General features: G+C 45.1%; 4 protein-coding genes across 6 annotated transcripts; all 4 read right to left on the minus strand.

Annotated features, from left to right (window-relative positions):
* Window positions 1-20666: 20666 nt before the first annotated feature.
* On the minus strand, window positions 20667-23907 carry LOC124670360. The gene is made up of 10 exons (XM_047206870.1): window positions 23702-23907; window positions 23387-23633; window positions 23211-23294; window positions 22935-23104; window positions 22668-22810; window positions 22391-22571; window positions 21687-22293; window positions 21359-21471; window positions 21010-21253; window positions 20667-20912 (listed from the first exon to the last, which is right to left on the minus strand). The coding sequence occupies exons 1-10, from the start codon at window positions 23905-23907 to the stop codon at window positions 20667-20669; spliced, it is 2241 nt and encodes a 746-aa protein (XP_047062826.1).
* A 4382-nt stretch (window positions 23908-28289) lies between these two features.
* Window positions 28290-33764, minus strand: LOC124678894. Its single transcript, XM_047214747.1, has 5 exons — window positions 33706-33764; window positions 30131-30230; window positions 29028-29091; window positions 28779-28934; window positions 28290-28622 (listed from the first exon to the last, which is right to left on the minus strand). Exons 2-5 carry the CDS (start codon window positions 30142-30144, stop codon window positions 28317-28319), a joined length of 540 nt encoding a protein of 179 aa, XP_047070703.1. The 5' UTR covers window positions 30145-30230; window positions 33706-33764; the 3' UTR covers window positions 28290-28316.
* A 5027-nt stretch (window positions 33765-38791) lies between these two features.
* Window positions 38792-42264, minus strand: LOC124675153 (pyruvate kinase, cytosolic isozyme-like). 2 transcript variants are annotated; one of them, XM_047211223.1, is made up of 4 exons: window positions 41974-42264; window positions 40529-40990; window positions 39116-39956; window positions 38792-39062 (listed from the first exon to the last, which is right to left on the minus strand). In XM_047211223.1, exons 1-3 carry the CDS (start codon window positions 42247-42249, stop codon window positions 39144-39146), a joined length of 1551 nt encoding a protein of 516 aa, XP_047067179.1. In that variant the 5' UTR covers window positions 42250-42264; the 3' UTR covers window positions 38792-39062; window positions 39116-39143. The 2 variants fall into 2 exon arrangements, with proteins under 2 accessions (XP_047067179.1, XP_047067178.1); XM_047211222.1 differs by having other exon boundaries at window positions 38792-39956.
* A 7511-nt stretch (window positions 42265-49775) lies between these two features.
* LOC124675152 (katanin p80 WD40 repeat-containing subunit B1 homolog KTN80.4-like) lies at window positions 49776-57763 on the minus strand. Of its 2 annotated transcripts, none has more exons than XM_047211221.1 (18): window positions 57671-57763; window positions 57112-57242; window positions 56532-56649; window positions 56211-56437; window positions 55946-56048; window positions 55212-55282; window positions 54594-54668; window positions 54361-54504; window positions 54075-54264; window positions 53084-53959; window positions 52543-52599; window positions 52355-52470; window positions 52026-52148; window positions 51149-51223; window positions 50947-51059; window positions 50707-50826; window positions 50556-50624; window positions 49776-50438 (listed from the first exon to the last, which is right to left on the minus strand). In XM_047211221.1, exons 1-18 carry the CDS (start codon window positions 57702-57704, stop codon window positions 50372-50374), a joined length of 2709 nt encoding a protein of 902 aa, XP_047067177.1. In that variant the 5' UTR covers window positions 57705-57763; the 3' UTR covers window positions 49776-50371. The 2 variants fall into 2 exon arrangements, with proteins under 2 accessions (XP_047067177.1, XP_047067176.1); XM_047211220.1 differs by having other exon boundaries at window positions 53084-53977.
* Window positions 57764-69436: the final 11673 nt, after the last annotated feature.

Consider the following 69436-nt stretch of genomic DNA (forward strand, 5'->3'; position numbering starts at 1 on the left):
GGCGCCAATAGCCGCCGCCATCATCCGCGGAGAGCGATGTCAAGGCGCGGTTTTCACCGGTGGCCCCTTCATCGCTAGCTCGTCGTCAACTAGATCTTCATCGCCGGAGTAGACGGATCTCGTGATCTGCCACCCCAGCAACCAGCCGACCACATCCGGTGAAGGAGGAGGCCGCCACCACCATGCCCAGGACAGTCGCCCATGGCGTCCTCGTGCCTCAGAACAAACCCAGAAGCCTGCATGAAGCCGGCATCGTTGTCAACGCAGCAGGATGATCGCAGCCCACCCGAGCCCGTCAGGACCCAGATCGGACCCGAACCACCGCCGCCGCCCACCAAAACGATGGAGATCCTCTCCCTCCCCTGGTCGCCACCGCTCCATGGCACCACCATCGACAGCCGATGCGGATCACCGCCGCCGGAGACGCGAACCCGTGCCCCCATGCCTGTCGTGGTCGAGGAAGTCCGCCGCCACCACGCCTCCAGGGGTTTGCCCGGCGGCGCCTCAGGCGGCGGCGGTGGGAGGAGGGGAGCCGCTGGGGAGAGGGAGGAGGGGAGTCGCTGGGGGCTGCCCGGTGCAGCGCCGCCGCGTGGGTGCGGGAGGAGATGGGGTGCGGGAGGAAATGGGGTGCGGGAGGAGATGAGTTTGCTAAGTTGATGACCGATAAGTTCGAGATGTCGATGATGGGGGAACTCAAGTACTTTCTTGGGTTTGAGATCAAGCAACTACGGCATGGCACCTTCATCAATCAAGCCAAGTACCTCCAAGATATGCTAAAGCGCTTTGACATGAAGGGTGTGAACGGCATTGGGACTCCTATGCACTTAAAGTGCCAACTCACTCTCGACGAGGGTGGCAAGTCGGTGGACCACAAGATCTACCGTTCCATGATAGGTTCGCTTCTTTACCTTTGTGCATCTCGTCCGGACATCGTGTTGAGTGTTGGTATGTGCGCACGGTTTCAAGCAAATCCGAAGGAAAGCCACCTTATGGCGGTGAAGAGGATCTTTCGATATCTTGTTGATACCCCTCTCTTTGGTCTTTGGTACCCTCGAGACACGGACTTCTCTTTGTGTGGATTCACGGACTCCGATTGGGCAGGTGACAAGGTGGATAGGAAGTCTACCTCCGGAGCTTGCCATTTCCTTGGGCGATCTTTGGTGTGTTGGTATTCGAAGAAGCAAAACTGCGTCTCCGTCTCTACCGCCGAGGCTGAGTATGTTGCCGCGGCTAGTGGTTGTGCTCAGATTTTATGGATGAGGCAAACCTTGTGGGATTATGGAATTGAGTATAGCAAGGTACCTCTTTTGTGTGACAATGAGAGCGCAATCAAGATTGCCTACAATCCGGTCATCCACGGCAAGACGAAGCACATTGAGATAAGGAATCATTTCATCCGGGATCACATTGCTCGAGGGGACATTTTTCTATCATTTGTGGGAACCAAGGATCAATTGGCGGATATCTTCACGAAGCCTTTGGATGAGAAGAGATTTGTTGAATTGAGGCATGACCTAAATATCATTGATCCGTCGAACTTTGCTTGATCGTCGTGCGCATATACCACTCTTTAATTAGTGTCTTGTTGAGTTGCACACATGAACATAGGGGGGTGCGGTTTAAATTTATTGAGCTATCCCTCCCCCCATTATGCATAAAGTAATCCAAAAAATACTCTATTTGTCAACAAAGTGACGAATGAGCTTCATGTTGAGCTTTAGTTGTGAGTCCTAGATACATCTACGCACCTCACGCTATTATGCTCTTACACGGTGCCTTCGGCCACCAACCTCCTCTTTTGAGGAGCTTTTTGTGTTTCTCTTTGGTTCTTTTTTACTTTCTTTGAACTTCTTTTTGTTTTCTTGTGTTCTTTTGGGAGATTCACCCAAGCTTGGCTTTTCATGTTGACCTGTTGCAAGCTTGGTTGAGTAGTACCTTATCAATTCCGTTGTCTAATCCCAAGCCATTCACCTACCTTTGAGCCAAATCCGTCTAAAAGCACAAGTCTACACCAAAATCTGGGGTTTCTGAACTTGGATGGCCGGTACTACCGGTGGCCAGGCCAGTACTACTGCCCCTAGTCAGCGTCCTGACATCTGTCAGGATTCTGACATGGCGTGGCAGTACCGCTTGGGGTACAGGTTAGGTACCGGGAAGCGGTACTACCGCTTTTGCAAGCGGTACTACCGCTTCCGACTTCGACTTAATGTACCGGGTGGGGACGGATCTATCAAATCCATCACTTTCCCCCACCCACCTCAAGTCAAAGGCGGCGCCCAAGCTCAAGGAACTCGAGGAGACCGGCCCCGATATCCTCCTCCATCCATCTCTGGCCAAATCTCCTCCGTGGAGAAGCTTCCCCATCTTCTTCTCCACCATGGCCTCCGGTATGAGCTTGAACCTCCCTCTCTAGGGTTTGTTGGATTCCCTAGATGCATAGGCTAGGGTTTTGTTGGAGTTCTTGGTGGAGATTCGTTCTAGAGGACTTTTCCATGTAGAGGGATACTAGCTAGCAACATTATGTAGAGTTTGTGCCTCATTGCCATGGACCAAAACTAGATCTGGTGGTGCAGTGCTCGAGCGGTAGTACCGGTCATTCTTGAGCAGTACTACCGGTTCAAGCGGTACTACCGGACCTGGTTGCGGTACTACCGCTTAGTACAATTTCACTGGTGTTGCTTGTTAGTGTCCTTTGTGCTAAACTTCCAAGGCTTGTGCACTTAACCCCCATTCCCTCTACAACCTATGCTATTCACAGGTTCATCCAAGCCCCGTGGTGGTGGCAAAGTGAAGCCTCCCGTTCCTCCTCGTCAAAGGGAAGAAGATGGGATGAGGAGATCGTCTCACCAAGGACTACAAAATGCCAACGAGCAGCTGCTGCTGCAGCTACGAAGAGAACCACCTCGGGTCCCACCAAACCCATGGACAAGCTCTCCAAAAACCAATTCATCGCGATCCGGAGGGTCAATCCCTATTTGGTGGCCAAGAACAACCGCTTATGCCCCAATCCATACTTCTACCACCAAGACCAAGAGAAGATCTACAATGACATCTATGCCAAGAAAGAGTTTGCTTGTTGCCCCTAATGCTCCATAAGCATGGAGAAGCTTGACTCGGAACCGGAGTACTTTGGGGAGGCGAAGGCCATTTGTGAGGAGCTTGGACTTATCCCCTTGATGAGCTTCAACCACGACTACAACAAGGAAACCATTTGCCAATTCGACGCCACCGTTGTGTTTGAAGCCGATGAGTTTGGTAATCGCTCCCTCATTTGGATGACGAAGGAGCATGTCATGAGGGCCACTTGGGCAGAATTCGCGGATGGTCTTGCATACCAACTTGCTCATGATGACCACAACGCCTTCTGGATTCATCTCCACCCCAAGTCCATGAGCAAAGACAAGATGGTCAACCTCTACATCCCCGGTCGAGCTCTTTGCAGCAGTGCATACCACCTCCTGCCCACCTATGACATCATGAACCGCATCTACCGCAACACCATCAACCCCAAGAACACCAATCAAGATGAAGTGCATGGGTTCTTTGTCAACCTCCGAGTGCTCACCCAAGAGTATCATGGTAGCGGCAAGCAATTGGATTGCATGGACTACATTTGGCATGAGATGCGTGATTGTGCTTTCCTCCGCAAGGTCCCTCAATATGCACCCTACATCATGCGGCTGATTTGCCTCAAGTGGCATCAAGAGAACCGTAGAAACCTCCTAGAACAATGCGGCATCGTCACTACTCACCATGTGCGCAGCCCCACCGTCAAGAAACACGACAAGCCAAAATTTGACCCCGGTTCCTCCAAGGACAAGGATGAGGATGAGGAGGAGGCCGATAGCGATGACTCCGACTATGTGCCACAGTCCTTCAAGACCAAAGGGTGGTTCAAGAAGCTCACCGCTCATCTCAAGACATCCTTTTGCTTCAAGCAAGACCTCGAGGACAAGATGTATGATGCCCACTACCAAAGCAAGAAGAGCCGTCAACGCTAAAAGGCCATGATGGTCCATATGGGTCTTCCCGTCTCCGATGGCTCCGAAAACATCATCACCCCTCCAGAGGAGTGGAAGTCCAAGCACAAGTGGACAAGCTCCGAGGACTCCATCCCCGAGGAGGGCCATTGGAACCGTGGTTCTCCTCCACCTCATGGAAAGGCTCATGTTCAAGATGATGAAAATGAAGAGGAGGATGAGGAGGAAGATGAGGAGGATGATGACGAGGACAAGGAGGAAGAGGATGACGACGACGACGACGATGACGAGTGATCTCCTTGGGGTGCTAGTATGCCTCTTTTCCCTTTTTGGCGTTCCGATGCCAAAGAGGGAGAAGATGTTCTATTAGGTTGCGGGATTTGCATGGGGATGCCAAGGGCTCGGTGCTTCTTTTTGGTCTTTCTTGGCCTTGGCATCACTTTACTCCGTTCTTATCAAAGACTTATTCGTATTTGTGCTTTTCTACTCTTGCGACTCTATTCGTGGGTCTCCCCCCCCCCCCCCCGGTTTGTAATAAGACATCTTATTAGTAGCCTATGTGATCTTCGGTTTTTATCTATTATTGCCACACCATCTAGTTGGAGGCATATTTGTTGGAGTTTGGGTTTTCTCAAGACAAAGGTATGACTCAATCTCTCAAACTCCCTATATCATATTGTGTTGCCTCTAGTTACATATGCCTTGATCTATATCATATATTCTTGTTGCATATGTGCTTGGTTTGTGAAATCTAGGGGGAGCCATGTACCTAGGATGTTGTGTATTTGTATTCAAATGCATACTTAAACTATGCACACGTCTAGGGGGAGCTCCGTCTATATTTTGCAAATCTTGGATCTTATCATAATATCTTGTGTTATTATCGCAAATTCTTGTGTTGTCATCAAACACCAAAAAGGGGGAGATTGAAAGAGCATATTCTATTCCTAAGTGTTTTGTGTGTTTGTTGACAACACTCAAATGTATTTCACCGTGTCCATAGTTTGCTTTGATAAGATTTGCAGGTACATGGTGGCCTCGCTGATCATCCCAGGACTGGAAGACTCAAGACTAGTTGATAGGTTTTCTGGTTTTGTGTGTGTGTCGCGAGGTGACGTGGTTGGAGAGGAAAAGAGGAAAAGAGGAGAAAGCAGTTCCAGCATAAACGGTAGTACCAGTACCAGTAGCGGTAGTACCACTATCCCTACTGGTACCGGTGGCTAGTACCGCTCTGGCTTTTACACGATGAAATGCTTGCAGAAGGGCTTGCGGAACCTTTACGGTACCTTGAGCGGTAGTACCGCTCCCAAGCGGTGCACCGCCTCGGTACCGCCTAGGTACCATATCAACCGATACGGCACTACCGCCCTGGTACCGCTGTGGTACCACAAGGTGTCCAGTAAGCCCTGGGGACCCTTACGGTACCTAAGCGGTACCGGAAGCGGTAGTACCGCTTGTGCGGGAACTGCACATAACGGTTGGATTTGAAGGCTCCTATAAAAGGGGGCCTTATTCCCCAGCTCGCTCCAAGTCTTCTCTCTCTCTCTCCTCCATTGTTGCTGAGCTCAATTTCTTGAGGATCTCCCTCCCCATCCAATCAATCATGTTCAAACTTTGAGGGTTGGTGGAGGAGACCCCGATCTATAGTTCTACCAAGAGAGATTTCACCAATACCACCTAGTCCTTAGTGGATCTTGCCATTAGGGTTCCTTTTGTGGGACTTCTTGGAGATGTGAGAAGAGGAAGCTCCTTCGTGGGGTTTTCTCGAGGTATAAGGTGAGGCATGTGTGGCCGTTGGACCTTCGTGGTCCACACTTCCTCAACGCAGACGTACTCCCTTGTGTGGGAGGAACTACGGGAAACATATCACGTCTCCGCTTCGTCCCCCCCGGTTGTCCCGCTCCTCTCTCATCCTTACTTGTGGTTCCTTTGCATGTTGCATTGCATAGCATCATCCTAGCTAGGCTCACCGTAGTTACCAAAGCTTTCACCTTTACTTCCGCACCGCCCATAAAACTAAAAAAGATATAAAAATTGTGTATCTCCTATTCACACCCTCCCCCCCCCCCCAGTCGTGCCAACGATCATTCACCTGCAGGGCACCAAATCAGAATAAAATGGTCAAGCTCGAGTGTGGAGGGCAGGAGAAGAAGGGGAAGAGGGAGGAAGAAGGAGGGGACGGGGAGGAACTACGTATACTGCTCTCCTCAACAGCAACAGATGATCGTCGGCTTGCTCTCCTCGGATGGAAACTCGATCTAGACGGAAACAGATGGTCGTGCACTTGCCCTTGCTCTCCTTGCATACATAATAGGGAGAAAAAAAGTGTTATCCAGGGAGAGGGAGGGAACGACCAGCGGACCAGGGAGAAGTAGAGGACGGACAGATAGAAGGAGGCGACGGGGAGGAAGCAGTGCTACGTACCGCGGCCAGCTTAGGGTGGAGGAAGAAGTGGCGGTGGCGGGCAGCTACAGCAGCGACGCCGGATGGGTGGGCGATGGCGGTTAGGAGCGGTGTGCGAGTGCGGCGGCGAGCGGGTGGGCGGCGCGCGGTGCCGAGCGGGTGGGCGGCGGCGAGCAGGTGGGAGCGGCGACCAGGTGGGAGCGGCGCGGCTATGGTGGGAGCAGAGCGGCGCGGATAGGGTTTTGTGAGTAGAGCGGCGTGGGATTTGGGGATTTGGAGATTTTGCTATTTCGCTCGCCGCGTCACGCGCTAATATTTCCTTCACACGGCCAAGATTTCCCTCGCGCGACGCCAATATTTCGCTCCCACGCGCCTAATTATGTACCGACAGATGATGTGCCTCTAGTGCATCTGTTCTGGCAGTTTTCCCGCCACGACTTGCGCCGGCAGTTAGTTGCCCCTGATCCAAAACCTTTAGCGGCAGTTCACCCGCCACCCTGCTTCTATTCCAGCAGTAAACTTGTATCGGCAGTTAAATTGCCTCTGTAAGTCAACTTTTCCTGGCAGTTGTTTGCCTCCATGCTTGGTCCATCGTGTAGTGATAATTCCGTGATCAAAAAGACTTCCTATCAACTCATGCTAGCAACAAATCATAAAAATGGGTTTCATGTGTTTGACAAATGGATTCATAAAACATAAAAATCATATTTATATGCATAACATCAAAAGTTTAATCCTGAAATTCTATCTTTCACATCATGAAACATATTGTCAATGGTTTTGGCGACATCATTTGACTTATTGTTACTTGCATAGAAATTGTGTGTTCATAATGCAGTATGTGGTTTGGTCATAATGGAGTAAGTGGTTTGGCAATGCTATCTGCCACCTTACTTTCGGGAACAAAATTTCTTTGACAAACAACATGTTTCGTGGTAGCCTCTTACTATGCCACATGGTTAATTACGTCATTATTGATGCCATTGGTGTCATTTTGGACATCTGTCACGATGTAGCTCCACATGCGAGGGTAATGATGTGCCATAACGTGAAATTTTTAATATCCACGCACCTAGCAAAACCGATGTATGAATAACCCACGCAGTCGTGGTTATCAGGCATCTTATTAATGAGCATATAAACTTTATTACATTTCTTGTTCTGCAAGATCGTTTAGTGGCTTTTCCAGTGGCTATTTCTATACATATTATATATAATTACCAAGTATCCTGATCTTAAAAAAAGTTGTGTTCATTCTTGAATACAGATGTTGCTTCCGACAGCTGAAGAACAAGGAACCGACATTAGTTGACCAGTTTAAAATGGCTCGACACTAACATGCCCATCTTTATTGCCCTTAACTTTAGTAGAAGGTGAGATAGAGTGTTAGTGGATAATATTTTTCTTCCATACTCTATCACCTTGTGTCATCATAATAGAACTTATACTCCTTTTGGACCTATATATCTCAGTTAATTAACCTCAATACAAGGAGAGAATGAGGCATTACCAAGATCCATTATATCATAATTAGAAAGATAAAAAATTGGATGCGGGTGTTGGAGAAGCCATCGACGCAAGCGAGCTCGCGGTCATGAGCGAGGCCATAGTCTCCACTAGTGGCGAGGCAGAGGCTGGGCTAGGCATGGTCGGAGAAGTTGGTTCGGACGGTGTCAGCCCACGCGAAGACTGCTCATGCGGAGCGGGGCCCGAGGAGGCTGACGGGGCAGGTGTAGTTGGCGGTCCTGGCGATACCGGCTTGCACGACGGACGTCCAACACCGCCAGTGCAAAAACGGCATTTGGCGGTGCAGGAGTGACGTGTTGCGAAGCTGGCTCCACCATATCATCAAGTAGTTGAAGATGAGCACCCCTTCTATTGAATTGATGCACTAGCCAAGTTTTCTAAAAAACCGAACTACTGAAAAGGGATAAGTTATATATTTAACACTCCCCCTCACATCTAGGCTAGACAAACGGGAAGACACTAGACGTGGGTAATCGGGAGGTGCAACTATTTGAAGTAAATTAAATAGTGTGTTGGGTAGGATTTGATCCCGATACCTTGTGGCTCTGATACCATATTGAATTGATGCACTAGCCAAGTTTTCTAAAAGTATAAACTGTTGAAAAGGGCTAGCTAGGTTATGTATTCTAACACCTTGATACCATATTGAATTGATGCACTAGCCAAGTTTTCTAAAAGTATAAACTGTTGAAAAGGGCTAGCTAGGTTATATATTCTAACACCTTCTGGTCCTTGCACCATGATTAGGCAACAACACATGCGAGTATGCAGCATCTACACAACATCAAATACATGAAAAGAGTGCAATGATGACGTTGGGGCGTCAGTGGGCGTTGGTAGTGTGGAAAACGCAAAGACAGTCTCATCAAACACACCATCACAGGATATGTAAACACAATAATGTTGATTCCAATCGCTCTTCACCCTTGTTGATGATTTCCTTTACCGGTGTATTTGTTGCTCACCTAGCAACATGGACATACTTGAGTTCAATATCGGTAAGCAGAGGCTATCTCTGATCGATAAGCCTCCTATTCTAAATTTTCTCATATACCCCACCCAGACCATCCAGGGAGATGATGGTGGCGTCGGAATCACTGTATTGTCATACCCCAGACTCCAAATATGTTACTCGAAAGTGGATTTTGATGAAGTTGCCAGTTGGGTTATGACCATTTAATCTTGATTTGATGCCTGAGGGCTAGAGAAACTGACATAGTGGGATTTGTTGAGGAGGATAATGCAATTCTTATAAAGTTCAACGAGAATGTCTTCATCGTTCAGTTTGAGTCAACACAATCAAAAAAAAATTGTGAAAGCATTGAGACACACTGATATCATCATTTCTCTTTGATTGATTGATGAACTTAATAACCATGTTTTTCTTAAAAGTAGTTGTCTAGAAAACCATTATGTAATTGCCAAGTTTGTTTGAAGACACGTCAAAAGGCACATTTGGTTCAAACCATTTTTTTATCAACAATAGGTACAACTCAAAGAATATAATTGATATGGGTAGTTTACTTGACCCCGGGACTTGGAGTTGCATCGGGAGAAAATAATAGCGATTTTTTTTATGGTTACCATGGTGACAATTATAAAGAATGTTTTAATGCTTTGCCAAAACCTTAGCTTCTTTTAGGGCCCTCCTGCTGGACAAAACCATCCATACTTTGCAATATTTTCCACCCCTACATAAATAATTGCATGCCTTCCTGGCATGTTATTCATGTCATGAGTAGTCTACCCATGTCCTCCATATCGTATAAAAGATGATATGTTCAGATTTGTGCGATTGATTAACTTTTTTTTTATCATAATTTGCATGAACATACGATGAAATGCATGTTTTGAGACTAACATTTGTGTTCATCGTGTTTAAGATTTATCTTAGAAAACAGGAGTGAAGGAAGATATGGATTGATTCTGGCTAGATTCTTTGTTCCTATAAATCCACCTACAATGTTTTTTTTCATGGCAAACTGGCGCGTACTCACAAATTTGCAAATTTGCAAACTAGCCCGAACAGTTCCTATTGATATTTTTGTTCTGTCTATAAGCAAGTAATTCAGTTAATTTCGTTAGGCTTCATCTCTACTATCACAGAAAACTTGTTTGTTTATTATACTATACTCAACATATGATATGAAACCACGGACCAGTAGGTTGGAGTAACATAACTATGATATTTGGCTACTTCCGTATAGAATACAGATTGTGTTGCATAAAAACTGGTTTTTATCCCCTTTGTTTTGCTGATGGATTAGCATAATGGAGTCCATCATCAATCTGACATATCTTGTTCCAAAAATAGCCTGACATATAAATGTTCAAAGTAGTAGTAGTAGGTGTGTAGGAATGTGATGGATATCATAAGAATGAATGCATGTAGTCTGTTTGGTGCAAAACAAAATGCAACCTTTTAAAACAAAAGAATGTAATGTAGATATAGTGGAATATAAGTACAACTTTTCTTGGCATTTTTCTGGTTCAAACTTCAAACGGTTAGCCTTATGAGTGTATTTGGGGTAACCTGAAGATGAGAATAACTATCGAAGAAAATATTATGAAATCAATGCTTTTCAACAATTGAAAGTGAATGGTTAATGGTATCAGCATTGCAGAGAAGCATGTACTGGATCAAAATGTTATGTTATTGGGTACAGAGATTGCTACAAATAGAATGCATTTTCTCGTGACGTCCTTAAATTTCACATACATTTTTTTGTCGTTGTTAATGTACTTTTGAAGTTTTATTAATATGATACTTACTTAATATAAAATAGGTGAGTTTGGTCACTGCAAATGTCTTGATAGCGACCCAAGTACACCTCCAGCCACCGAGCCCCTTGAAGCACCAAGCTCCGACCCCACCATTGTGAAAGAAGGCTAGAAGAGCATGGTAGGAAAATCAGGTTCACTCTCCGCGAAGAAGGGGCCGTGTTTCTGGGCAACGCCTTATATGTAGGAGAATAGTCCTTTCCAACAAATAAGACTTATATTTTCTTGTATAAGTTAAATTAGATAGAGTTTGATCAAGTTTTTAGGAAGAAAATATTATTATGTAGAATCCAAAATCGGAATCCAAAATCAACACCTTTAGATATGTCATGAAATATATTTTCATATGATATCTATATGATATTGTGATTCTTGATAGTTTTTCTGAAAGTTCTACTTAGATTGACATTTTTTTTTTGAAATAGGCCTTGTTCCAAGACGGAGGAATTATTATTTTTATATCTATGTTTGTATGGGTGGGCATTATGCATTCACCTCTCTCAGTTTGTTCCTCGTCCTCCTCTTTGGACATCAATTGTGCCTACGATATTCCTACAAGGTTACCTGGTAAATAGATACATACAAACATATACAAATATACATACAAAATATCTCCTGACCAAGTCACATGGCAACAGAAAATAGAATGCTCTCCCGACCCGACCCCTTCTCCTCGCCTGACCCCGTGTGGCCGCAACCAGGCCACACCGGGCGGCCACTAGCCTCAGCCGTCGACCCCCCTCTCACGTCATCCTCCATCTGCCGTCGTTGGCACCGTCGATGGGAAAAGTCCCTACGGCATGGCTGCGGCGGACCTCAGCATGCTTCCCCAAGATCTCGAGCGGCAGCAACCCCTCTCTGATCTTCAGTGGTAGAACTGCGGGTGGAGGGGCTGGCATGAGGCGAAGGTTGGTGCGCTTGATATGGGGCCTTGCCTGTGATCGGCGACCTTTCCAACCTTGATGCCTTTTCTCACCATCGGCCGGTGACGTCGCACGGAGGCCCTCGGGCGGTCGTGGATGGCCAGTTGCGCAGGGCCTCAGCCTGATTAAAGGCGGCAGACCTAGGATACCTCTCACGCCATGATGAAGAACTAATTATTGCCTCTCTTCATTGATTTGGCCGGAGTGTCGAGTTCCAGAAGGCTTCGCCGGCAAACTCCAATGGATGTCATGCCGGAGATTGTCGGATCGGATGTTATTCGGTCGCACGCAACCATGTTTTTTCTGACCGTTTGGTTTCATACGGAGCGATACGAAGCTCTGCGGCCTGTTGCCATCGTGGGACATGTCTTTAGTTCCATTGTAAAGTCAGTCACGGAGAATGGCATGCAAGCCGAAATCTGAGGACTGGTAATGGTGGTTCAAGTCCTGGTGACAATGAGGTTTTGGCTTGGTCATTCGTGACTTGGAGCAGCGGCATCGGCAAGTACGGGCGACAACACATGAGAAATTCAAAGTCTAAACATAGAGGGTGAAAACCCAAGGTTTCTCAATAGCCTTCTTAATTGCATTGTTTTGTCTGCACGGACTTTCTCCTATGTGAAAACCTATGATCTGTGACCAGGGCGATGACGGCGCTCATGCACTGCTCCCTTATTGGAGAAGATGAATTAATTGGTTGTGCCTGACAATGGTCTTGTTGAAAGCATTTTTTTTGAACACGAACTTTCTCCTGGGTCAAAATCTATGATCTATGATCAGGGCGATGACGAGGCTTGTGCACTGTTTCCTTCTTGGGGAAGATAGATTTCTGGTGTTGTCTTGGTGGTCTTTGGTCCGCTGCTACAAAGAACAGATCACTGTAGCGGGACTTTTATTTTTTGTAATTATTTTTCTTTTTTTAGTTGTGTGCATCCATATTATCATTAGGGGATTACCTTGTTGCAGAGGTTGTACCTTCGTGATATTAATGTATTCCCTTTGTAATAAAAATAGATACAAAACATACATGTCTTGGAGTCAAGGCCTTCTTGTTGGGAGTACAAATACATAAGGATGAAGAGGTGGGGCAAGTGGGATAAGTGAGATAAGCACGTTTGACTCTGTTTGACTACACTTGACTCTTTTTATTGCTTAATATTCATATTTGATTATCCCTTTGCTCCACTTTCACATCCCTATAGATACAAAGCATAGAGAGAGATACAATCCCATGGGGACACGTTGTTTATTTTTGCTACACCCCAATGCAAGAGAGATTTGCTAACCATTACCAAGAATCATATTAAAATATGAACCCGGATCCAGTATTTTTCCCATGTCATGTACTGCGCATTTTAAACGCAAATCCTTTCTTGAAAGGATTGAATACAAAATAATCTAAGAAAAACAGTGTTTGATTCTTCAAACTATTAAATGAGGAAGCATGAATGTGACGAGAGTTGCTACATAAACAATACCTATGTTCCAAAACACAATCACAAGTCTAAAACCAATATATTCACACTTTTGGAAATAATTAATGAGTGTCAAATAATATTTTTTTAATACTATGTCTTGGGAGGACATATGGCTGAGAAATGCCTCTCTCACAACAATATCCATACACTGGACAATGAAATGACCTCCCGAATATAGTTTTTTGGCATGCGCTAACCGAAAACAAGTGGACATGATGGTTAATTTAGTTCACCGGTTTATGGATGCTATTATATCTCCGGAACCACTATTGTATGGAATATGAATGGACACGCTATGTTTCTATGTAAGTACATTTAAAAAATTAAAGTTCCACAGAAATAAATATTTTTATGTGATTTTTATATAAGAAGCTATTGATTGCAAAACATAATCTAGCAAAGGGAATTGGCAAGGAAGTAAATAGTGTTGTTTATGTGATGGGAGAATAATTGTTCAACATCTTTTTGTATCATGCCCTTTTGCTTGTCTCGTTTGGCACATATTATGTATGTCTTTCAATTTAGCCTCTTCATATAATATCGCAAACATGTTTGGGAATTTGTTGTCTTCTATTAATAATAAATAAGGTTAAATTTTTTGGATAGGGATTTGTGAATTTTGTCGGACTAGTTGGAACTATAGAAATAGCATTATTTTTACCAGACGAGAGCTGCCATCCTTTGCAGGTTATCTACAAACCTACTCATTTGATTGGGTCCAATCTTTTCCCCATGGAACAACCCATTTCCTTATTTACTTTTTAGCTCATGTTGTAGGTATAATATCAACATTTCTAACACTGCAAAAACTGATATGTACGAGACAATGTAAACTTTTAGCATTTATTTTATCTTGATCTCAACCTCGATCTCCATCTTCTGGTCTCATGAGGCCTCAATAGATTTACAATAGCAGCAGCTATCCGGAACCATCTGTCTCTCGACCATCTCATCAGTTTCTCCGTGGAGGTCGATGAGATTGAGATCTTCCTTGTTGTACAACTATCACTAGTGGTGGTCTTTTCCCAGCAGCAGCATTTGGGTTTCCGGCGTTTAGGAGCATCTTCCTTGTGGAACAGTTGTCGCCAGTTGTGGACTTTGTAGGCTTCTGCATCATCGATAGCTAAAGTTGTTTCTTATTTTGGGAGTGTCTACTCAGAGAGTTCAGTCAGCTCAATGTCGTGGAATGTCTCCTTTTCTGGCTCGTGCAGAGACATCACCTGTGTATCTTACCCTTAGTCTATCCCGAGTCACGGGTAGTGTCCTCTAGATTGCGTGCGACTTATTTACCCAGTTAGAAATTTTTCCATGTATCAATTTTCCTGGTCCTAACAAATTATTGTCTTTCTCATACTTCACATGCTTTTCTGTTTTTCATGTGGGCTACATGTAATTTACCGGTCACCTTTTGTTTTAAACATCGACCTAATCATTGTCCAGGGAGATTAATGATGGGTATTTCTCACATATTTGTAGTAAATTTTGCCATGTTACTAAGTATATGTCAATTTCACGTATACTTCACCATACACATTTTTATCTTATTACATGGGAAATTGTTAAATATGAATAACGATAGACATATTAATAAACATTTAGCTTCAACTATTCTTACTCTAAATCTGGATGTACAATATGAAATGTAATTATTCGCATAATTTAGTAATTTGGAAAAATAGGTAGTCCCTACATTTAAGATATTATTTCTAGCTATACTAAATGTGTCTATGTATTTAGGAAAAAACATAAAATGTAGAGAACAAATCTACAAATATTATTTTATGCTCCATGGAAGCATTATAACATGTTTATATGTGATATATCCATTTTAGTGTTTCAAGGTGTGCTAGTATAGAATTCTAGAGCATACCTACTTTTGCATTTTTAGTTGTCTTTATAAAGAATTCTAGAGCCTATGAGCGTAATAAATATCTTTTGTAGGTTTATGTATCATATTTAACTACTTATACGTAACTAAATTGGGAACATAGAGTGTATGCACATCTGTTGTGATATGCATTTTTTTCCTCTAGTCTCCTCAGCTCACCTTCACTCTTGGCCATTATTCATGTAGATTTCCGTTTTCCAATTTTTCCCACGTGTACAAGTTGATTGTGCTTGTCTGCCTCATGCACAATTTCGAAATGGCAATCTTACAATACAATAGAATTTACAATCCGAGTCTAGGATTGTTATAATTAAGCACTAGTACTTGGTGAGCGAAGTTGTTTACTCTTATAAGTACTCTCATCGAAAACCGGCTTCTTCCTTCTAGCATTGTTGCTTTATAATCTCCCTTTCTCTCTCTTATACCAGCTCTTCCTTTCAATTCACTCAAATCGTAAGATATTATTTTATGTTTGCGTGTTGTTGTAAAATCATTCAAGATGCACATAAAAATAAAACAAAGAGTAACTTCCGGGTAATTGGATTTGAAAATTTTAGTTGATTAAACAACAATATTTTTTGTGGTTATAAACATTCTATCTTATTGGTTGCAGAAAAAACTACATTAGTTTTCTTATATGCTCATAAAACCAACATAATTTGCCATGATGCACAAATGGTATTGATGCTCTAATCACTGGCTTGAATTGGTAAGCAAGTTCTGAATTTAACATGTAATTCTTATCGGTGTAAAAAAAGGTATTGATGGGCCATCCAAATGGGAAATAAACATTTTACAAGTCAAATATGTCTAATATTATTTTTACATGCACTAAGCTCGAGATGGTAAATGTGAGTATTTTTTCGATAAAGGTCAACATATTAATATCAAGTTGATAACTATGACATCAGGTCTCAGCAAAAATTCAATGTCAAGATCTATTTGTGGCATCGAGGATGATACAATTATTAAAAAATAAAGGGGTATAACACCGAAAAGTGCTTTTGGCACATGAGCACCAGTGCTCCTGCCAGCTGGAGTCCGTGTGAGCCGTTAGTTTTCTAAATCTTGCCATCCATCTATCTGTATTCTTACAGTACAGAGACAGTTTCACTACTGTATATTTTCATGTATATAACTAGCCTCTTACATTTTTCCTCAGAGATGCATTTAATGAGGTACAACATGGGCTGCAGCTATGCTGTCGTGCTGCAGTCAATCCTAAGCCTGTAGCAGCACAGCTCATACGTGTGCCGTTGCACAGTGTACACCCGTGTGATGTAGTATGACCGCATCGGGTGTCTCCATCTCCAGCTCGAGGGGCACACCCTTCCTAGAGCATCTCCTCTTGAACGTATATGCACATGTTCCATGGTGACTAGATTTTGGAGGTGTGGTCATACAGTTACCCCCTCCAAAAAAAAAAATCAGAATTGCAAGTTCAAAACTAAAATTGGGCAAGCTGGCAAAAGAAAATTTAATTACCTGTAATATGTTTCAGCGTTGTCCAATCTATGTAAGATGACAGGGGTGCAGCATAAAGTACTATTCATGTGTACAAACAGTTGGTTCGAATGAAAAAATCAGTTCAGACTGACCCTGGTACAAACAACTCCTCATGTCTAGATCATTGGTTAATATATTGTAGAAAATAATATAATATCTAGATTGCTGAAATATCGCGGAAGTGTTGGTGAAAGAGGCAACGAATGGTGTAGTACTTTCGTTTTCGATGTTGTTACAGAAGGAAATGATAGTATTTTATCCGGCTGGAAGTGACATCGAGTGATGCAATAAGTATATATTTCCAAAGGTACCGCAGAAGATGGTCTTCCCAGGTGAAAAGGCGACGGACGATGAGTACCTATATTTTTTCGATGTACCGTAGGGGCACACAACATTATTTTCCTCAGGTAAAAGAGGGGGCGAATGTTTTTTTAATTACCGTTGAAGAATTATGCACGATTAAAGAATTAGCATAGGGTACGCAATTAATGTGTACAACCGCGGTTGAGGTTGAATTTTCGTGTAAAAATTACCACGTTTACGCTAATATTCAACCTTAAATAATTAATATTAGGTAGTTAACGATATGTTTCATAGTTGACATCGGAAAATTATTGATGTTCAAGATTTTTATCGAGAAATTGCGTTCAGGAAGAATATAGGTAGTTACCGCCTCACGAAAAATTATTGCCGGAACTACGATTGAAGTTGAAATTACCACACATATACGCCGTTGAGAGAGTACCGTCTAGAAATTGTTTTTGGGAAAATATATGCGATTTTACCGCCTCATGAAAAATTACTGCTAAATAGTTGACGCGACAAATTATTGGGGAAGTTGAATATTTCTACGGACGATCTACTACGAAAAAGTATCATCATAAACTTTTCAAAAATTACTATTAGGAAATTTTTTAAATGTAGAAAAGATAAAAGAAACTATGCACTGTTGACGCTAAAAATTTAACGCCACAAATTATTGCGGAAGCTAAATATTTCTGTGCCGACCATCTACCGTGAAAAAGGGAAATATTTTTGTACTTACACGCATGGGTGTGGGTGTTTCCATCATCATCCATTTATTTCTCGAGATTCGTGCTCACCATGGTAGAGAGAAAGAATCTCAATGCACAACCGACGGTGATGAAAACATCAACACCCATGTGTGTAAGTACAAATACACTCTCACGTGAAAAAAAAATCCAAAAAGGATATGAAGAAAACAATGCACTATTCATGCCAAATAGTTAACTTAACAAATTATTGAGGAAGTTAAATATTTCTGTCGATGACCTATAGCGAAAAATTACCATCAAAATCTTTGTAAAAATTACTACCAGGATTTTTTTATAGAAAATACCTGAAAAAATCAAAATAAAAACATCACATTGTTCATGCACGCTCATGAACAGTGATCAAATTAACAAGGGAGCACTAAAGCTTCACGATCTGGTGCGAAAAAAAAATCCAAAAAGGATATAAAGAACATGGTGCACTGTTCACGTTAAATAGCTAACGCCACAAATTATTGAGGAAGCTAAATATTTCTACCGACGATCTACTCCTAAAAATTGCAATCAAAATCTTTTTAAAAAATTGCTATCCAATTTTTAAAAAAATATCAAAAGAAAACGATGCATTGATCCACGCACGCGTGAATAGTGACCAAATGAACAAGGTAGCAAGAAAATGCTTCAACTTTCACATATAATAATATGAATACATACAAATTTAGATAAATCTGCAACATCCTTTTTAGGATGGAGGGGTAGAAAAATATCAGCATCACGATTAAAATAAATGCATTATGAATGTTGTTATCATATGGGCACTAAACGAGATCCTTCACCCTAATGGCCAGCGTTTTATTTTTAATATATTTTCATAAGAGTGAATTATTCTGTTTCGGCAAAGCATCGGAAATGGAACACCAGTATAAAGATATTTTTGGGTGTGCATCCGGAGCTTTACCGATTAGATATCTTGGTATTCCTATCCACCATAGAATGCTCCGTAATTCTGAATGGAATCCGGTGGAGAATAGGTTTGCTGCAAAATTAGGCTGTTGACGGAGTAAAATGCTATCATATGGGGATCGTCTTATTCTTATTAACTCCGTTCTTACTAGCCTGCCCATGTTCATGCTATCTTTTTTAGAGATCCCTAAAGGTGTGAGGAAGAGGCTTGATTTTTATCGATCTTGTTTTTTTTGGCAATCGGATGAACACAAAAAGAAATATAGATTATCTCGATGGAATATTATTTGCCGACCAAAGGATCAAGGGGGCCTAGGGATCGAGGTTCTTGAATTGAAAAATAAATGTTTGTTAAGTAAATGGTTATTCAAATTATTATCGGAAGAAGGAGTTTGACAGCAATTGTTGCATAACAAATATATTAAAAATAAAACGCTGGCTCAGGTGGAGACGAAACCTACTGATTCACCCTTTTGGAAGGGGCTGATGGGAGTAAAAGATGAGTTCTTTAAGAGGGGTAAATTTAAAATTGGGAATGGGATGACGGTTCGGTTCTGGGAGGATGTCTGGTTGGGCGAAGTGTCGTTAGCTCAACAATATCCGTCTCTTTATAATATTGTCCAACGGAAAAATGTGTTGGTATCTACGGTGTTGAATCAATCCCCTATTAATATTGATTTTAGAAGATATCTTAACGAACATAAGTGGAATTTGTGGATACACCTATGTGAACGACTAATGATGGTACAACTGAACAATGATAAAGACCAGTTTGTATGGAAGTTAACAGAGTCGGGTTTATTTTCAGTTAAATCCATGTACCTTGACCTTATGAATGGACATACTAGATTTCTGAGAAAATACCTTTGGAAGATTAAAATACTCCTCAAGATAAAGATATTTATGTGGTTTCTTAGTAATAAAGTGTTGCTTACTAAGGATAATCTAATTAAGAGGAAGTGGACGGGTAGTCAAAAATGTTGTTTCCGTGATAATAATGAGACTATTGATCACTTGTTTCTATCTTGTCCATTTGCAAAATTAATCTGGAGAATGGTATATTTTGCTTATAACATTCCTCCCCCTGCTAATGTCACGAATATGTTTGGCAATTGGTTGAATGGAGTGGAAAAGAATGATAAGGAGCGTATTCGTATTGGAATCTCAGCGATTTGTTGGTCTATATGGACAAGTAGAAATGATATTGTGTTTAATAAACAAAAGGAAACCAATTTTTTGCAGGTTATTATTCGTGCGGCGCATTGGATCCAACTTTGGGCGTATCTTCTCCCGGAGGACCAGCGGATACTATGGCTATTGGATGCAACCGAATCTTGACGGTCGCACGGGATTGCTATTTCCAGGCTACTGGATGGCGGCACATTAGAAGGATTGAAGATTGAAGATGGATAGATTTTGCTTGCTGTTCATCGTTGTGTGGCTGTTTATTGTTGCAGCATTAGCTTCCATATGATTGTAATAAGTACACTATTTTGAACTACGTTTTTTTAATAAAAGACATGGCTGTGTGTATCTATTGATGCAGAGGCCGGAGCGATGCTCCCATATCGAAAAAAAAAAAGTAAAGATGAGGTGGAGAAGCTTCAGCGCGTGGAGCAATGGTGAGTGCCTATGAAAATAGGCTAGGCAGAACCAGTGGTGGGCGTTTCGAGGCTCAGAAACCTGATGAGCAGCAGTAAAAATTAATGAGAAGCAGGTCTACCTTACCGCACGACTGAATTTTTAGGTCCACACTGCCCACCTACCTGCTGCAGTATGCACTGTTCGAATGTATGCTGCTGGAGTATACTGTATTCCAGCATTCCGTATTCAGTGGAAACTGGTGCTGGCACAGATATCAACACGAAAATTAACCAATCACAGAGCTACATATGGCGGGAGCACTGAAGCCCATGTGCACGAAATCTTCATCAACGGTATAACACGAATGTCATACTGAAGTTGAAACATCATGCAGCATAGCTGAAGTCCCAGGGTCAGCAAAACTAAGTTAAGATGTGAACATATGTTTTACAGACCAACATTTGTATGATGTAACCAAACTCCCTTACCCCACCAATGGTTAATAGTAGACCCAAGTCTGTCTCACATTTTTCTTTAACTCATGTTGCAGGTACAATATCAACAATTCTAACACTACAAAAAAGTGATGTACAAGACAATGTAAACTTTTAGCATTTTATTTATCTCGATCTCAACCTCGATCTCCATCTTCTGCTGTCGTGAGGCCTCAAGAGTTGTACAGGAGCAGCTGGGATCCGGAGCCACCACTCTCTCAACCTCCTCACCAGCTTCTCACTGCTCTTCTTTCTCATAGGCATATGCCTCGTGTAAGTCTCCAGCAGAATGAGCACGAGTATGCTTCTAAACGGCAGAAACGCAAATGCTGCAGCCGTGGCGAGCATCGCCACGGCAACTTTGTTGGTGCTCTGGAACCATTTGGCTCTTGTCAGATTCAGAGAGCTCACCAAAAATGCAACACATGATGGATTGAATGTAGTTTGTACTTGGGTGTGAACAGGTAACCTGAGGGAATGCCGCTAGCATGAGGGACCGGAGCTTGAGGAGAAATATATTCCCAGCTTGCACGTGTGCCTCGAGCTGAGAGATGGCTTCCTGCAGAGCAAGGAGTTGTTCGACGGTTCGTCGTCGAGGTGGAGTTGTGACTTCAAATGCTTCGATCAGCTGCATGTCCCCGTGGTACTTGTTCCATAGCATGAACACCGTCGAGCCGAGCAAAAATCCAGGGAGAATGTACCATATAAAGCCTCTACATATTGCATATAAATAGAAGTATCACGACAGCTATCTTAAAGGAATATTACAAAAATGTTCAGATTGAACATTATTTGTGGTCATAGACAATGAATATTACTTGTAAGCTATGTAGAGGAAGCAGAGCAAGAAGACGTATGACTTAAGTGGATCTTCCCACTCGGCCAAAAAGAGAAGCCTTTTGCCTATTTCAATCAAAGGAAACAACAGTTCCTGCATGTCAAGAGGGAATCAACAATCATTACTGATCTTACATGAAGCCTGTGTTATGACCACTCTCTATGACTCAAACTGAAAGAATGCCGGGTTACAAATGGAATTTCAGTGTTCCTTCTTGTCTACACAGACTATTTTCCAGACGTTCAGTATCGATTTCAAGTATTTGCATGATTATGAAATAGTTGCAAATGAATTGTTTTTATCATTACCTTCAGGACAGCAACATTCGTGTCTATGTCCTCCACCTTGACCTGATCGAGCGTAGCGCGTGCTGCCTCCACTCTACCAGAATACCCAACAGATCGCTCCAGTGCCATTTGGACCGAGCTAGTTCCTCCAATCTGTACATCTCCGGCAGCAAAATCCCTTTCCTCAGGATTGTCCTCCTCCTTCAGAGTCAGCAAGCCCATCCTCACCAGTGTATGCGCCGACAGCGGGAACGGATCAACGAGCGTCAGATCATCGGAACTGCTCTGTGCTGCCAAGTCATCACTCCCTCTGAACCTTGAGCAATGCTGCTTCAGCTGGCCGTACAGCGCCTCCAGTATCTTGTCCCCCTTGGGCAGCTTCTCTGCCAGGTTGAAGGCCAGGGTGGTCTTGAAATACGCCGGCAGTATGTGGAACCCCTCTTTCACGGTGCGGTACCGGAGGATCCCCAAGGTCGCGACGGAGAGCGCTTCCGCCTTCTGGAAGTTGGCGAGCTTGTACCTCCTGATGAACTTGTGCGCGTGCAGCACCTCCTTGATGACCGCGAACCAGTAGTCCCGGCGGCTGTGGCCTTTGAATTGGGGGAACTCAAAGAACACCGGCTCGCTTCTGTCGATCAGCAGCGAAAGTAAGTGTGTTAGCAAGCACATCTTCTTGAATGAACTGAGAAATGCAGTCATTGTAAGATCATCAGGGACTCACTCACATGGAGCTAGATTTGTACATAACAGCCTTATCGAAGAGGTGAGCGCCCCACGGGCCGGTGGACTCGCGCTTCACGCACTGCTTGAGGTCCTTGGCCAGATCGTACACGACGGCGTCCCCATAGGAGAAATCGACGCCGATGGCCTCGAAGTAGAGGGCGTGGTTCGTCAGCGTGAGCCTCCCTGCGAGGTTGTGCACGGATCACCCTTAAGAACCACATGAAGAAGCACGGATCAGCAGCGCCGAAGCACAAATTTACCATAGGAAAGATGCTTAACCAGGCCAGGTGGACGTCCCGATGTGCTGGAGAACCGGCTGCGTGGTGGCGGCGCCGAAGATGTCGAGGACCACCTCACCGTCCAAGAGGTCGAGATCGGGCGCCTTGTGCCCGCCTGACACGAGTCTCGCGGAGCTCAGCACCCTGGCGGGAACGAAGGAGTTGTCACATTGAGGTGATCACGCACAAAAATGTTGTACGTGGTGGAAGTGACAGAATTTTGTTCAGAAATGAAACTGAATGTTGTTCAGATAACATGATGGCATACTTGTCTAGGCTATTGAGGTACTTGTGGTAGATGAGGAAGTGGAGCCGGCCGCCGGTGGAGTTGGTGAGCGCGTCGAAGAGGTTGCGGACGGTGATCGGGTGCGCCATGGCGGGGCACGCCGGGGCGATCTTGGCGAACGCCTCCGGCCCGACCGTCCTCCTCCCGTCAACCTACACATTCGTTCCATTATCCATCCACGAATCAGTCACAGCTCACAGTTCCTTTGCCAAAGGTCGAGAAGAATCGTGGTCGAGACTCGAGAGGCGATGAAATGACCTGAATTGCCATCTGCGTGGGGCTAGAGTAGAATATGGATCCACCGTCGTCGTCGTCCGTGCCGTCCCCGCTGAATGCCGCTTTCTGCAATGACAGAAGCGTCGATTTTGGTGAGTGACTGAGCCTGAATTGCGTGGTGCCATCGATCAGCATGTCCGTCAGTGTCACGGCCGGACCTGTAACTCTGCTTCCGTCTCCTGATCGGGCGCCTCCCAGGCGAGCATCATGTCGTAGGTGAGGGAGTGGAACTCCTTGTCGCCGAGGTGGTCGTGGCGGCGCCTGGTCTCGGCGCGCAGGGCCACGTAGGAGCAGTACTCCACCAGGCTCCTCGCGTGCACGACCGGCGGCGTAGGCGGGGTCGGCTGGTCTGCCTGCTCCGGCTCGCACCGCCGCACCAGCTGCTCCACCGGCACGCCCGCGATCCTACGGCACAAACGTTCGACCCGTCAGTCCCAAGAATCCAGGGGAAAGAAAGAATCCGGGATACGGACCGCGCGCATCGGTCGACGACGGAGGCGGCGGTGGGCGAGAGGTGAGGGATGCCGTAGTGCTGCGACGAAGACGATGCCGCCGCTACGTCGTCCATGGCCGCCGCCGCCGGTGCCGCGCTTACGTCCATGGCCGCCGACGGTGCCGCGCCGTCCGTCCTGCTGCCGCCGCCGCGCCGGCCGGAGAAGAGGCCGTCAAAGAGACCCATCGCCGTGCGTGGCGGCCGGCCGCATTGCCGTTATCTCCGTCCCACGGTACGTGTCCTTCCCTACCAAGGTGGCAAAGAAGATCGCGCGTGTCGTGCCGTGGTCTGGACGGGTTGCCCTTCTCGGCGAGGGTGGTTGGTTGGTTAGGAGGCGCGCGCGCGGCGAGGCCGCGGGAGTCGGGTGTCCAGTGACTAAGCCACCGCGCGCACCGATCGCGGCCACGCATGCTTGCGGTTGCTTCAAAAAAAAGCAGAGGAGATCGATGCTAACATCTGCAGATCTGATGATTGTCCAACATCGTCCTCCTCGTCTCCCTGCCGCCACGCCACTGCTATCCGCTGCTGTTGTTCGGTTTTGCTGCCACGCAACGCAATGCGCACGCGTCACTGTTTTCCTGCATTTCGTATCTTTGAATTAACACCACTTCTGCATTTCGTATCTTTGAACCGCGCGCGGTGGAGTCTCACTGTGAAGCCGAATAAATACAACTCCGTAATTCATCACTTCACTTCGTTTCGCAAAAAATAAAAATAACACATCACTTCATCTACAGGTAAAATCACTTCAAACTACGAGGCAGCCTTCTTTTTCACGATAAAATCATGTGTCGGAGAATCTTCTTTTTCTGAGACGCGCATGACAGCGCAGTGGCTGTGCTCGGCAGTGGCCAGCCAGCCCGCCCGTGTTCGACTCCCAGGGGGAGCGAATTTGCGGGTGTCTCACCGGGGGCTCTGGGTCCCTAATAAAATCCCTCCATACATATGTGCTACAACTACTACTCTATGCGACACCCAAATTATGTGTCTTGTGTAGTATAGTTTTAGAGTCTAACTCAGCTCACTAGTCGTGTGCGTGTCATGGTGTGAGTATGCGCTGAGTTAGCCATGTCAGCCGAATACTGCAGCTTGTAACACAGATCGAGGGGCCTCAAAAAAAAAAAAAAAAGAGAATCTCCTTTTTCTTTTTCTAAGCCAATTCACTCCGGCTCACTTGCTCCATTTTATCTCAAACGGACCGAGTAAAGGCGACGTCTCTGCCAAACCGCTTCCTCCAAACGAAATCTCAAATCCAACATAAATTTAAAATTTTATTTAATTTTTTTATATGTTACAAACTTTGATTAAGATTTAACTTAAACTAAAACCGAGACTAGACTAGACTGCTCGTCGTAGGGCATGAGGCGAGCAGCGGCGTCTGGTCCGGGTCCGCCGGCTCAAGGCATGGAGCGAGGGAGAGAGAGCGGGAAGGAGTGGACGACGCCACGTGGGAAGGCCTAGCGGCAACGAGACGTCTCATCTGCCTTCGACTAGGGAACCGTCACCACAATTAATAAAAGTTGACAGCCTCGATCTATGATAGGCGTGGCCTACCACCTGCAAACGTCTCTAACGGCTAGTGTCCAACGCGCCAACCAAGGCAAATGTGGGTTGGGGCAGCCTGGAGACGCCGAATGGGCTATTGGAGTGTGTCATACAGTGTTTGAGATGTGTGGTAAGGTGCTCTTTGGGATGCCGGTTGAAGCTCGCTGCTGGATTCTCTTAGTTCATATTGAGTTTGCTTCAATTTCGTAGCAATAACAAGACTAGAAACTAGAAAGTATATCAACCAACATTACATCCTACTATTTCAACGACGTTCGTAGAAAAAGACATATAAAATATTCCCTGTGAAATAGCTACATGGCACTAGGAGTCCATCAAGACACATTAACATGACATTGTAGTGCATCAAGTTCATCAACAACGAATCATCTCATATCGAACTAAAATTCAACTCATTAAATCTCAGAACCAAACTACAGAATGGTAAAGTTGGAAACATTACGGACGTCAAACAGTAGATTTAAACGACAACATGACCAATGTGGTCTAACGCCTACCCCGTCGTGTGGTGGCTAGACCAACACCACAATTGTCATGGATAACTACAAACACCACGTAGATTCGAGATAAAAATGTGATGATGCACATGATCAAATATTAAGTTCATTGCTGCAAATTTGGAATTTACTTTGATTTAGCTCAACATGTATTCATAAAAAATAATGTCATTTTGATCATGTGGATATAGACTTATGTTTTTTAGCATCCCATGGGCAGTCTATATATACTAGACATGGTACATACATATTCGATTTCATCTTCGTTTAACATGTTTGTTTTTGTAGTAAAAGTTTTTTACCTTTTTATAACCCCTAGTATAACTAATATATGTGATTACTTATTTAATAATAATATGCGAGTTTAGCTAGTAAATTTTCTCATATTACCTAGCAAAAGTAATAATATGTTTTTACTGAATAAAAAATATCAGTACTCATTTTTTCTATAATTTCAACGTTTGGAATCTTAAATTCACATGTGCTAATAAGAAACAATTTACAATTTTTTTCCTCAATTTTGCTCTGTTGTATTTAACTAGACTAAATTCTCTAAATATAAGTGAAGTTAAAAGTAGGACAAAGTCACAAATCTACCTAGCTTAATGTGTGGCACTTATAACTATTATATGTTGTATCCATTTTTTTATATATATAATTGCCTTATAGTAGAAGATTTAAGAACATATAACTATACGAAGTATCTTAATACATGTATCTTTTTTTTAACAGGGGATGGGTCCTAGAGGACCCAGAAGTTTCATTCCATGTGGTGGGTACAGATTACAGAGAGAGGTCCCAAACAACATAAAATTACATACAAGCCCTCCCTTTTTCTAAAAAGAACCTTAATAGGAAAAGTAAAAAAGCGATTGAGTCCTTCTCCACCGTCGCTGCTTGACCTTGATGCCACGGCCGTCGAGCATGACTCCGGGGACGGAGCCACTTGGGACAAGATCGCCGATGAGCGCCGCGGTGAGGTGGATGAAGATCCTCCACGTTGGCTCACTGGCCTGGAGGAAGAAGAGCCGCTGGAGCAGCAAGCTCCGCGGTGTGAAGTGGCCTCCTTTGCCAACCGGAGCAACGACACCATCTAGCTGGTGCCGATTTCCTTCTCTAGGAGAAGCTTCGAAGGAAGACCGAGACCCAGGAGCTTGAGATCTTGCCGTCGCCAAGCTCTGACCTCCACCATGGCGGCCAGACCTGACGAGATCGGATCAAAATCGAGCTCCACTGAGCTGCTCCGCCGACACGCCCGCGATCCTGCCACCCAAATGCTCGAATCGACCAGTCAGTTACAAGAATCCCCGTAATCGTCGGTGAAGTTTGATTGAGAGAGAGATGGGACACGGACCGCGTGCGTCATCCACCGACGGAGGCGGCAGTGGGCGAGAGGGGAGGGATGACGTAGGACTGCGACGACGATGCCGCCGCCGCGCCTTCGTCCATGGCTGCCGACGACGCCGAGCTGCCCGTGCTGATGCTGTCGTCGACGCGCCGGCGGGAGAAGAGGTTGTCAAAGAGACCCATGGGCGTGTGTGGCGGCCACGCATTGCCCGTGCCTCCGTGGGTACGCCTGGTTAGAGCATGTACAATAGTGGGCTTATAGCCCACCTACGTGGCACTTTTGCATATATGGAGAAGAGAGGCATGAAAAAAATCGGATGAGTGGGTGGGGCATTTACGAGAATGGAAGGTGGGCCATTGACCAAAAAAGTACTACATTTATATAGCTTACTTACTATTGTGTATATTGACGATAAGCTAACTCTAGATGATATGACACAATGTTATAACTAACAGCTGGCTGTACTATTAAACTTTAAACTTGCTCTTAAGGCGCTAAAGGAGATCGCGCGTGTCGTGCACCTTCTCGGCGAGGGTGGTTGGTTGGTTAGGAGGCGGTGAGTCCAGTGACTGAGCAACGGCACCGATCGCGGGCACGCATATGCTTGCTGTTGCTTCAAAAAGGCAGTGGAGACTGATGCTAACATCTGCAGATCTGATGATTGTCCAACATCGTCCTCCTCGTCTCCCTGCCGCCACGCCACTGCTATCCGCTGCTGTTGTTCGGTTTTCCTGCCACGCAATGTGCACGCGCCACAATTTTCCTAAAAACTTGCTAAAAGTCCCAATACTCGTATCTTTGCATCAACGTCACTTCCGGCGGAAAATATGTCACGGAACCGCGCGCGCGCGGTCGACTCTAGTAACAACCGTGAAGCCAAATAAATACAACAGCTCCCTAGCTAGTTCATTACTTTATCTACGGCAAAACATGCAGCCTCATGTGTTAGAGCGTCTCCTTTTTTAAGCCCTCTTCTTCCATTTCATCTCCAGCAGCTGTCTCTCAGACAGGAGCTGGACAGATCGCGTCCAGCCACGCGCGTGCTCCAAAGAACCTTATAGGTAAGTCTCAAATTCAACATAAATTTTAAATTTTATTTAACTTTCGTTACATATTCAACATAAAATCTCAAATTCAACGTTATAGCTAGCTAGCTAGCTAGCTAGCCTGGCTTATGGTTACAATCATAATATAGTTAACACATCACGGTATTTCTCAAGGTCGAGAAACTTATGAACAATCTCTCGACCAATCTGGACATAAATTGAATTCTTCACGTCTTCCCTTGATCTAGCATGACGAAGACTCAGTGGGTCGATCGTCATCGATTGGAGCGACCTTGTATTCTGGAGAATATAGAGGGCAAGCCGGATTTGACCCTCAAAACCAATAAATCCTGTTGCGCGCACGACCTTTAAATGATTGTGAGGGCTCGAGGGAGGATCTCCAATCGGTTCAAAAATGTAATATGGATACATACCAGCATCCATCTGTGTAGCCCAAAAATACAGAGTTTAATACCGAATACGAATGAAGAATGATAAATGTTTAGTCATAGTAAGAGATGGCTCAAGGAAAATATAAACTAGACAACCAAATAACACATGTAATAGGTACAAGGGAAATACTGTATAATAAGTACTCACATGCAAATCCAATTTCTCAAGAACGGGAGCAACCTTCAAAATAGAAGCTAACCCAAGTATTCCTCCTGTATTATTTGGATGCCCAGATATATACACCGTGCAGTTCACATGTCTTAAATAATTAAACTTGACTTGGCTTATCGCATACTCTGGTGCCTGAAGTATTGTCATGTGAGTGTAGTAAGAATAACCTGAAAACAGAAATGCACAGACCAACTGTTATAAACATTTGGTAGGCAGACAACAAACCTCTGCTTTTAATCGCACATCCATGTATAACTCCTCCAGACAAGGCAACGTTGTAGGGAGACCACTACAGACATAGCCAAAGTCATAATATGGGGACAACTTAATATTCGCCACTTTTAGCTTTGGAGATTCATAAAACACAATAGGTAGTGGATTCCCCACGTATTTAAAAGTCAACAGCTCTATGGCATGTAACTCGATTGCTTGCACCTCAGAATATATAACACAAAAATGTAGCAGGCGGTAAAATGTGCCATGCAGCTTTAACTTTCCAAAGTTGCAACAAATGATGTTCAGCCACTTGAGAGCACAACAATTTGAGAGCAAGTTCCCAATATCTTCCAGGATATGCACTGAACTGATTGTGAACTTCGTGAGCTTTCTGAATCCAGAAAAGTCATGAGGTGGCTTTAAAGAAACACATTTGACCCAGACAGATTGGATACTGTTTTCACTTTGAAAAAGATGAAACGGGAAATCATAAGCATCTTGGGCTGTGCGTGGCGATTTTGGATCAAGATCAAGCACAATCTCACTTGCATGTGAAGAAACCGCAAATCCAATCCAGTTGTCAAGAGAACAACTGTGTTGTTCACGGAGTTCAAATGCTACTTTAAACTGCTTTAAGTTTGTACCATCATGACAGCGTAACACAGTATTGACGATATCAATAAACTTTTTCTCCTGGCTGCTTCTGCTCTCCCTGTCTCTTTTCGAACAGGAGTTTGTTACCATGGCAGCATCAAAGCTCAGGTAAGAATGACAGTTCCATAACCTTTTGCACATCCTGGACAGCATGCTCATCCGTGCGGCATCTTTCAATGTTAATTGTGATATTATTATCTGTAAAATTTCCTATAAAAATAAAATCAACAATGTAAGTTTGCAAAATCACCATTATCCACCTAAGTACACCGACATAATGTCATCCTTTCAGGTTCATACAGGCAGTGTATACATTCTCTTTTTGTCAAATTATCTCCAAATGCTAGAGGCCCATAGTCACTGTTATCTACAATAACATATCACGGGTGGCAACAGACGGAAACAGCTTGCACAGTACTGGATAGTAAACTACAAACAATAATAAAAACTTATATTACCTCTGGTAGATCATGGAGTGAATTGTTTCTTGATTTTTTCCTTCTAGTTGCAGCTCTGAGCGAACTTTTGTAGTGGTGTCTCCTTCTTTGGTTAGCCACCCTGAAACGAACTCATGAATTTTTAGAATTACATATAAAACCTAATAAGGGCCAAAGAAAGGGGCGTCTCTAGATGGGGCTATCCACGATCTATGCATTGCCTGCAAAGATTGGGAATTAACTTGTTTCGTCTCATTATTTCTAACTGGGCCACATGTAGCACACAGATTTTGGACTCTTCTAGTAGACAATAAAGAGATTCACGGCAGCTATGAAATTTCGTCCCATCTTCATCCGAGTCCTCCCACAGCTCCCACTGGCTGTGGGGCCAGCAACCTCCAGCAGACTTCGACAATGGTGATGTACTACATCGTGACCCTTCTACGATGGTAACCTCCTACTCATCCCCCACACACAACCCCCATACTGATGCTCCCTCGATTAGGGGCACGGCCACTCTGCAGCACCTCGCACTGCTGCCTGCCACCACGCTGCTCATCCCCTTGCTGCTGCTCCACTGCTTCTTCCCACTGATTATAGTTGAAACCTTAATGTCGAATGCACCTGTTTTTTCGCACACAAGCTTTATGAAGGCGGTGCAAGGAGGAAGGAAGCAGGTGGGGGCAGCTCGGGACAGAGGCTCGCCAGCGCAAGATGAGAGGCGCATGGCGACGAGAGCATCTTGCCCATTGGGCCTCACATGGCAGCAGAGCAGAAGGCTCCCTTGTCCAGGTACGTGTGCTTCCTGGACAGCCACCTCCTTGAGCTGTGGTTCAGACAGGGAAGAAGGTGATTGCTTAGAAACTGAATTAGACAGTCATTTTAGAGTAGAGGTTATTTGCAAATTCTTTGATGTCTCATTCTAGTCAAATATCCATGTTTGACTGCAATAGATCTGTCTAGCAGTCCATGAGACGTGGTGTGTCATGGAAACTGAACTCAAACTATAATCTGACAGGAAAAGAGAATCCTAATTGGTTCCATGTTTGCTGTATGAGGTTTGCTTCCAGCTCTCATCTGGGATGTAAGGTGATATTTTAGGCTAGTAACAAGCATTAGTTTTGCAACTCTAAGTACCTTCTGCTTAGAACAATGCATCTATTAATTCACGAGTGGGATTGATTTCATGCTTGCATAATAATTACGGAAGTGACAATAGAAGCCTGTCCTTTCAATTGAGTGTATATATATTTATCTCTTTCTGATGTCTAGAATTATCTTTCATGTGAGTGATATAGTTTTAATTATAGTAACAGCTGTGCAGATCAAATTACAGTAACTGTTATCCGCAACAAAAGTGATATGCTTATGACTTTATTACAGAAGAATTACGCATGAAAATCCTACAAATCAATTGAGAGAACTTTGAAAATAAGGGTAGTGCACTGCAGGAGAGGATCCTTAGTTATGTTATATAGGTTTACAGCACTCACCCAAATTGTCTGGGTTTATTCTTATCTGCAGTTTTATTTTTATCTCCATGTGCTTCAGTTTCGATCCACCCAGTTGTCCTCCACATGTTCTTCTGATAACTTATAAGTAACATTCCCCTCAATGAATCTACTATGTTCCAACAGTTTCGGTATTAGCTTGTGACATCTTATTCAGTTTTATCTATACATGGATGAGTTTATAGCTTTCTGCAGATACTTTTTCGTAGTTCTCTTTTCAGTTATATTTACTCCATAAGTTGATTAGATGTTTCTTTCTCTACTCATTGATGATGGCACTTGATGTCCATATTTTGTATCTGTCAATATGTTAAACCTTGAATAGATTAATGTTCAGCTGCATATATCTTGCTTCTCTTAAGTCTTATGAGTAAAGAATACAACCTGAGCCTGCTCAGTTAGTCAAGCAAAGCTAGAGTCAGTCCTGTAGCAGATCTCTTTACTGTATCTTCCTAAACAAAGTTGCTTTTATTGTGAAATGACTTCTCTGATATGCATAGTGCATCTTGTTGTTACTGGCATCTGAAAGACAGGATGGAAAATCTATGCTGTTTGGAAAGATAAATGGTCAGGAGGCATAGTTTTAAATAGCGGGCTATAGGATATACCGTGACCTCCGAAAAAGGCTATAGCCAGGCTATAGCGGGCTATAGCCACCTTTTAGCACGCGAATGTCTTTAGCCGCACCTTGCTCGAAAGGCTATAGCCGGGCTATAGCGGGGCTATAGCCGGCTATTTAAAACTATGTCAGGAGGTGAAGTGTTGGCTTTAGAGCATGAGAGAAATTATTCCTTTGCTTTGCTTTGGATCAGGATCTCTCTTTACACAAGGCACTGCGTACTCAGAAACTGGCATCATTATTCTTGTTTACATTATCAAAGCAGGCTCATGAGGAGAGGGGCTTGCTAGATGAACTAAGGCAAGATACACAGGCCAGGAACAATAGTGATGAATGGATATACCAAGCAAATGGCCTAGGAAGAAAAGGAAAGGAATGGCTTCATATTTGAGCAAAGATCACCTAGTTTCAGGAGATGGAAAATCCTTTTTAAGAAGGACAGTAGTATATTCTTATATAGACTTGAGCCTAGCAAAAAGCAAGCCCTCGAAACTTCGCTAGATTGTGCTTAGCTTTGTACTTTTTTTTTCTGTTGTAATGGGTTGATCCTCTCAAATTTAGACTTGTGTTTTGCAATGGTTAATATAAAAATACCGTGGGGGCTTCTCTCGCGGTTTTATGGTCATACAAACTGATCACAAATAGTATTTTCCATGAAATCGTCCATCATTTATAAAAGACAATTCCCTATTTTAGGAAGTGGTATTACTGCTACTGTCGCTGGTTGGAAAAACAGTTAGCTTGTTAGTGTCTTCAACTTGATGTTTTCTTCGTCAAATGTTTGCTCACTTTTGTAACAAACCCACTGGAGAGAAATAAATGCTGGGTTGTAATTTTTACTGCTTAATAGAGTCTAAATCAGGTAGATTCATGGTTAGAGAGGACGGTAGAAAATCTGATGATTTGCTCATACTTAACCTTATCAAACACTGGCGTTTTTCTCTTGAAGGATAGGTACCCGTGGAGGAAATTATCATGCCTTTTAGTAGGAAATATAAAGACTGCATCAGTCCATTTATTCGTATGTGCACTCAATGGCGGAGGCAGGTGCTACAATCAGGAGTCTCCCCAGTTACTAGTAATTATTAATACATATACATATTCTATTAGTAAAAACAAAATTTGATAGTATGTTGATACAATGATACGATAACCTGACTTACTACTCCCTCCGTCTCGCAAAAGATGTGTCAACTTTGTAAAAATTCGGATGCATCTAGGCACATTCAATTTAAACAAATCTAAGACATCTTTTTTGCGGCACGGAGAGAACATTAAATTTAAAAGCTATAATAGATGATACACACGGAAGAACATATCCGTTTTAGGAAATCATACAAAAGAGAATTCGAACATCATGTGACGGAACCAGTGAACAAGCATGTTTCGGTGATATCTAGAATTAACAGATCAATAAAAAGCAAAAGAAAAGAAAAACAAGGGGATAAAGAGGCCGCGACACTCACATCGTTCAGGCGCAGACGGGGAAGAAGCCACCGGCGGGGCAGGGATGGAACCAGGGACTAACGCGGCGTACCGGCGCTGGGATATGAAGGGGCGGTGGTGTTGGAAGGCCACGGCGTCAGTTGGCGACCCTGATCTCTTCCTTCCCAAAATCTGCCGATTCCAGCGTCTTCTCGGTTTGGGCCGGCCCGTTGGGGAGGAATGCTTCGTTTTGTTTTTGCCCAGGTCAGGTCCGGGCGCAGGATACCGGAGGTGCTGCTGCAGGAGGGAGTCGGGGAAGAGGCGGCCGGCCGGAGCTGCTGCTAGAGGTGGACGGAGAATGCTGAAGATGCATCGCCAGGCCGGCTACACTTTCAGTTACCTGTTCAAGAACCAGCAACGAGGGCAATGGTCAATATGCAGGCTCACTGGGTTGGTGAGATCCAACGGACCAAAAACTATCCAGTAGCTTACTTACTGTTTAGGACAAGAACTTTAAGTCCTGTATCTCAGTTTGAAACAAGGGTACTGATGTAAACTTGCTTGAGCTTGATCCTTCGATATAAAGGACGAGTGGGGTCGTGGGGAGGCTGGGTGGATCAAGCAATCAAAACCCTAATTATTTTTTTGTCCAATTTACGTTCCAGTTCTTAGTATCTAGTTCTGAACCCGAGAGCTCTAATCTCCCTCTTTTCTCTGTCAACAGCAATCAGGTATCCACCAGGTCCTAATAGGTGGTATCAGAGCCAGAAATCGATTCCACTCTTTTCCTTCCCCTCCCTCCCTACCACCACAGCCACCACCCAATCTGAGTTCCCAAACCATCGGATCTGGGGGCACGCACCCTCCCTCCATGTTCGACCATGCCTTCGAGCACGCACTCGCGCTCGCAGTTGCGCGACCACTCCGTCAAGTCGACGCCGGTCACGACGGATGAGGACGTCGACGAAGAACAGGTGCACGCGAAGCTCCCACGCGAGGTCTGCAGCATCAGCCGTCGCCTGGACCACCATCAAGCTAGCTCAACGGCCGTGCTCGCATGCCACCAGGCCGAGTCCGTTGCCGCCCTCGCTACACTCCAAGGTGACGTGTCCAACCTCACCAAGATGATGTCTGTTGTGGCTACAAACATCTCCCGTTTATCCTCACCAAACAATAGCACCACCGCAGAGCCACCGCCTTTAGCACTGTAAAATACAAAATACAATGTTCATGTATTATGTCATCTAGTACCACTGAGAATTAACAAACATGAATTTCGAATTTTTTTTGCAAAATTACGTTGCAAAATCATCAAACGGGATTCGTGGTTGCATACGAACTCGGAAAAAAACGTATAGTTATATCAAAATGACCGGGGGAAAATCCTTCACCGGGATTTACCTAGTTAGCCAATTTTTAGAATCGCCAAATTCGAAAAGAGTAAAAAGATACGGCGAAGTAAAGATTTTTCCCGCAAAAATAAAAAAATTGAAAAAAAATTGTGGCGCATGGAGCTGCCCATGCGCCACAGAATGTTGCTCGAAAATTTAAATTTTGTAGTGACTTCCTCCTCTCCTCCACTTCACTTACTCACCTTCTCCTCATCTCCTCCTCCTCTTCTCCACTCCTCCTCCTCCTTCTCTCCTCCACTTCTCCTCCATCCGGCGAGCTCGTCTCCTCCTCCGGTGACCTCCACTTCTCCTCCTCCTCTCCACTCCTCCTCCTCCTCCTCCTCCTCCTCTCCTCCACTTCTTCTCCATCCGACGAGCTCCTCTCCTCCTCCGGCGACCTCCACTTCTCCTCCTCCTCCACCCAATCCGGTCGGCCTCCTCCTCCACCCACCCACTCCTCCTTCTCCCCCTCCTCCACCCACCCACCCACTCCTCCTCCTCCTCCTCCCCACCCACTCCGGCCGGCCTCCTCCTCCACCCACCTCCGGCGACCTCCAACAAATTTAAAAAAATCCGCGAAATTCTGGCAGGCCCAAATCTAGATCTGGCCACCTTTTTTTAAATTAAAAAAAAATTATGTGGCACGCCACCGCTGATGCGCCACAGAAATAAGACTTTCTGTGGCGCACCTTACCTAGTGCGCCTTGGAAATAAAACTTTCTATAAGTACTAGTATGTCATAAGTTGAGGTCAGTAGAGGTGTGTGATGAAAGGCTAAGGTCACCAAACAGTCCCGGCGGCACGTATGATGAGATCATCGATTCAATCATCCCTCGCATTGTTAATCTCGAACAGATCGATCAGCTCATCCATCGGGGTTAACTCTACTTCCGTGCAGTTTAACACTTGAGGCAACAGCTAGCAAGCTGTGCACGAGTTACTAGTTTACCGATGCTACTCGTGAGTCGTGACTCGTGAGGCGACCAACACGAAGCTCGTGATCGCGGCTCGCTGTGCGTGTAATGATTTCTGGGTAAATCACGATGGTGGATTACGGCTGCCTATTACCGGTTCTGTTAGCAGCAACGACGTCGTGCCGTGTGGTAGCAAATGCCGCCCCTTTCGTAGCAAACCAGTCTTCAACAAAGAGAGGTAAAACCACGAACGTCAGCCATTAAAATTTCATTATATCGAGTAGTGTTTACAAACGCCGTGAGATCTTTTATAATCTAATCAACCCTATTCGGCGGCTTACAAGAGATACATATATATAGACGGTGACATCGATCCGTACCAGATAATCGGCCCAAATCTACGAACGACAGGTCTCATTTCGCTCGTCAGAAGTTAATCTGCCTTTAGAATGAATTTGGATCACAAAACAACGCAATGCCGTTCGCCCTTGGTAGCAAAGGCCTTTAGACCCGCCGCCCCTTTGTAGCAAACAAGTCCGCCGCCGGCAGCTCTTGGTAGCAAAAGGCCGGCCGCCCCTTGTAGCAAACCAGTCCATCGCTGGCAGCAACCCGTCCGCCGCCGGGAGCAACCGCGTACGCCGTTGGCAGCAAAGCCCAGCTCGGCACCTCCCTCCGTCGACCTCTACACCATGTTCCATGGCGGCCACCGCGTCTAGAGGTGGAGCACGCCGCCGAGTGAGCCCGGAGATGGAGAGGAAGCAGCGACCTGGTCCAGCAATTCCCGGCGGGCGACATCGGCAGCCGCGACTTAGTCTCCAATCGCCGACCACACCGTCTCATGCCTCGCAGCGGCAGGGAGCCTGACCCAGGTTGATGCGGGCGGGCTCAGGGAGGCAAGACGCGCGAGCACTAGGTTGTATAGGGAGTTTGGGAGGTCGAGGCAGAGGAGCACGGGGAGCGGGAGGTGGACGTGGACGGAGAAGCAGACCGTGAGGAAAGACAGACAGAGAATTGAGGGACGTCAGGGGAGGAAGCTTAAGCCGGTCGACGCGTTTCCGAGTTCTTCGAATATATCTCGCCTGTGGGTCGCTACCTAAGTTGGCTTACCAAGTTTGAGCCGATCGACGCGTTTCCGAGTTCTGCTCGAATTCGAATTGCCAAGTTTAAGCCGATGGAGTTTTGTAACCAAGTCGGTGGGTCTATAGCCTATATATACGCGGCGCGCGACACAACAAGCCTCACATGCAAATCGATCCAACCAGTTGGCCCCCAAGCTTTCTAGCTAACACTCAGCAAAGCGCAGCTGAGAGAGAAGGATTACCAAATGGCGAACGCGGTGCCCAACTGGCGTCTAACGGGGCAAGGTCTGCAGCTGGGGAGTGCCAAGGAAGTTGCCAGAGAGCAGCTGGATGTTGTGCTCAAAGGGAGCTATGTCGACGCTGATGGGCCAAGCGGCTTCCACGAGCTCCATGGAAGCGAAGATCACGTCATTGTACACAACGAAGCTGCGGCAAAAGATTTCATCAAGTTCGCCAATTTTCCGAGATTTGCGGATGCCTGCATGGTGGGTGAAGCCCAACGGAACGGCGGCACGCTCGTGGTGGTGATAATGCCTTACTCTGACCTCAATTCATGCGGACGACTCCAGGAGTTGGATCCGGCTGCTGCCCATTACGGGTACGCGAGGATGGAACTGGCCAACTCCGCCATGTTGCTCTGGAAGAACCGTGCCTCCGATGCCCTCAGGGACGAAGTGGCAAAGTGTGGCACCATGAACACAAGGTTGGATGGCATGGTTCGCGAGCTATTCCCCGCCAACAAGTACCGGAAGCACGCCCTTCCTCTCGGCGAAGACCGCAGAATAGCCAAGGAGCGCTTGCTCAAAGCTCATCTCGATGCCAAGAAATATGGCGACGCCCACCAACTAATGCTGCTCGTCGACAGGCCAAGCCATGATGCTATTTTCCGTGCCGCGGGGTGCTACGACCCATGCCTCCATAGCACGACTAACACAGCTCCGCGGAGACTCCAGTCAGCCGCCAATCTGGAGGCGTACAAGGTACAGCTCCAAGGCAGGCTTGGAACAACAGTACTGCACGCGTACCCTGAACAGTCGGACGTTCTTAAGCTGGAAGCACAGTACAAATACAAGAGAGATATGGCCGATGCACGTCGACAGATACAGGACATCATTGATACAGCACAGGACGAGATTACCCGTATTGGCCAGACGCTGCTGGCAATGGGGGATCAGCCCAGCCTTCTTGGATGTGGGATCTGATTCATCCGATTGATTCATCACCTTAGACTATTATTACTAGTAGTAGTATAATATAATTAGACTCCTGCTAGTCCCTAGTTATCAGACATTGTAATATCATTTCTGCTATTATCTACATTATTTATTAAGATCTTATCATGTCGTCATGTAGTATACAAGTAAGTTAACCATATACATTTATCACAAACGTTCCTACATAGCCATCTGCCACTGTTGCCGTATATCTCGTTAACCCTCTCTTTTTTCTTCTTTCCGGAATTCACGCAAAAAAAATTCATTCCCGACAATCGCTAAATGAAACGACAGGTTTGTCAATTGCCGGAAAACGCTCGGCATCGGCATACATTTGCTCGGATGAATAGTCCTTGCATTGGTTATGTTGGCTAGGGATTTAGTTACATAGGGATTTAGTTATGTTGGATGAAGGCGCGCAGGGTCGCTTTTTGTTTGGGCAACGGCATAGCTTCAGCATCAAGATGGTGTAGCCAACTGTTCGATTCATGCGGTTTGTAGGACTTGTAATCCTAGAACACACCTCTCAAAAATATGAAGTCACTAATCAAAGCATATCTCAACGCTCTGCTCGAAGCATAGCGACGAAGATTCCAATCTTATTCTGATACATACTGACATAGCTACCAAACGAGCACTGAGTACTTCAGAATACAACAACGCAGAAACTAGGAGAAAATTGCGCAGGCATGAAACGGAACCACCTGTCAAATAAATACTACAGGGCGTCAACAGTAAAAGAGCTCTATATATAACGGAGTCCTCCCTCCTAATTTACCAGCTCGGATCTATGCAACAAACTGCAAGGGAGAAGATTAACAAGCAACGAAGTTTTTCCACAGCAAGGAAGTACCGTGGCACTGAGTCGCCGTCCCTGATGATCACTTCACGGTGCAGATCTTGATGACAGAAGCTACGCCGATACGGTGCAGGACGACGACGGCGTCGCCAGCCTTGCACAACTGCTTCTGCACAGCAGACTTCAACGCAGCCTGAAGGATCTCCTCTGTGGACTCTGAGTCGGTGGCCTTGGCAGAGCCCTCGGCGAGGAGTGGGATCAGGCCTCTGTAGATCAGGCTGTCTCTCGCCGGGCCCTCGGAGCTGACGGTCCAGTCGAACGAGTCGGTCGTCAGCACCGGGACGACCACGGAGAGGATCGGGACCCTGGGACGGTACTTCGCGACCAGCTTGGCCGTGGTGCCACCGCGAGTCAGGACGACGATCAGAGTGGCCCTGGCCTTGTTGGCAGTTCGCACAGCCGAGGATGCGAGAGACTCCAACGGGCTCATCGGAAGGGGCGCGGCCTTGATCATCTCTTTGAAGACGGCGTCGTTGTCCAGGGAAGACTCTGCCTCGACGCAGATACGAGCCATGATCTTCACAGCCACCTCAGGGTACGCTCCAGCTGCACTTTCACCACTGAGCATGACACAGTCAGTTCCATCAAGCACGGCATTTGCAACGTCAGTGGCCTCAGCACGAGTTGGCCTAGGGGACTTGATCATTGACTCAAGCATCTGAGTAGCTGTAACAACAGGTTTGCCAGCGAGGTTGCACTTGTAAATCATCATTTTCTGTGCAAGGAATATCTTCTCAACTGGAATCTCCATTCCAAGATCACCTCGAGCAACCATAAAGGCATCGGTTTCCCTCAAAATTTCATCAAAGTTTACAATGCCCTCTTGGTTCTCAACCTACAAATTCAAGATAGAAGCCAGATCAATAAGACCATAACTAACACTCAAAAGAAAGCAAGCACATATGTATATACAGCAAAAAATAGATTTTGTCACCATAGCAGTCTAAAGCATTTCATAGCAAATTCGCAAGATTATCTGAACAATTTCACAGTACCGGGCAAAAAGTTAAGTAAGCATTGGCAGGAGAGATGCAGGCGAAAAGAGGCAAAGCTCGCTCTATGTTCTTCAAGGAAAGCATATAGAAGAGAACCAATCCTGTTTCTACCTAGTACAGCATAGGATAGACTAAACAGGGGCAAAAACAGTGCAGAGGTGAAGAGTCATATAGTTCATGGGTTCCAGAATTCTAGTGTGTATCAAGTATCAACAAAGAGCTTAAGTGCAAAGCACTAAGCCGGCCCAATGAACAAATGAAGAAAAATCATCTATAGATTGGCCTGTTAATTAACTAAACATGCAGAAACATTTCATCATGGCAGAGAATATCAAAGGTCTTTGCTAACTATGGATAGGGAAAACACTAGTAATATAAACCATAAAATAACTGATGGTAACAACATACAAACCTTTGACATTAACTTGATGCGCTTTGCATGCTGTCCAAGAAGCTTTCTGACGGTCACCAAATCTGACCCTTTGCGGACAAACGACAGAGCAATCATGTCGATATCATTTGGCACGCCCCATCCCAGAATATCTTCCTTATCCTTCTCCGTCAGCGTGGGAAGGTCCACAACAATTCCCGGCAAGTTGCAATTCTTCCTCTCTCCAAGCATCGCAGTGTTCTCACACATACATCTCACGGTTCCAGCCTCTGGGTCACAGGACAGGACAGTCAACGAGATGGTACCATCAGCACACAGTATGACATGTCCAGGCTTAACATCCACAGGAAGCTTCTTGTAGCTCATAGAGATCGTGTTCGAGTCGCCCTTGATTTCGTAATCAGTGGTAACAGTGATCTCTTGACCCTTCGTAAGCTTGACCGGCTTGCCATCTTTCAGAAATCCAGTACGGATCTCAGGTCCCTGATGCAATGGAGAAGATACTCAGTACATTTAAAATCAACTGGGCGCAGGACCAGTCTCATTGTACCTTATTGGATAATTGGAATGACAAACCAAACCTTTAAATTTGATCATGTGAACATAAGCACGACAAGATGAAGAGCTAGTTACATCTGAGATGGCACACTACGCTGCTCCATAATAAACGACTACTTCATATGCAGTTAGTACCAATTAAGTATTTTCTATGTTTGAGCTATTCACATCATCTAATATGAACGAAAACTTGCGCAAAAGTGCGCAGCGCTGCAAGACCGAGATCTAGAGAGATAAGGCGATTCAATACTACTATAGCCTAAGAAGCAGCCAAATTATCCTTATACTAAACTTTATACAAGTAAACTTTGGTTAGTTAACCACACAACAAAACTAGGTGAGGACCGAAAAAAAAACTGAGCAACACGCAGCCCAATTCTAAAACCGGCATCATTAGACCGGCAGAATGAATTGGCTACAAATTTCAGCAGCATCGTAACTGGCGGCCTAATTCTAAGACTAGCATCAACTGACAAGATGTATGGACTCCGTTTCACCGAACATCGCACCCGCAGACCATGGGTACTACTACTTCGCAATCCATGAGAAGATGACCATGGCAGAAGATCCAAAACTACCTAGCATGGAGGTTGGAGGCGCAGGCGTGCGCCCGATCCTAGATCCTGCCTTCTGCGGCAAGGCGGAGGCAGAACCGCAGGGCAATCTAACAAAACCACACCTGTACTACCATTTCGTGGTCGAAAAGTCAAAATCGCCGAAGCTTGAATCCGTGTCGCTACCCAAAAGGCCCAATCAACAGATCGGTAAGATCCGGGGTCCAAACCCTCGTCTCCCGAACCGAACCACCTCCGCCAGGCATCCCGATCGGACTCACTCGCTCACCCACCCACAACCGGGCACGCACACCGAAACGGAACCAAGGGCGGGGGAAGGCGGGGCACGCGGACCTTGGTGTCGAGCATGACGGCGCAGAGGATGCCGGTGCTGTGCATGGCCTGGCGGAGCGCGTCGAGCGTCTCCTGGTGGTACTCGTGCGTGCCGTGGGAGAAGTTGAAGCGCGCGACGTTCATGCCGGCGCGGAGCAGCTTCTCGAGCATGGGGACGGAGCGCGAGGCCGGGCCGAGCGTGCAGACGAGCTTGGTCCGCGGCGTGCGCGCGTCCGCCCCGGACGCCGCGTCCCGCTCCAGGTCCGCCAGCACCGCCTTCATGTCGATGTTCGCCATCGCCGCCGCGATCCGGGTCGTTCGCCGGAGAGGTGAGGTGAGGTGGGAGAAGAGTGTGGTGAGATTGGGATTTGGTCGTGGGATTTGATTTTGTTTATAGGAGTGGGGAAATTGTTTGGTTGGGCGATTCGGTGGGCGAAGGGGCGGAGGAAGAAGGTGAGAGGGAAGAGGAGGACACGTGGTTTTGTGGAGTGGAGAGGTGGACGCGCGCGCCCACTCTCGGCCACTGCTTCGCTGCCGCTACCGTGCCGTTAGTGTGGGTCGTTTTCTGGTTTATTCCGTGTCTTCTTCTTGGAGAAGAAGTTGTACTTGTAGAGGGCAATTCCTTCCCACACAACATAAAGGAAGAAAAAAGAAAAATCTAAGATATATGAATAGTTTGTAAAGCTACTCTGTTTGCGGTTGTTAAACCATGTTGTGGTGTGTTTACTTTACTCGAGTATTCTGTGCTTTTTTGGTGTCGTGTGGGCTAATTATATTTTTGCAGTTGCGAAAACCTCCACGACCGAAGGAGTAACAACACCGATGATTTGGAGGTACAACGGTGATAAAGCCGTCTAGGGAACAAATAGTAATGTAGTGGCGAAAACAATAACACTGTAGAAAGTAAGATGAGTGACACAGATTGCCCCGACCGGATGCAAAACGGCTATGAAGGGCTAACCAAAACATTGCCTTGGAGGAAGATGGCACCACGGGTTGAAACTTGAAAGTGGACGTAACAAGATGTAGCACAAACATGACGGTCAAACAAGTAGTACTTGGTGTGTTTCTAAAGAGATATACACCTAGCTTCTGCATCAAAATGATGGACAAAACTTTCTTTTTATAAATGTATTCACCGAAGCCTTATAAGAGAAATATGTTGATCAATCCGAAGTCACCTTCTTGACGAAAAAATAGCAACACCTACAACCTTAATGAAGGGGGTGTCCATGATCAGGGCCATATGCCCCGACCTCCCACCAAAGTGCATCATCTAAAACCAGCTCACTGGTCCAGCACACTCTTAGTATGCGCCTCATGCTCACGGTAGCTACATAAGTCAATGCCGTCGTCTTCCGCAAGCCCATCTTCAGGACGGGGATCTCCGCATCGACCTTGTCAGATCCTCTGTCGATGCCACCACGATGCCAGACCTCGCCATCGCCCTGCACTCACTACATCTAAAATTCCCTCATTAGTGCGGCTACAACAGATAGCAGCCACTCAACGATAGGGGGGCACGTACCATGCCCTCTCACCCCATCACCACATTGATCGGCTCAGCGTCTTTAGGATGTTCTCGAAGGTAAGGAGACGGCCGACCACCATGCGATGAGCTGATCGCGAACCCAAAAGGCTTGCGGACCAGTCTTAGCATCAACTCAAGCGGCTGATTGTGTTTCCTTATTAGACGAGCCGTGAATTGATCCACGGGGGGACAATCCTGGTCTTCGAATGGCACCATCCAGTTTCTCAGATAAGACACGATAAGCTGGCAAACTTGTTTCAATCCCGCCGTCTTCCGCAAATCCATCTTCAGGACCGGGATCTCCGCATCGACCTTGTCAGATCATCTATCGCTGCCAGACATCGGCACCGCCCTGCGCTCACTACATCTAAAATTCCCTCATTAGTGTGGCTACAACAGATAGCAGCCACTCAACGACAGGGGCACGTACTCTCACCCCATCAGTCCATCACCACATTGATCGGCTCGGCATCTTCTCGAAGGTAAGAAGGAGACGGCTGACCACCATGCGATGAGCTGATCGCGGACCCAAAAAGCTTGCAGACCACTCTAGCATCAACTCAAGCAGCTGATAGTGTTCTCTAACTAATGATGTTAATTGAATTAGAATTGAGGGAGCATTAAGCATAGTATTTCCTAATGCCCCAAAGAATAGCAGTTGGATCTTACGCCCCGAACAATAGACTGAGCCTGCAAAGAATGGGCATTAACTTTAACGGGCTCATTAAGCACAAATGTTTTGCCCCAAACTGACGGTCGCGGTAGCACTCACTCGGCTTATTAACGAGTGTACGTGCCGTTACGGTTGAAAGAGACGATAGTGCTTGATGCCACTCGGCCCGGCGCACCACCGTTAGACTACTCATAGTGGGAGTAACATAGCTAGTAACATCACACACCCCAATGCATTTTGGTGACATGGCATGGCAATAAATGAAGAAAGAGAGTGAGGTGGTAACTAGCTATGTTACCATAACATCACACTTATCAAGACAAGATGAGTCTACAAATCTAATAAATATAACATGCATGACACCACATATAGTAACTATCCACTATGGAGGTAATAACATAGAGTAGTAACATGCACCATGTTACTACTCTATGTTAGAGTATATGATGGGAGAGCACGTGCCTCGGTTCCTACGCACTCTGGTACTACCGATCGATCTCGTTCTACATCTGGGGGATCATTCGTTCGGCATATGCCGCGGCACGGCGCCGTGAGTCCGTCACGGTGGGCGGCGCCTTTCCCCTCGCCTCGAACCAAGCGGGCGAAACCAGCGAGCCAGTTCAAAAACCGGCGGACCTGATTGAACCCCGGTTTCGCCTTCACCGGTCCGCCCCTCGTTCCCGACCCTACCCCGTGCGTGCCACTCTTCGCTTCACCCGTCACCGTCACTCCCTTGATCCAAAGCTCAGCTCCATCGTGCGCATGTCACAACGAAAAACGCACATACGAGTTGATTATTATTAGTACTACTCGGCTGGAACTTTACGAATCCGTTTCGCCTTTCCCAATCTTCTAATCAGAACAACCTTCTCTCTTGACTTTCTCAATCCGTGTCACGGGCATATTAGAGTTTGCAACGGTCGTTCTCTTCGACAAAGACCGTGGAACAATAATAGTACAAAAAATTGACGTGGCCCTGGATTAATAATTTACTCGTGGTACACGAAACCTCGCATATTGCCCCAATCCGCATAATAACCGCTCCTGAGCGATTTTGGACGGGAAAATGGCCAAACCAGACTCCATGTATTCATCGAAACCGTAAACTTTTTTGAGTGGATCGGTAAATGGGGCCCAACCCGCAGAAGAATGGATTCCAGAGTTGAACCAGGGGTGATCCTCATCTCGTGCGAGGCGTTGGCGCGAAGGCTATTTCAGCCATGAGTGGACATTTCAGCTCGCGCCCGCCAACCAAGTTTCTCTGCCGCCACCGTGCACCACCGCGGATCCCGGCCGACCCTGTGTTCCCCCGCTCAATGCTACCCAATGCGTTTGTAGACGTCATTCAGCCCGTGCGGATTGTTTTTGACGCGGGATTCTTCATCCTTGGATGACTCCGATTTGGATGAACTACTCAATGGCGACATCGCCGCGAAGGAACTTACATCTCTTTTCAGTGAGACCGTTAAAACTTGCAAGGCCAAAACTTGCTATTTGAAGCGCAATTGTAATGCTGCCGGATTGCTTGGATTTAGCGAGCACCAAAAGATTGTTGCGGTGACGCGAGTCCTAGTCTATGGCATTCAGTCGGACTACGCTGATGAGTATCTATGCATGGACGAAGATAAGACTATATAATGTGTCCGTCAGTTTTACAAGGTTATGATCCGTATCTATGGTCCGAAGTTTCTACGAGCCCTCAATAAAGAAGAAACAGTGAGGTTGATGGCACACAGCGAGGCTCGAGTGTTACCTTCGGCAAGCGTCGTTGTCCTCCCCTTCCTTTGGAAATACAGTCGATGTGCTTTGACAAAACCATGGAACAATATACTAACACGACTGGGGGGAAAAAATGAAGATGGAGGTCAATCTCTGCTTGCTGTGAGACGTGGTCAGGGAATGCTTTTGAAACAAGACAAAAGAAGTATTTGAGGAGCCCATCGAGTATTTTTTTTTCTTCTTTGGATAGCAGTACCGTCGAATTAATTCACAGCTACAATCAAAACAACACACGCAAGGAGGAAGGGTTGGAGGACCGGTCGTGGTCTAGAAGCCGTTTCCGTTCAACGTATCAACAGCAACAAACTTCTAGACTCGGCTAGCTATAGTTGGGTTGAATTATGCGAAGCTATGATGTGCAATAGACTATTAGTTATAAAAGAAGCTCTACTGTTTTTTTTTTTTTTTGCAAATAAGCTCTACTGTTGTTGGTTGTGAATTCAAGGACAATAGCAAGCATCACAAAATCACAACTATTGGGTTTATGTTTTCCAAAACCATAACAAAGAAGAAAATACCTGAAGACCACGAATATTGGGGGTAAGTTGCTTCAAACAACCAAAATTTCATAGTTTGGTCAGTTTGACGCCTATTTCGGACAATCATGACCCATTAATCAGCAGCCATGTGGCAGAGAAGGTGGTTCCCACTGTCTTACTTTCTACACACCAGACCAGAGTTGAACCGAGTTTTTTACCTTTTTTAAGTTTTAGGTGAAATTTGTTAAAAATGAAAAACCAAAAGTCTGGAAAAATCCAATAATTTAGACTAGATATAATAAGTAAACCGAGAAAGCTTGACCTTATTTTGTGCAGAAATTTTGAAATTTAAACACCTTCCCTAACTTTTATTGAAATTTTGTTCAAAAAAAATTTAATAAATAAGTCCAGTAGTTCCTCCCCACATTGAACTTTGAGAGAACCATTTAGTCCAAATATGATGGGCCAGGGTTTTAAGAAAAAAGTGTCGTAATGTTGAAGTTTGAGCCAGTTGTGTTGGAAAAACATTTAGCGTACAAGTTGGGGCTTTTTGATAAAATTGTCGGGTTATGACCCTACTGGTTGCGTTTTACATTTTATCCTGGAATAAAGAAAATGAGAGACTAGTCAATTACTAATGTGTCAAAAATACTAGTAATTCAAATATCTTTCTATGATGTTTTATTGCATGCAAAGGGTCATGCATGGCTCTTATTTCTTGAGACAATCCCACATTTGCGGACCCGACTTTGATGCACGCGGGGCACGAGTGTGCCATTCTTTTGAAAATAAAATTAAGCTTACACTCCTAAGTGTTATAAAAATATCAAAATTTATCCCGTGATTACATATACTCCCTCTCTCATAGTTTATTAGGCGTGCACGTATCCCTAGATCGCAAATTTGATCAAGTTAGCATTAGTTATATGTTATAAAAATTATATCATTAGAAAATTTAGATGTTCTATTTTCTAATGATATAACTTTTGCATTATATAATTTAATTTATATTGGTCAAATTGGCGATCTAGGGATACGGGGAAGATTAGTAAACTGAGACGGAGTAGTACATTGTTTGTATATCTGTGCGAAGTTTTTGTAGAAAGCTCATATAGTGTTTTGGGTTATAGAAAAAAACAAATTATGACAATTTGTCAGAAATTTGTTTTTTGTATTTCCCAAAATACAACTTATTTTAAACTTTCGGGCGTACAATCTCGATGTATACATGTAGCTACTCCGTACTTTTTTTTGCAGATGTTTTGGAGACCTAAAAATACGGGAAAACGGGCTCACTCATGCTCGAGAGCACCGATGCGTTTTCCCGCAATTGCATGTCTAGATTCCGATGTTTATTGGCCCAGTAGTCCACATTACAATCGGGCTTTCAAACTGTTGTATTACTAACGCCCAGTCAAATATGGCCCAGAAGACGGGCCCAGCAGGCTGCCGGTTCCCTGCCGAGGGAAGCTCCACGCCACGCCACGGCAGCGCGGGCTGGAACGGGCTTGCGATGGCGGCCTTGCTGCTGGCACGGCATGGTGCTCGGTGCAGAAGTGGCAGCAAGTTCAGGGTTCATGCATGCTTTGCATCGCCGGTTCCGGCGTGCCCTGCGCCCGTCCGCTCGGCGGCGGCGACGACGAGTCGGCGAGCATCGCACGCATGCACGCGCGCACGCGCCTCGCGCCTGGCACCGATCGATGCCGGAAGGAGGTAGTTGCTCCACGCCATGGTCGCCGCTCTGCGCCCCAGCCACGCTCGCCGAAGCTACTATAAGTACGTGACCACCACCTCGCGAATCACACAGAGTCAAGGCGCAAGCTTGTCAGTACCAGTAGTCCACTCCAATCGCGCCGAGAAACCGAAGCGTCCCAGCTCCGGCCAGGTAGCCATGTCTCGCTCTCGCGACGTCGCGGTGCCGGCGGTGCTGCTCCTCGTGCTCCTCGCCGCCACGGCGACCGCGGCGATCAAGCCGCTGGAGGAGGCGCCGCAGGACGACAAGCCGCTGGACCACCTCGCCCACCGCCTGCCGCTGCTGAAGGAGGAGCCCGCCGCGCGCATCGCCTCGACTGAACCCGCCGCGCGCCTGGAGTCCGTCCGGCCGGCGGACCACGTCGAACACGGCCTGCCGCTGATGGAGGAGCCCGCCGCGCGCCTGGAGTCCGTCCCGCCGGTGGAGCACGCCGCCCAGGGCGTGCCGCTGAAGGAGGAGCCCGCCGCGCGCATCGCGTCGTCGGAGCCCGCCGCCGGCATCGCCTTGGTGGAGAAGAAGGACGGCGGGGGCGACGCGGCGACGCCGATGGAGGCGGCGAGCGGCGTGGCGATCCAGGGCGGCGACCCGGGCACGGTGCCCAGCGCGGGCAGCGACAACGGCGGCAGCGCGAGCGGGGAGCACGGCAAGGAGCAGAGCGGCAAGGAGGCGGAGAAGTCGGCGTCGGCGGCTTCCAAGAGCTGCCTGACCAAGGAGGAGTGCCACAAGAAGCGGCTGCTCTGCGGCAAGGGCTGCACCATGTCCGCCCACGCCAAGTGCGCCGCCAAGTGCTCCAAGGCCTGCATCCCCACCTGCTAGGCTGCCGCTCCACCTACTTACCATGCCGCCGCCGGCGACGTCCACGGTGGCGGATCGTTAGCTTGTTTTGGTCAAGTGAATAAGGTAGGAGAACGCGCGCGTGCATGCGAGTGTGTGTGCCTCTCGACTTCGTCTTCGTGTCGTTGCGTTTTGATTGGTCTTCATGTTTGTGTTTAGGACTGATATATTCGTTTAAGTTTTTTCCTGTCAGTGTTGTCGTTGCTGTTGCGTCATAGGTCAGTTCATGTGTCCTTTGTGGTGAGAAATTTCAGTGGAACTTGAATAAAAATGTACTGCCCACTTATTTTTGCTGAGTTCATGTTTGTGTTTAGGACTGATATTCGTTTAAGGTTTTTCCTGTCAGTGTTGTCGGTGCTGTTGCAACATAGGTCAGTCATGTGTCCTTTGTGGTGGGGAAATTTCAATGGAACTTGAATAAAAATGTAATGCCCACTTATTTTTGCTGAAATTCATGTTTTTTATAGTACACAGCAATTTACTTCTCGATGAATTAGAAGAGATGTCAACCAGCAACCCATATCTCGAAACAACAATTAGTGGATATTGGTACTGTCACTGCACAGCAAGCAAAGGATTGGGGATTCAGTGGTGTAATGTTAAGAGGTCGTGCGACATAAGAAAGCAGACAAATGAGAACGATGGTTCAGCCTATTAGTGTCTTCAGGTACAGATAACAGCATGCGAGTTTGAAATAGCCGAAATACAGCTATCAGGTCATATATTAGCCTACAATTTAATTGACAGCTAACCAGAGACATTGTAGAAAATAAAGACGATCACAACGCACAAACGTTCATTGCATCAGACATTTTGTGGCATCGTTCCACACTTCAAGGACACAGTACGAAGAATCAAGAGTTCAAGTGTCAACTCTTCAAAAAATGGCGTACACTTGTAGATGGATCACATGCACTCGTCAATCTTTCCACTGAATCGACTGGGCATACAACCTAACAACAAACTACCAAACCCAACCAAAGCTGACACACACAACCGAGAGCGGCTACAGCATTTACAAGCACCGGCAAACTAAAGGCCTTCTGACTTCGAGGTCGAGACCAAACAACGCCTCCAGAAGCCGGTAAAACAACCATGCGAGGAACACTGCCCCGCACTTGGCCAGAGACATTGTTTTGGTGGCTTCTCTTTCCAAATGGCAAGGACGCCAATCAATAAGGGTTAGTGTTGTACAAAGGGAATAAAACAGTAGCAACAAAATGTTACTACTACCAAGGGCGTGACCTCGGAGCTTCACGGCAGCGCAAAGGCAAGCAGCGCTCCATGGCAACAGATTTCCAGTCCAGGGAACACCGGCAGGAAAGCATGTCCCGTTTAATTGTGTGTTTGTATGAGGATGTGTGGTCAGTCTACAACATAATTTCCTGGAAGACGAGAGTGAGCTCCTGGGCTGTGTTTGCAGCTTGCCCTTTTCTTCTGTTAATAATACAAAAAAGAACGAGATATGAACATCATGAGGTTCAGCAAGCCCACATAAAAGTTTAGCTCCGAATAATGCTGGTCCAGAGCTCCAATAAGTAGATTATCCAGTACCTTGTAAGAAAAGGTAGCTTGTTTTTTACTTTCTCCAGTTCAATGAAGCATACGTTGCACCTCTCCCGCCTAAGATGACAACAAAACAAGTTAAATAACATAATGTAATCTAGTAATACCATATTAGGAGAGCAGTTCACCGAAATAGTACCTTTGCTCCATTTGAAGATCTACACCAACACAAGACGGACTAGCCGATACTGTTGAATGTATCACGGCCCCAAAAGTCCTGACAAGCTTCACCACCAGTTCCAGTGATACAGCTACATGCCTGCAAGGATTTATTGCAATGTAAATTAAATGACAAATGGATGACAAGTACACTAACATGGCACTTGGCAGTAACTACGCAAGCAAAATGGCAACGATTGACACATCTAGAAAAGCTTACCTGTCAGTTTTACTTTCCAGAAGGTCAGAAAGGACAGGCAGGACAGTAGTACATAGATCTAGTGTGATAGCTTCGCTTTTCTCCATCATAACACTTGCCATATCAGCAGATACCTGGAGTTAGCAGAAAGATTATAATAATGAATAATCAATCTGACAGTTGTTCCATGCATAAGAACAAAAAGGTGTTGCAGAGTACTAACAGCATGATCAGACATCTTCTCCATTGCTGCGAAAACACCCCTGATGTCATTTCTTTGCCACATTTGATGAAGAATCTGCACAGCTGAAACTGTAAGACTTTGTGTGTGTGTTGGGTGGGGGTGGGGAGTAGGATACTGAGCAATCTCAATGTTTTTCGTCAAACCGCATTTTGTATTAGAAGAGAAGAGTAAGGGTTTACTTTTCTCCATCAGAATACAAGCATTTTGTATTACAACAGTAAGACCTGCGCGTGTGTGTGTGTGCTTGGTGCGTGCCATTTTGTACTCCCTCCATCCCATGAAACAAGTCTTTAATTTTGTCTAGATTTGGATGTATCTAGATGCTAAATAGTGTCTACATACATCTAAATTTAGATTAAGTTATCACATGTTTCATGAGACAGAGGGAGTATTAGAAGTGGAACACCAAGGCACCAAGACTTACAAACTCAGAGTAAAGCCAAACAGAAGAGCTAAGCTAGCCTAACCAAAACAACCAGAGGGACTAACCTACAAAAGTCAAAACAAACAAAGGCAAACATAGGCCAAGCTAAGGAGAGCAATCAAATTTTGAAAGACTATCTGTGCACTCTTGCTGAGTACTGAGGGGTTGAGATGTCTTAAGATTGTGGTAGACTGATTTCATTCTGAAGAAATGAACTTTATTAAAATCCAGAATACCATGACATAGGACAAGGCATATACTATTTATATATTTAATATTGTTCCACTCTATCAATAACATGAAGTCATGAACCATATATCTTAGTCAACTTAAATGTAACAGTGACAGCCTAAGAATAGTTGAGACTATGAATTCCTACTTTCCAGCAACATAACAATATTATACCCAAAAATACTCAAGCACCATACGGACCTGCAGTTTTGTCAGCCGAGATCGTGTTGAGCTGACAAATAGATCATGCTCTTCAAGTAGAACAGATAAAACATCCTCCTCACTTGTTACGGTATTAGTTTCAGCCGCTTGACTGCTCCCTCTCTGCAAAAGCAAAAAAGAAGTTGCAGAAATTAGTTTGTTTATGGTTTTCCTTCTTTTATAACAAATCCAAACTCCAACTTGCTAAAGATGATATAACACCATTATCAAGTAGAACTGCAAAAGAGAAATGGTTTGTGCAACGAATATAACTTTAAGAACAGAAATTGAACAGAATGTTATAAAAGCTTATTGATTGTCTCACATACAGATGAATAGGATCGCCCTCTAGGAGGCCCCATTGCAGAATTGCTTGTTGTTGGTTCTTCGTGGCTTGGGGACTGATCCCTGCCTTCCCAATTAGAAACAATTGATCTTGTTCGTCCTGCATTATACTTTAAGATTCAGACTTGCAGAACAAATTATTGAAAGCACCAAAGTATAAAAAGTGATGTACCTGCTCGTGAAACTTCAACGTAGCAGTTATCTCTTGGCTTGCGCATTCTAGAAACATCTGTGAAGGAGTAGAGATACTCAAGCAGTTACAACTTAGTTATACATGAAATTTGCAGGTAAGTTTAAATTGTGACAGGTGATTTAGGAACATATGTACAGGAGTACCAAGTGCTCAAGCCGTTGCAACTTAGTTAGACTTAACATTTACATGTAATTTTAAATTGTGACGCCTGATCTGTCAAATGACAAGTACCTAGTTAAAACTGATACCACAACAACAGAAGAGATGTCTCAAAAAAAAACAGAACAGAGAACATGTTGCTAAAGCATTTAGAACAGTCTTTCACAGACCAACACAGACAACAGGGGGATGAAATTTCATCAATTCATGTGAGAATGATTCTTTCTAGCACATGATGTTAGAAATCAGGCACTACTTTCTTTCAGGTAAACTAGCTACTATTAATGGTTGTGAAACAGTAATGAAATCAAAATGCAGGAGCACATAAAACAGATAAGCAACTTAAGGGCAAGGAACGTACAACTATCACTCCGTTGGCCCGCATTTGATTCTGCTGAACCTGAAAATCCCGACCTGTAAGCTGTACCATGTTTTGCATCTTCACGAGTTTCTTCAGAATTTATTGTTTGGACACCACCATTCCTCCGAGGAAGAAATATTTGGCAAGTAAGGTCATTAGTTTCAGTATCTTTGCTTCCCACATCAACTTTGTCTATATCAACTTTCGCATTGGTCAACTTCCTTGGTTCAGCATATCTTGATTGGGTCCTAAATGGAGACACTCTTCCGGCAGAAGGTTCTCTCCTAGAATCAGAGGCCATTTCCATTCTTGAAGTTGCTCTGGGACCAACCGGTGCCGAATCAGTGCTTTCTTTTCTTGAATCAGTAGCAGACTCGAACCTTCTTCCTGCCTTGGAAAGAACAGGTACAGAATCAGAGGCCATTTCCATTCTTGAAGTTGCTCTGGGAACGACATCAGCACTTTCTTTCCTAGAATCAGCAGCGGATTCCATCCTTCTGCCTGTCCTAGAGACAACATCAGGTGCTGAATCAGATGCCATTTCCATTCTTGAGCTTGTTCTAGGAGCAACAGCAGGTACCACATCAGCACTTTCTGTCCTAGGATCACTAGGAGGCTCAGCCCTTCTGCTTGCCTTCGAAAGAACAGGGGCCACATCAGCAGCATAACTTCTTGAACCAGTATCAAGCTCTGCTCCTGAGCTAGTTCTTGGCATGATCACAGCAGGTATTACCACGTCAGTTTTACTGAAATTATGAAGATTGGAAGCACTGGTACTCTTCACTGAACTTCTCTTCAAAGTGGTGCCACCAGATGCAAAAGTTGAATGTCCAGCAATTTTAGTACTAGAGCCAGTTCCAACCTTTTGTGGAGTGCCTGGAACCAAGCCACTTGCTTCATTATTGTAACAACAGAGAAAGGAAAGATTAGACAGATGAAGTGGTTCATTGCAAGTACAAATATGTCTAAATAGAGGAGATCAGTGGCATACAGGCTGTTGGTTTTATCTCTTTGGGTGCAGAATCTGAATTTTGAGAAACTGAGAGTCTTCCTGCAGAAGCCTTTAAGTTATTCTCTGAATTTTGTAGAGCTGATGATCGCCCTATGTTAGCCCTTGAACCACTATCATTTTGTAATGGCATAGTGCCACTTGAAGTACCTGTTGCGTGTGGCTCAAGGCGCTGCCAATTGGTTGTTTGGTTAGCATATAGTCAACTAAAAACAAGAGACTCCAGTTGAGAAATAAATACGGTGTTAGAAGATGTTAAGCCATGTACCGTTAGATCAACAACCCATATTCCAACACAACTTTGATTAGAAGAACAACCAAGAAGTTTTCCCTCGTGGACATTCAGATCAGACAATCTAGACCATCCCACATCAACAGTATCATGGCATCTTATTGGTTCCCAAGAGAAAACCTGCTTAATTTTAGAAAAGTTATCTCTGGAAAACATGGGGAACGAAAAGTCTCTAGGTCCATGGTCACATGAGGAAAGTGCAGCGCTACCTTTAAGCTCTCATGCAACCCACATAACAGAGATCTTCCATCAGGATTGAACGTCATAGACCGTACACCTGTCATCTGATATTCAAGTAGAAACATCAACAAATAACTCTTATTGTGCCATTACCAAATATAACACTGGATTAAGGTCAAGACAGTATTCCATCCATAATTACCTATCCCTGACTCTGTGAGCGCTAAAGCACATGTACTACTACTAGAACATCCCAAGAGGTAATTACTTTGTAGAGCTAACGACATAAAGACATGATACTCAACATATTACCACAACATATGACAATGTGATTTAATGCAATGAGCATCACAGAAGTCGAGCAATGACATGAGCACTATGTCATGTGTTATTTCCTATTCAATTCTATTTTCCTTTGGTTTAAAAACACAAAATAAGCTTTCAGATGTTTTCCCAATGTTTATTCTTCCAAATGGTACTTGCTGCACTATAAAAAAAGGTTCCAACATTTATTCTCCTACATCATGGTTCTGAAACCAGTGACCTAAAGTTCGAAGAAAATCATCTGTTGCATAAAATCCTTGGCAAAGTTAGACTAAATAGGGTGCATAATCTACACAATAAAAAAAACAAATACATAGATATACCTCAGGTCCAGTTGATCCAATCAGCTCAAAGGTCTCCAAATCCCAGAACTTGACAGTTTTGTCAGCTGAACCTGAGTGAGGCAAAGCAACCAGTGTCATGTAGGTGTAACAAATCCGTAGTTGCAAATCAGACGTAAAACAGGCCATGAGAACTATACATCTCTGCGGGAACCGAAATAGAATGAGGGTCCTATTCTATGTCATCAAATCAGAAGTTTCTACTAAACAATACATATTTTTTTTTAACTACGTAAAAGCTTAGTAGCTACATAATTATCAACACCGTCAAACACAGATGTGATTCCAAGTGACAAAATGGAACAAACAAGATAACTCACAAGGAAATTGAGATTGAGATATATGTCAGATGCAACAATTTAAAATATGTGAGAACAAGACAATTGGCATTTTGCAAACCTGGATAGTAAACATAAGAGCAATTAATTAATCTGGCAGAGTGGCAGGTGGGCCTAGTTCAAAAACTACTGTATGTTCGACAGTATGCATGATGTACAAGGTATAACTTATTACCATAATGATAAACTTCCGCGGCAGATCTTAAAATAGCATGGACATTCTCAATGAACAATAAGTGCTTTCACTAAACAGGTGGAAAGGCGTGGATTAAATAGGCAACTAAAGTATTAAAAAGTGCATACTAGAGTCAAAGAGCAAAGAGAAGTTAACATATAAAGGACAGAACAGGATTATTAGCTAATAATTGTGAACCTAACCTGTTGCTAGAAGGAACTCATGGGGATGGAAATCTATGCACTGAATTTGACCCTCGTGGGACTTGAACTCGTGTAGTAACTTTCCAGCTGTCAAATCCCAGATCTACCAAAGAAAAAGTGATTATGAGTTGTTCAATACAGTAGGAGATATAATGATCATGTTGAGTTTAGCAAAAAGAAAAATAAGCTGCACGCTATAAGCCATGAAACCAGGTGACCCTAATTAGCAACTGAAATACATACAGTGTTGCTAAAAAATGTTTACCTTCACTGCACTATCTTCGCCACCAGACACAACCCAACGGCCATCGGGTGTAAATCTAATAGCATTCACCCCTCTGGTGTGACCCTTGTAGGTGTGGATACAACCCTTCCTTCTTATATCCCATATCTTTAGATTAGTGTCCAATGACCCAGAGGCAAAGAATTCCCCAAACGGATGGAAATCAACGGACATACAGTTTGACCTGTGCCCAGTAAGCGTGCGGACGACTACATACATAACAAGCCAAGTTAAGCAGTTAATAAAAGATGAACAGATGCTCTTAAATACAAATAGCTAAGTGATGCATCCATAGTTACGTACTCTTCGCCTCCTCTAAATCCCATAATTTAACTGTTCCACTGGCTGCTCCTGCAGCCACAAATACTTCTGTGGAATCAAAAGCAACCGACTCCACAGCACTTGTATGCCCTGGTAAACTCTGTAAAACCAAAAGATCAGGAAAGGTGAACCAAGTTACCCGATAAAAAGTACTACATTAAGTATTTCATCAACTAAAAACGTTATTTATGATACTTCTGATAACTATAGTGGCATTTGTCCAACATAAGAGTACATATCAAAATTAATAAAAAAAGCATAACGAGAACCACTCTGAAGTGCTAAACTGGTGATTTTCAACTAACAATCAATTCAAGGTTCACTCAAGAGTTCTGTTGGATTGAGTTCAGAGTTCTATTTCCCTACTTTACTGCAAAACCACATTCTACAAACTATGTCGATAAAGAGAACCACGGTGAACAGCTAAACTGGTGAAAATATCATTTGGCAGTCAACTCAAGGTTCAGTCAAGACTTCAGTTGGATCAAGTTCAGAGTTCTATTTCCCTAGGTAACTGCAAAGCCACATTATATAAACTAGTCAGCACAAGAAGTAATCTTACCGCAATCGAATTGGGCTTCCCGATGGCCCAAAGATTAACCTTGTGGTCCTCTCCTCCCGTGACGAGAACCCGGGAGGTCTTCCTGCCAATCTTGAGGCAGTTGACATTGGATGAGTGCGCCACAAACTCCTCTACGGCAAACGAAAGTCAAGGCACCGCAATGTCGCAACTTTAGCAGCAAATTACCCCCCAAAAAACCCGCATTAGCAACCACAGCAGTTAAAACATTTTGCAGACTCGCGGTGCCAGCGATTAAAGCTCCCCACCAAACATAGCACCAACAGCTCCATCCGAAGCAATCTCGCACAAACTGAAACTCAGGTGACGCCACTCTACAAACAATGTCGAACGGAGGTAGTAGAAAGCTTGAGAGCGCGTAGCGGGTTCTGAATCCGTCCAGCTAGCGGGGCGAACGAGCGCGACGGCACTGCTGGATCGGTCAAACGGACACAATGCACCTCCATCCCTCCCTCCCCCGAGAAAACAATTTAAAAAATAATACAGCTAAGCCAGCGAAAAAAAGAAAAATTATTCGGTAGCGGAAACGCGAGGAGGATACGGAGCTTGTAGGCGCGCTTGGTGTTGGTCGTCATCCCGTGAAGGCGCGTGCGTGCCTCACCGTCCCCGCCGCCGCGCCGAGCGCCCCAATCTCATGCCCCAGATCGCACCGCGCCGCGCCGGATCTCGCGCCGCCGCCCTGTCCACGGCGCTGCCGACTTCCCCCGCCCTAAACGCGCCCGCCGCAGCCTCCCAGCCGCCGTGGGGGAATAAACCCCGCCGCCGCCGCTGCGCCTGGTGGGCCCGCCGCCGCTCCGCCGTACGCCGCCGCAGCCGCCGCTCCGGGAGATGCGCTGGTGGTGTGTGCGGGGAATGCGGTGGCGAATTCGAGTTTGGTGCGCGGTTTGGGGTGGTGGCGGAGGGGGAAATGGAGCTGTCGCGGCTGGGGCCGGCGGGTGGGGTGGGCGGAGGAGGAAGAAGGAAGATGGGCTGCTTCGAAAATTTTTGAATTAAAAAGGGTTGCGGCTGGAGGGCTCGCCAACAGTTGGATGGATCTGGTCCGGCCTCACCCAGTTTTTGAACTTGGATTTTAGTTTGTTTGTTTGTTCAAACTCGGCGAAAATTTCGTAGTCACACGTCATCTAACAGTGGTGGTTATTCTAATGCACAGCTCCAAATTGACCGATGGTAACATTTTGTTAACGTAGACAGTGGTATCAAATTTCGAAAGACACATGTACCGGTATTTTCTTTTATGAGTTCTTGGTAGTAGTAGTACTGCCATTCCTTTCATATTAGTTGTCGCTGATTTAATATAAAGTTGTACTTCCTTCGATTTATATTAGTTGATGAGATAGTATGGATGTATCTAGAACTAAAATATACCTAGATACATCATACATCCATATTCGTGACAAGTACTATGGATCGGAGGGAGTATTAAATCAGCTAAAATTGACATGAAATGAGTACTCCGTACCTCTGTTTGCGACTGGTTTGGTCAAAAATAAAATCGGTAATTACTATCATTAAGTTACATGTAAGTAGCATGTAACTAATGTCATTAAATTTACATTTAAAAGTAGTGGTAGTTTGCGGAAACCCCAATTGTAGTACGAACTACATGGCTCTTGTTTTTCGCAACATTTGAATCCAACAATTTGAAGTTTCAAATAATTCTTAAAAAAAATCTAGCTGTAGCCAATGATGTACTCTACCACTCTGCAAAATCTGAGGATGAAATACATTATATTCGAGGCTACAGAAAAACGACAAATGTTGGAAGTTCCAAAATCTGCATTGTTCACTTTTTCAGATCCACAGATTTGTGAATTTTGTACAGCCCAAGATACTGAGTCTTTCGAATTGCTTTTCTCACAGTGGTAGAGTACATCATTGTCTATCAGTAGATGTTTGGTTGCATCATATGAACAAAAAATGCAAGAAATTGTGTGAAGAAATAGGTACAAGTCATAGTAGTTACCATTGAGACAAAGAAAAATTTCCCTGGGGTGAAACCTAGGGAGATTGGGAGTTTTGACATAGTGGGGCACATTCTTCTTTTTTAACACAAACAAACTCAAACTCGATGTACATCAATCCAAGTCTTATAAGAACACCTTAGGCAAAATTAAAAATTACTAGAACTCAAGGGGAATTTTTCCATCGTCTCAGACATGCACAAAAGCTGATCACCAGACCCAGCGTCAGCTTAGCCTTATCAGGTATTTTAGTGATAGGTTTTATAGGAACTGACAATCATGTTTTGTCAAATACCTAACAAAAAATACGACTTTCCTTTTAGCAAGGTATGAGGGCTTCTTATTCTACAAGAACGAAAGCATATTTTCATTATTTCATATACTAGGAGTTTTCATACTCAAATAGGGCTAGGAATTAGAACTAGGGATTTAAGGACATTTCCATGAGGTAGTGACAGACAATCCGAAGCGTGGTCCATCAACTCGAAGAAGAAGGCGAGAATTTGAGGTCGAACAAGTACACACAAAGCGATATCATAACATCTTATCGGAACAACAGTATGCAAGTGGGGGCAGCAGCACAGGTGAAGTTACCTTTCAGGATGAAAATCTAAGGTCTGGCTTTAATTAGTTGTGTCTGCCAATAGTCTTGTTGAAGGCATTGTTTGGAGAGCGCAGACTATCTACATGGTGAAAACCTAAGATCTTTTGATCGGGCGATGATGACGCATGTGCATTGTTCTCTTCTTGGCGGCATCGTTTGCGGAGAGCCTGGATTTTAGGTGCAGTCATGGTGGTGGTTCTACTGTTGTTGCTAGGACTGAAATATCGTAGTGGGACTTCTTTTTCTTAGTTATTTTTTCGTTTTTTGTTGTGTGCATCCGCACTGTCATTAGAATACTGCGTCGTTGCAGAGGCTGAATGTAATTGGTATTTAGCGATATTGATATATTCCCTTATTCGAAAAAAATGAAGAGAGACCTATAAACTCGGTTGACAAATCGCGAACGCTAGCTCTGTGTTTATTCTGTTGCCGGGGAGAAAATATCTCGCGGTTGTTGGAGGCGATAATGCACCATCTAACTTGAAGAATGCAATGTTTCAATGATTGCCATGTTGGGTTTGTTGCTTAACGTGCGTGTTTACAGTTTCCTAGTTTGATCGCTCGTAGCTAATTAAAACAGGTCCCATTTTCAGTTGCAGTGCTACTAGATGAAGTGACGCGACGTGTGAGCAAACAAAACGTGATTGTCTTGTCACGTTGAGTGAAGTGCTGGAGGGTACAATGCACTAGTATACGTGTATTAGTACAAGATGCGATCCAGTAGGCTGTCTTAATTAGATCGTCTCGTCTGGTCCAGTGGATCCATCGGTTCCATAATAATCCGTTCAAAACGGTCCAAATCGACGGTCCCGGCAGGGTCCGAGTCCAACTGCTGATAACCAACGACCTTCCTTTGACGTGGCCGCAACCATCGATCCTTAACACTCACCATCTCCTAGTGCTACCTAGCTAGGTAGCCACCATCTAATCCACCATCCAGGTTTACCTTTGCATTTGATTACTAGAAACCATTACGCAAGCTAGCTGCCGCTGATATCACGAGCTCCTTGTTGGTCACTCACCAAGTCACGAGCAACAGTAAACTAGTAACTGGTGCACGAGCTCTCTGCTGCTAGCTGCTGCCTTGAAGCGTTAAACTACACGGAAGCCCAGGTAACCATGGTGGCCGCCTGATCTGTTGAGATTAACAATGTGTATGGTTGATTTAATCGAGTAACTCTTTTTTTACCCTTTGACAAAACTAATGCCTCGCAGCTGATCTCTCAGTGAAAGAATCTAACCCCTAGATTCGGCATCATAAAGGATAAAGTTAAAAGTGGCGCTAAAGGTTTTCATCGGCGCCACAGCATACGGGGCCAAAGGTAGATCGGCGCCAATGAGTTCAGTGCTAAACCACTTAGACCGAGAAATCTTGGTGCCGACCTACACGATTTTGGCTCCAACCTCTACGACGACGAACTCAGGTAGTTTCAACAAGGGACCATATGAGATATTATTTTGTCAAAGTGTTAGATATATCAAAAAGTAAGTACTCTACTTCCTTCGGTTTAAACTAATTGCTGAAAATAAATGACTTCAATCGATGATGATCGTATATGGTATTACGCGTGCCATTGGAACTGTGTTCGGTGACCTAAGCCTGTCATCAGTCATCGGCCGCTCCCTCCTTCTCCAACATAACTTTTTCTCGAAGCACGCCTGCCCTCCTGCTCCAGCATAACTGCAACTAACAGGCACGGGCAAGTTAACTGTCCCTGTCCTTGACACTGTATCCAACTATCCAAGTCGCGAGTTTCAGCTCAGACAGCTCGATCGATCCGTCGACGTGCTGATCGACATGGCCAAGCCAGCGACCAACGACCGCAACAACAGACGGAGCGGCCACGTGGACCAGTCAAGCCAGCGAGGCATGCTGCCAACAAACCAGCAGGCACGGCCCAACAAAATTAAATTACTCTGAGATAGGTTTCAGGAAGAATAGCAATGGTGCATGGGCACGTAGAGGAGACGTCCCTGGATAATTGTACGGATCAATTAAGCTCTCAGCTGCTGCATAATGGTGGCTGCGCCGCATGATTATGTCGTGAAAACCCATGTGAAGGTGTGGAGCTGTGGCCATCTCATCAACAAACCTATTCCAAAGCCAGGGGAGCGAGCGTTCAATCGGCACACAATTGTGGAAGAGGAGATGGGGAACTGGGGAAGTAGTAGATAGATAAATCTTGGCTATCTATCCTTGTTCATACAAATTTTACATTGGTTGACTTCTAAAAAACATAAGCCTTATTCATTGGAACGGGAGATAGTATTTGCTTTTAAGAAAACACATGTAAGGGTACCTTTTTTCCCGAGAAGTAGGGGCCAGTTCTTTTTGGCTGGGGCTTCTACAGAAACAGCTTAAGGTCAGCTGCCTCAGAAAAACTGCGGTGAAAATAAGCTTTGCAAAAACAACGGTCCAGTTCTTTTGGCTTCTAAAGTCTAAGCTTATTGTTGGAGTTACGTGATTAAAATCCTAAAATACCCCTGACATAAAACTATGTTCCAACTGATTGAATGTATCTTGAAACTGAAAAGCATACTACAAATTAATCTGGAGAATTTCAGTTGATCAAATTGTCATTTTCTAACATCAGCCACGTCATCTCACGGTCTCTGCAAGCACGCACATCTGAGAACAGTACCAACACAATCCATCGATGTGTGAAAACAAATCTATTTGGCTGGTTGCATCGGAGCTCAGCCGCGACCTGGCCATGGATTTCAGAGCTGGGCGGAGGACCTGGCCGTGGAACCTAGCGACCTGCAACGGCGGACCAGGCAGCCCGCGACCACGTACGTGCCTGAGCTCCGCGACCTGCAATGGCGGATGGGGCAGCCGTCGACCAGGCACGTAAGCTCCGTGACCTGCAACGGCGGACAGGGCGACCTGCTCGGAGCAGAGGGGTACGAGGCGAGGATACGTCGACCTGTGTTGTGCGGCGACCAGCCGGACGCGGCGGCAGTGCGTATGCGAGGACTGGTTGGAGGGAGACGGGCGACCAGAGGCGAGTGGGCGGGCTAGAGGAGGGTTCGTAGGTGAGGTAGGCGGAGGTGGCTCCGATTTTCTCCGCGGCCGTCGACCGGCGGCGGCGGTGGTGGAGGGCTGTGAGCCTGTGACCTGTGGACCCAATCTCGTCCAACGAAACGTGCCAGCTAGAGAGAGAAGATACACGATGGGTGGAGTGGCATTTTTGTTGTGATACCGTTTCAGTTGAGGGCTATGTTCGGAATGACACATTTCACATAAAAGTAGAAGCTCGGGAAGCCACGGGAAGCGGCCCTCGGGTGGCTTGTTCCAACTACACAGAAAGGAACGGTGGCTCAAAAACTAAGCTTAGTTTAAATATCCAGTTCTTTTTAGCTTAGGCTTAATTTTGCAGTTAAGCCGTTTGAGAAGCTGAAAAGAACTGGGCCTAGGAGTACTCCACGGTTAGGGATTATAACGTTTGTAGGTCAATTCGCTAGGACCAAAAAATCCATAAATCCCCTTATTAATTACTACATACACCAATCATTTTAGCTCAACTCGTTAACCCGGCACATGTGTTCAAATCCTCGTGAACGCGAATTTAGGTTCCTATTTATACTTGAGGCCCAAGCTAGATGTGATACTCATGCAATTTATCTTGAGGACTATGTTTTAATCTTTCATCGAGATTAAAAAAATCTTAGTACTCATGCCTATGACTGCGCGTATCCCTAATTGGCAGAGGCCAGGAAGTGAAATTCTCCCCATTTTAAACACGACTGGTCTCTTTTACTGCCGGAGACGCAACGCGGGCCTATGCATGCTGGATGCCGACAGCTGGAAGCGTTGGCACGGGCTATATATATATATATATATATATATATATATATATATATATATATATATATATATATATATATATATATATATATATATATATATATATATATATATATATATATATATACGTATAATAGCTGGTTGGCGTCCTATTAAACGATTTTCAGATGCATAAGTCGTGTCTCTTTTCTATTCCGTTGGCAAGTTTATGTGTACACGCTTTGTGATTCGTGGGTTGTAAAACTAAGGATTATGTTTCATTGGGTAATAAAGAGGGTTGTGTGCATCGATTGATGTAGAGGCCGGGATCAGCCCTTTCGAAAAAAAACATACACCAACCTTTTTACAGAAAAAAGAAACATGCATTAGAGGAGAGATGATGATAAATGAGAGAGCCCTTATAATATTTAACAACTTTAAAAAGTTTGTACTCCTTATAATTTATAATCCCTAACGGAGGGAGTATCCGTTCAGACAACAACGAAAGCAGTAATTATTATTGTCATTATATTTTAGATAAGGAGCTTGTAGAGTGTAATTAATGCCATTAAATTAACATTTAAAAGTACTCCATCCGTCCTAGCGTAGTTTGTAAGTTACAATTTTTGAATATCTTGGCCCAAGGTAATATCCGATTGGGTCTCATTTTCTCTCTGTCATTGGTGCATGCAGTCACTTTCTCTCTCTAATTGGTGCATGCATTCTCTTTCTCTCCCTCATTGGTGCATGCAACCCCTTTCTCTTCCTCATTAAATAAAATTATGCCTTAGAGGTGAGGGTTATGGGAATAATAGTTTTTGAAAATATGACTTACACTCTAGGACGGAGGGGGTATATGTTTGGGATTTCATATCAAATCACATACTAATAGACTAATGAATGATCAATGTATTATCTTAATCAAACATAACATGTACTAGTGTAAGTCCAAACGCAAAAGGTAGTATGCAAGATCAAGTCGACCTGAACAGTATGCATTTCGATACTCCCTTTCCTACGGGCGGGAACCTCCTGGTTCGTTCACCGGATTTTAAAAATATAGAAATATAAAAAATACAGGATTGGCATGGCATGCCATATGACATTCTATAGGAAATAAAAACACAAGAATTTGTATCAATACATGTTTAGTTGGATGCTAACATTAGGTGGCGGTTTAGTTTTCCTGTATTTTATTTTTTAGCACCTGGAAGTTTCGGGTCTCTTTAGCTATGTGTTTTCATAAGATGCCGCGATGAGATTCTCATCAGAACATCTTACTACCTCCATCCCAAGGTTTAAGGCCTATTTTTTTAGAAAGTCAAACTATGTTAAAGTTAACTAATTTTTATCAAAAATCATTAACATGAAAAATACAAAATCAATATCATTAGATAAATAATAAAATATATTTTCATATGGTATCTACAAAATATCATATTTGTTCATAAATTCTTCTAAAAATTTAATCAAACTTTACTTCGTTTGACTTTCTGAAAAAATATAGGCCTTAAGCCTTGGGGATGGAGGTAGTATGAGTTATGAAGACTCTCATGAAGAGAGAAATACAAATAGTGAATGGTTTATGTTTATTTTTTCGCTGGTGAGAAAATATCTCGTGATTGTTGGATGCGATAATGCGACATCTGAGAATAAGCATTCCCATTCGTTTCAATGATTCCCCTTGTTGGTTTTGTTGCTTAAGGTGAGTGTTTAGTTTCCTAACTTTTTTCACGTTGAGTGATGAAGTGTTGGAGGATACGTCCAGCGACCGGTGATGATGCATATACAGAACTTAGAGCAATAATGTACTATACCTGTATTGGTACAACACATGCGATCCAGCAAGGCTGTCTTAGTTAGATCGTCAGGTCCGGTGGATACGTCGATTCCACATTCCGTTCAAACTTGTACAACGGCTGGTTGGATCGACTGTCCAAATCGGCCTGGTCGAGGTCCAACTGCTGCGAACAACGACCTTCTTTCGACGTGGCCGCAACCATCGATCCTTGGCACAATCGCAGTATCTCACCATCGATCTCCCTTTTACCTTTGCATTTGATTGCTACTCCCTCCGTTCTCATTTAATTGACTCAAATTTAGTACAAAGTTGTACTAAATCTGAGTCAATTAAAAAAAAACGGAGGGAGTAGAAATCATTACACGCACTAGCTGAGATCACGAGCTCCTTGTTGGTCACGAGCAGCAGTAAACTAGTAACTGATGCACGAGCTCTCTGCTGCCCTCAAGTGTTAAACTACACAGAAGCCGAGCTAACCATGGTGGCCGCCTCATCTGTTGGAATTAATTTACCTCGAAATAGGCTTTCGCCCCGCTATATTAATATAGCAACCACACGATACAAGCATGCTGGGGCCGCAGCACAACCAGGCCCAAAAGAAACGGAAGAGAAAGAGAAAAGAAAACAAAAGCCGACACCGGTAACTCGACAAGAACGATGATGACCCCGCAACCGCTGCGTCCTCCGGAGAATGCCCACCACACTCCTAGCACCTCGAACCGCCGCATACCAAAACAGCACCTTCAACAAGGAGAGCGACGACGACGCCGCCGCCGTCCGGAGAACTCCCGGGGTTTCCCCGGCACACGGAAGGAAATGGAAAGGGGGTACAACCGACGCCCTCCAAGAAGGCAAGGCGGCACCCTCGGCGCCACCGCGTCGAGTCGGATGAGCCGACATGGATTTCTCCCAACCCCAAATCCACCATCCCGGACGATTCGAAGAGCTCCCCCAACCTACCGCCCACCAACACACGCCCCCACCGGTCTTGAAGTCCTCATCGCCGTCTCGCCGTGGACACCGGCGCAAGGCCTAGAGGAAGAAGAGGGAGACAAGCAGGCCCGGGTAGCACACCACTACCGGCGGGAGGGAACAACCTCCACCGGACGACCACCACCTACGGCCTTCACGGCACCGACCGACCAGCGGCAAGGACAAACCGAGCCCCTCCCGGCCCGGCCGAGCCCAACCAGGCCCGTGAAGTCCTCGCCGCCAAGTTGCGGCAGGCCGGCCATGGCGTCGCCACCACCCCCGCCACCGCCGACGCGCCTCTTCCGCCACCGGGGAACCGCTAGGTCGGACCAGGGGCCGACGGCCCGCCAAGCCCGCGATCGGGCCCGAAAGGGGCCCGGATCTTGGCCGAACAGTACGCCGCCACCACCCCTCCCGACCGCCGCTCCGCCGCCAACGACGGCGCGCCGCGCCTCCTTCCACCCGACACGCGGATACCACGCCGCCGCATCGACCGCCGAAGGCCGAGGCGCACCGCCACGGGTCGCCCCGCGCCGCGCCGTGGCTCCGCGCTCGCGGGGAAAGGCCGCCCGCCGCCGCCGGCACCGCACAGGCAACGCCCGGCGGCCCGCGCCGGCGGCGGCGCAGAGAGGGAGGGGGAAGAGAAGGCTGGGAGGCGCGGCGGCTAGGGTTCGCCCCTGCTCGCCCGCGCGGGGGGCGAGAGGAGCGAGGCGTGCGTGCTATTCCACCTTTCAGCCTCTCATGAATGAAATTTATGTTGGAATTAATTTACAAGCCTCCCAACATTTTTTTTCCCAAACCATGTCTAACTGCTCCAACATACTCACAGGCGAGTCAAGTCTTGAGTTTCAGTTCAGACAGCTCGATCGATCGACGTGCTGACATGGCTAGACAGGCGAACAACGACCTCAACTACAGACGGAGCGGCCACGTGGACAAGTCAAGCCAGCCAGGCATGCTGCCAAGCCAACAAACAGCACGGCCCAACAAAACTCTGAGATAAGAGCTGCAAGGAGAGACAATGGTGCAGGGCACGCAGAGGAGACGTCCCGGGATAATTGTACGGATCAATTAAGCTCTCAGCTGATCCATAATGGTAGCTGCGCCGCACGGCCGGCGACGATTACCCAATACCCATACATGATTGTGTCGTGAAGACGGAGCTATGGCCCTCCCCTCCCTCCCATCAAGAAAACTGCTCCGAAGCCAGGCACCGAGCTAGTGTTTTAAAACTCGAATTGTTGTTCACATAATTGGAGCATATAGGAGCTAGGGAAGTAGTAGAAGGATGGATCTTGGCTTTATCCTCGTTCACACAAATTTTAAAACTCGAAATGTTGTTCAAATTCCACTAGTTTAGATTATTTTGGGGATAAAGAATTTCATTAATTAATAGTGAAATATGGATTATATCACACGCATAGAGCGCCACGATGGAAATCAGACCATGAAGATTCCACTTCTTGCACCGTCATATCGACCGAGCTAGTTTGTGGGCTATCTATTACATCGTTTCTTCGTCTTGTGCAATTGCACATCAATTATTTTTTTTGCCGTAGATACTCGTCATCTCTTGAAACATAGGATTCCGGAAAATTATGTTAGATGTGCTAAGAAGACAACATGAATTGCATGCAGTTTCATACCCCCTTTGGTATGCATTCCGAAACAAGGAATCGAAGGAAGAAATATATAATTTTGTGTATCGATTAATACAGAAGCTGGGTTATCTTAGTTTCCAAGAAAATGAATATGGAAGAAGAGTTGTGAACTCAGATGTCTAATATATCATGCTTATTTTGTTCCCATGGGGAAGATATCCCATGGTTGTTGACGACGACGTGCCATCTAAATATGCGCAATTTTTATCTATTTCCAAAATAGGAAAGCCCCGGTTTTGTTGCTTAAGGCAAGTTTTACTCGTCGCTTAATTAATCTACTAGAGAAATGCCTTTTCAATCCGCTACCATCATTGCCGTGCTTGAAACAAACAAAAGACGATTGTGTCTTGTCACGTTGTGTAAGGTGTGCTTGAGGATACAAAAGCACGCTATTATGATGAGGAGGCTGCATGAGAACGAACTTGTGATTGCGTGGTTAGAAGGGCAGTGACACCCCTAATCTATCAGAGTACAAATTATATGTTTAACACTTTCATGTCTCGTAAAGGCGAAATATTGTTCAGTGAAAGACGACGTTCTCATCGATAATCTCGAAACCCGTCGAATCAAATTTCTTAAATTCATTCTCTTGAAGGTACTCATATAAGTACGGTGTGGGTACATCCATGAGACATCCGTAGTATTCCATCTCATTGAAAGGAGTCTACACATTAAAATGCGTCTAGAATCATACTTGGACAAATATGGCAGAAAGTTGCATTGGTTAATTTGAAACGGAACCGGTAATAGCCAGCCGTAATCCACCATCGTGATTTACCCAGGAATCACGAGCTAGCTAGCGCCGCGATCACGAGCTTCGTGTTGGTCGCCTCACAAGTCACGACTCACGAGTAGCATCGGTAAACTAGTAACCGGTGCACGAGCTCTCTGCTGGTAGCTGTTGCCTCAAGTGTTAAACTACACGGAAGCCGAGTTAACCCGATGGATGAGCTGATCTGTTCGAGATTAACAATGTGCGGGCTGATGAATCGATGATCTCAGCATACGTGCTGCCGGGACTGTTTGGTGACCTTAGCCTGTCATCACCCACTTCTAGTGACCTCAACTTATGACATAGTACTCACACTATTGCGTTTTAGCAAAGCTCCCACGGGCAAGTTAGGCGCTCTAGTTATGTACACCTAACTTCTGCAACAACGCTGTATCCTAGTGAAATTACGGATGCACACAATTTTTTTTAAAAAGAAAAATTACAATAAAAGAAAGTTTCGCCATAGTGATCACTTTCTTGTAGCAGTGGCATCATCATCATCAAGACAACACCAGAAGTCTAGCTACTCCAAAAACGACCCCTCGAAGAAGAAAACAATGTATAAGCGTCGCCGTCGCCCGATCAAAGATCTTAGATTTCAACCCTGAAGAAAGTTTTCGCTCCCAAAAACAATGCCTTCAACAAGACCATTGTTAGGCATAACCAATTAAGATCAAATGTTAGATTTTTATCCTAAAAGGTAAGACTTTAAACTTCTTAAGTGATGTCACCCTTACTTGCGATGCTGC

This window comes from Lolium rigidum, chromosome 7 (assembly GCF_022539505.1).
Source record: "Lolium rigidum isolate FL_2022 chromosome 7, APGP_CSIRO_Lrig_0.1, whole genome shotgun sequence".
Classification (NCBI taxonomy): domain Eukaryota; kingdom Viridiplantae; phylum Streptophyta; class Magnoliopsida; order Poales; family Poaceae; genus Lolium; species Lolium rigidum.

What these genes read in the sequence shown, in the direction of transcription:
- LOC124675152 (XM_047211220.1), bottom strand. Translation starts at nt 57,704, where the DNA reads ATGACGACCAACACCAAGCGCGCCTACAAGCTCC. An exon ending in GGATTTAGAGGAGGCGAAGA is followed by an intron (nt 56,438 to 56,531) that starts GTACGTAACTAT and finishes TTATGTATGTAG; the next exon opens with TCGTCCGCACGCTTACTGGG. An exon ending in GGTTGCATGAGAGCTTAAAG is followed by an intron (nt 54,505 to 54,593) that starts GTAGCGCTGCAC and finishes AAAATTAAGCAG; the next exon opens with GTTTTCTCTTGGGAACCAAT.
- LOC124670360 (XM_047206870.1), bottom strand. Translation starts at nt 23,907, where the DNA reads ATGGGTCTCTTTGACGGCCTCTTCTCCGGCCGGCGCGGCGGCGGCAGC. An exon ending in TACCTCAATAGCCTAGACAA is followed by an intron (nt 22,811 to 22,934) that starts GTATGCCATCAT and finishes CGTTCCCGCCAG; the next exon opens with GGTGCTGAGCTCCGCGAGAC. An exon ending in TTCCTCTACATAGCTTACAA is followed by an intron (nt 21,254 to 21,358) that starts GTAATATTCATT and finishes TGCAATATGTAG; the next exon opens with AGGCTTTATATGGTACATTC.
- LOC124675153 (XM_047211223.1), bottom strand. Translation starts at nt 42,249, where the DNA reads ATGGCGAACATCGACATGAAGGCGGTGCTGGCGGACCTGGAGCGGGAC. An exon ending in CCGTCATGCTCGACACCAAG is followed by an intron (nt 40,991 to 41,973) that starts GTCCGCGTGCCC and finishes CCATTGCATCAG; the next exon opens with GGACCTGAGATCCGTACTGG. An exon ending in GCATCAAGTTAATGTCAAAG is followed by an intron (nt 39,957 to 40,528) that starts GTTTGTATGTTG and finishes TTGAATTTGTAG; the next exon opens with GTTGAGAACCAAGAGGGCAT.
- LOC124678894 (XM_047214747.1), bottom strand. An exon ending in ATGTGCGATTAAAAGCAGAG is followed by an intron (nt 28,935 to 29,027) that starts GTTTGTTGTCTG and finishes ACAATACTTCAG; the next exon opens with GCACCAGAGTATGCGATAAG. An exon ending in TTGAGAAATTGGATTTGCAT is followed by an intron (nt 28,623 to 28,778) that starts GTGAGTACTTAT and finishes TGGGCTACACAG; the next exon opens with ATGGATGCTGGTATGTATCC.